At 40.3% G+C, this 72,089-nt stretch overlaps 4 protein-coding genes across 8 annotated transcripts in view; 3 read left to right on the top strand and 1 right to left on the bottom strand.

Moving 5' to 3' along the window:
- LOC141642737 (disease resistance RPP13-like protein 4) overlaps positions 1-4,299 on the bottom strand; it is a 5,587-nt gene extending 1,288 nt beyond the window's left edge. Inside the window, exons 1-2 of the mRNA XM_074451655.1 lie at positions 4,059-4,299; positions 1-1,467 (exon numbers count right to left, since the gene is read on the bottom strand). The exon at positions 1-1,467 is cut by the window's left edge and continues 1,288 nt beyond it. Coding sequence (XP_074307756.1) covers positions 1-1,467; positions 4,059-4,149 — 1,558 coding nt within the window. The 5' untranslated portion in view covers positions 4,150-4,299. The remainder of the gene's footprint in view (positions 1,468-4,058) is intronic.
- Positions 4,300-28,224: 23,925 nt separating this feature from the next.
- LOC141629580 (double-stranded RNA-binding protein 4-like) lies at positions 28,225-30,176 on the top strand. 4 transcript variants are annotated; one of them, XM_074442572.1, is made up of 6 exons: positions 28,225-28,378; positions 28,496-28,746; positions 28,819-29,035; positions 29,185-29,295; positions 29,427-29,458; positions 29,674-30,176. In XM_074442572.1, exons 1-6 carry the CDS (start codon positions 28,342-28,344, stop codon positions 29,827-29,829), a joined length of 804 nt encoding a protein of 267 aa, XP_074298673.1. In that variant the 5' UTR covers positions 28,225-28,341; the 3' UTR covers positions 29,830-30,176. The 4 variants fall into 4 exon arrangements, with proteins under 4 accessions (XP_074298673.1, XP_074298663.1, XP_074298670.1 ...); XM_074442562.1 differs by having other exon boundaries at positions 29,415-29,458; XM_074442569.1 differs by having other exon boundaries at positions 28,247-28,378; positions 28,490-28,746.
- Positions 30,177-30,662: 486 nt separating this feature from the next.
- On the top strand, positions 30,663-32,991 carry LOC141642736 (ATP-dependent Clp protease adapter protein CLPS2, chloroplastic-like). The gene is made up of 4 exons (XM_074451654.1): positions 30,663-31,163; positions 31,273-31,371; positions 31,930-32,039; positions 32,673-32,991. The coding sequence occupies exons 1-4, from the start codon at positions 30,899-30,901 to the stop codon at positions 32,751-32,753; spliced, it is 555 nt and encodes a 184-aa protein (XP_074307755.1). The 5' UTR covers positions 30,663-30,898; the 3' UTR covers positions 32,754-32,991.
- Positions 32,992-37,240: 4,249 nt separating this feature from the next.
- LOC141642735 (uncharacterized) lies at positions 37,241-61,877 on the top strand. Of its 2 annotated transcripts, XR_012543406.1 has the most exons (4): positions 37,241-37,382; positions 37,515-37,589; positions 61,403-61,495; positions 61,594-61,877. XR_012543406.1 is itself a non-coding variant. In XM_074451652.1 (3 exons), the coding sequence occupies exons 1-3, from the start codon at positions 61,226-61,228 to the stop codon at positions 61,729-61,731; spliced, it is 321 nt and encodes a 106-aa protein (XP_074307753.1). In that variant the 5' UTR covers positions 61,171-61,225; the 3' UTR covers positions 61,732-61,830. The 2 variants fall into 2 exon arrangements, 1 of the variants encoding a protein (XP_074307753.1); XM_074451652.1 differs by lacking the exons at positions 37,241-37,382; positions 37,515-37,589 and adding an exon at positions 61,171-61,315 and having other exon boundaries at positions 61,594-61,830.
- Positions 61,878-72,089: the final 10,212 nt, after the last annotated feature.

Raw genomic sequence — 72,089 nt, 5'->3', positions numbered from 1 at the left:
CCAGGTCTCGAACCATGTCATGGACTTTACACGTCGCTATCTTTCCATTGTAATCCCATTCCACCACTTCAACCAAACATCTATTTGTCAATCCAGAAAAGCAATTTTCACCAGCTTCAGTTGATAGCCTACCATTTCTCACAGGTACGAACCCCTCTCCAACCCACCAACGGGTTAACTGGTCTTTGCTTATTTCACAATCCTCAGGATATATCGAAAGAGAGAGAAAACACGACTTCAAGTAAGAAGGAAGCTCATCATAGCTTAATTGTAAGGAAGCCATTACAGAACTATCGTTGTCAGCTAATTCATCTCGAAAATGATCTGCAATTCTTTTCCATTCATGATAATATGGTCTCTTACATAACATCATTCCGCCAACTGCCTTAATAGCAAGAGGGAGACCCCTACACTTGGAGACAAGTTCCTTCCCTATACTCTCAAGATCTTCTGACGTACAATTTCCATTATTATTAGCAAATGCAACATTGCAGAAAAGCAACCAGCTATCACTCTCGCAAAGAACTTTAGGACGGTGAATCCTTGCTTCCTGGACTCTCATCTTCCTAGCAACACCCTCATTTCTAGTCGTGACAATGACACAACTTCCACTACCTTTGGGCAACCCTTCATATATTTTTAGCCACCATGAAGTGTCCTCACACCAAACATCGTCCATAACAATCAGAAATCTCTTACCTAAGAGGTGATGGTTTATCCTCTTTAGTAAATCGCCAAGATCATCCCCAATATTGGCATCTCCAAGGTTTCTTAAAATGCTCCTGAGAATCTGTTCTTCAGTGAACGTCTGTGACACCGAGACCCAGATCCTCTTCTCAAAATGGTGCTCCATTTCTTTATCATTAAACACAGTTTGAGCGAGTGTAGTCTTCCCCAACCCACCCATACCAACAATTCCAATGGATAGTAAGCCGTCATCTGCTTGGAATAACCACTCTTTGAGCTTTATAGTGTCACCTTCTAGCCCCACCACCTGGGTATGATCATAAACTGGAGAACTCCATCTGGACTGCCCTTCTTCATGCGAACTACCATCCCGTGACTCGGAAATGAGTTGGGGCCCAACATACGATGTGATCTTTTCTTTAATGCCCGTTATCCTCTCATTGATTTGCCCCAGTCGCTTTGTCATATGGTATTTGGCTCGGACTTTGGTTAGAAAGTAACCGTTTCCTAAATTAGTCCTATTTGACAGGAGCTCGCAATCGGCTAGTATGTCTTCAGCTTCATAAACCAGTTCCCTTAAATCAGCCAAGGCACATCTTAGGGTCTCATTTTTTCGTTTAAGCCTCTCCGCATCCTTTAGAAAACTTCTCATATACTGAAGTTCACTACGTAGTTTTTGAAAGTGATCCCCATAACCAAATAGAATACGCCCCTCATTTTCAAGGGCGTTGAGGAGTTTCTCCAAAAAGACTGTGACCACTGCATCCACCATAATTCTACCTGTGACACAATCAAACACCAAGAGCTGAATAAAATGTAGCAACATTGTGAAACAAAAGCAATAACAAAAGCAACATTGTGCAACGTAGATGATTAAGTCGATTACCCCTAGTGCTCTCTATCACAACTTTAGATGAGCATCAGACAAGTAGATTATCATGACAACGTAAATATGAGCATAATTACAAATCAAGATGCCCTATGCCGTAGAATGTGCCTACACGACACATTTACAGTTCGTTTATGAAAACTGATGCAATTCACGGGAAGTCACATGGACTGAGGAGGCTAGAAACCAAGAATGTCTACCTAGCACTCATGGTTTCGTATGAAGCAATTCATGAGCAACTACAAGTTCAATGAACTCTAATTGTAGTCAGTGAACGCGTACCCAATAATTGGAACCACCGATTGCCATCCTCATCTAGTACACACTTTGGAGTGAAAAAGTAAAGACAACACTAAAAATTGGAAAAAATAAAGAAAATCCCAAATAGGCTTTACATTATATGCAAAATAAATAGTACTCCGTAACATAGACATGACCACAAATTCTTGTTTCAGACGGACACTTTTCGTCTTATTTTTCAGACGGAATATGTGACCATTTTATAGTTAAATGTAACCACAATGGTATAGGCAGTGGAGGGAAAGGATACAGGTGGATGTTTAGTATTTGATGTTTCTTTTGACATATTTAGTGTTTTTTTTATTTAATTTAAAAAAATTAAATTATTTATTCTTTTCTCCTTTATTACATTTTTTTTACCAACCACTTTCTTATAGATTTTACTTGGTTCATTCCGAATCATTAATTCTATTTCGTTTTTTAAAAATCGTTTTAATCTTTTCTCTCGATTTAAATTTTAAGTTTTTATAAAAGAAATCCAGAATTCGATTTTAAAACCCCTAAGTTTACCTTGACTTTCCATTACATTTTCATTCTTCCTTTTTGTTTTTCATTTTCCCTTTTTTTATTCGCATTTTGAGGCGTGCGTTCACCCATGGACGGTTCGAAAGGATGATTCATGTCAGCCGACCCCAAATCATTTTGGGATTAAGGCTCTGATGTTGTTGTTGTTGTTGTAATGGTATAGACAGTGTTACAGCTTATGATAACTGGTTTTTCAATAGTGGTCACATTTAACAGTAAAATGGTTACAAAATCCCGTCTTATTATTTCAGACCAAAAAAGGGGTCTTTTGTCAAACTATTTACCAAATTAGCCATTTTATAAAATTATTTTCAAAACTAACCATTATTACAAATTATGTCTTTCGTTTATCCCTACCTCCACAAGTCCACGCTCAACAACCTCAACATTTCGTAGGACACTTTCATGAGCCATTAGTCCACTACACATGACAATAACTAAAATCGCTGCCCACTCGTATCGACTACAAGATACTAGCTAGTTAACTTTTTTTTTTTTTTTTTTTGGCAGCAAGGTAGTTAACTTATAATCGCCAATCAACAATACCGTCAGAAGACGGTATGTTTGACAACTTTTGTTGTCACAAAATTTACCAACTTCACTTATAGGCTAAAAGTTTAAAACTTCCGCGATCCTAATTCCCGAAAGAGGGATGTCGATCGGGAATGAGTATATTGCTGTTGGTATATGCGCCTTTCCAATCATTTTACATGTACGTAATTTTCTACTTCTCCAATGTTCCAGTCTATATACTTTTGCACAACACAAATCTAGAATTACACCCAAATTTTTGCTGATATTTTTCTTTTCTATTATACTACACAGTACACACCACTAAATGAAAAAGAAATCCAAAACTTAAGTTAACTATATCGCACATAGCCAAGTTAATTTATTCTATTCTATTAATAACTAAGCTACGTACTCTCTACTGGTAGTAGAATAATCGTATTCGTCGTATAGGTAGAGATGTAACTATGCTTAATATACAGAAGATGGATATGAGAAATGGAGGCTGGGAAACAATAGGTTGCAGGGAAGGAAGATGTTTATTTATTTTACTTTGAAATTGGATATTGTCATTTTTGCAAATAGTTTTACAATATGGTTAGTTTGGGAATTAATTTTGACAAAATGATTATTTTGGTAAAAGACCCCCAAAAAAGCCCGTCTGAAGCAAGACGCAGTGAGACAGGACAAATGTTTCCAACTCATTTACCAAAAAAGGGCTACTCTTTCCATTCCACACTTTTTCCTTAAATTTCATTCCAAATTAATGGTCCTATTTCTGATAATTATAAATAGTACTCCGTAGAACAGATAAGATAAGATAAGTCACAGGATTAGAAACCCCCTCCTTCACCCTTGTAACTCATAATTATATTCCTTGATTTTTGTCAAACGGGGACTAATATCAAATCCCAAGGTTGAAGGAGACTAATTCAACAAATGAAACAACATAAGTATTCAAAATCACATATACATACGAGATAAACAAGAGTACATACATACATACATACATACAAATTGGGAAGATGTAATGAATTAAAAAGAGCAAAACCATGAGATATGAAGACAAAAGAGTAAGAATTGTGATGTACTCCGTAATAAAATGATTAAGACAATAATGGAGTAGAGAAGAGATTAAAATGCTTACAGAGGTGAGGTGAGGTGAGGTGAGGTGATGAGTTGATCACAAAGTCTGTATTATTACTAATAACATAAGTCATATATGTATACTTGATCATGTTGACGGATGATTCATGATTGGAGGGTTTGATGTCGACTTCTTAGACCATTTCATACTCATTCTTAACGCTCTTTCAACATTCCAAGTCTATTTCTGCTTCAAACCTTTGACCAACTCATGCTTCAATTTTTCTACTTTATATATCCCTGCTACGGAATTCTCGGTTTTAACACTTAAACTAGGTATATTTTATTATTATAATAGAAGAAAAAATACTGGGATATTCTCTCGTGTACCCCTCAATTTTTTCATTTTCTACGATATACTCCTCTTTTCATGCAAAAAAACTTTAACCGTCAATAACTCTTGGCTACAAGTTTAGAATACGATAAACTTTTTTTTTCAAATTGACCGTCTTTAAAAGGTCTTCCGTTTTAAAAAAAATCACCGACGTTTCAACTCGTAGTCGGGAATTATGGTCGGTCAAAGTTTATTCGTTAAAAAATGTTTGACCAACCATACCTACCGGCTACATGTTCAAAAAGCGGTGAATTTTTTTTTCAAATTGAAGGCCTTGACGAGATAATTGGTTTGAAAAAAAAAAATATCATTTTCTGAACTCGTAACAGAGAATTATTGTCGGTCAAAATTGTTTTGTGAAAAACGAGGGGTACACCATAGAAACCGAAAAAGTTCAGGGGTACACGAGAGAATACCCCAAAAATAATATAGCTAAGAGCTATAGTAATTGTAATACCTCGTATTTATTTAAGCAATAACTAGACCAAATAAAGAACCCACTCGGTCGAGTGCAGCTCCACTCGACCGAGTGGAAGACCGAGTACTCCATTGCAATATGTTGGAAGGCCTGGAAACTCGGTTACTCGGTCGAGTATCCACTCGACCGAGTGAAGCCTCCACTCGATCGAGTGGGCTTCCACTCGACCGAGTGCCGGCCGAGTGAGTTTTATACGGGAAAATATTTGGTGAGATGTCGCTTTCATAACCCTATCACTTCATATTTCCCACACCAAAACCCTTCTCAAACACTATTCACCACTCTCTGAACTTCCCCAACTTCTCTAAACTCTCGACCATCAAATCCTCTCAAGAACTCTATTTTTTCTAAAGAAGATTCTTGCCTCCTTAGCCTTTCCTCCTTGTTGTAAGTGGATCTACACTTCCTCTTCTCTTCTATCTTGTCTTAACAACCTTATTTAGCTAGTAGATTACTCCTTACTTAATTATGTTGTAAGAATTCAAGGGGTTAAATTAGGGGTAACTTGTGGATTTGTGGAGATAAGCTCAAGGTAGAGTTTTCCTACTTAGCTATGGTGATATGAGTAGTTAATTGTGCATTTAATACCATTAATACCATTTATTTCATATTAGTTGCATTATAACATGTTTGGGATGATTAGGGTTTGTACATATTGTGGTCTCAGGATGATTTTGGGAAGAATAAGTATGGTGAATTGTTCTAGTGTTAATTATCTTGCATTATAACATGTTAATAAGAATTAAAAGAAGAGAAGATGAATTAATGAAGTTATGAGCATGAATTGGTTGTTGTATGAATTTAATGTCATACTTGTATGGTTAATTGTTCTTGTTGTTGGTGAATGGTTGACATTGGAGATTGTTAGGGGATGTTAATGATGGGGGTGTTACAGTAATGGTTGTAGTTCAATACTATATTTTTTGGTGCTTAAGAGGGGCGAAGCCCCGAAATAAAACAACTACTTAGCTAGGAACACTACGGGGAAAAGCGACCCCCAATAAATCTTCTCTAAGAATCGAGCGAAGGCCTTCTGGTGGAGTATCAAAGAATGACGTATCTGTAGAGGAATAAACTCCCACATTAGCTAGCCAATCCGCTGCTCTATTTGCTTCTCGAAACACATGATCGATATAGATTGTCCAACTATCCATCTCGATAAGCTGCTTGCATCGATGAACCAAGGGACGAAGATTTTTGCTAAGCAATTTTTCCTCTCGAACAAGATCGACGAAATTTTTATTATCCATATGAACTAAAACCTTAGTTAATCCCATACGTCCAGCTTGTTCCATACCCGTCACAAGTGCCCTCATTTCGGCCCGCAATGAAGTGCAAACTCTGCAAGAGAAGAAGCATGTGACAAAATTATCTGTATCATCACGACATAAGCCCCCGCACCCGGCTGAACAAGGGTTGCCTTTAGAGGCGCCATCTGTGTTGAGGACAACCCATCCGTGAGGAGGTGGATTCCATCTGATATATCGCGCCACCCGTGACTCTCCTGGGGTTGGAATGAATAACGAAAACGGGTCGAAAGCTCTCTTTGACATGTCAAATTGATGGTGCAAGAGTCGTATGGGATCAATGAGATTTTTATCCGCTTTTTCGAATACCATAATATTCCGCCACCTCCAAATCCACCAACAAGTTGTCGCAAACTTCATAGACCAATTAGATGCGATAAGGGCGAGCCATTGCTTGCATTTTTCGAGATCCATACCGGGTGGGCATCCGTATAGAAAGAGTCTTGAGACGCATAATCTCCCAGCTGAGACCATATTTCTGTAGAGAGAAGGCATAAACGGAGCAAATGATCTGAAGTCTCATCCTCCAAATGGCATCGAGGACAGATGGGATCATCACCAAGACTCCTCTTCACCCTATTATAATTAATTAAAAGTATTCCATGAGCGGCTAGCCAAACGAACATTCTGATGCGCTGTTGGACCGATAATTTTCATATGATATGCCAGGTTATGGGATTTGTCTCGGGTGGAATATTTGCGTCTTTAATGATTGCTAGTGCTGATTGAATCGAGAACTTCCGATGAGAAGTACCATTCCAATAAAAGCTATCTTCCATATCCGGATAATTAGAGAGTAAATAAGCCGCAATCTTTTTAAGCTCCTCTTGAGGTAAATAGTTAGTGAAAACATCCCACTTCCACTCAGGATTCTCGCCCCACATTTCGCTTACCGTAGCTCCAAGAATGTCTTCGGGAATGGGTGCTATTGCTTTGTCTAATAAACAGCCTTTACCCGCCCAAGAATGATCCCAAAATAACCACCGTCTACCATTCCCACTTGCTATCGAGGTCCCTTTATTGGTAAATTCCGATTAAGCTGTAATACCTGCCCATACGTTAGACATATTCACCTTAGGTAGGAGCATGTGAATATCGCATCTTCCGTTACAATATTTCGCACATAATCCCCGAGCCCAAAGTCGTGAAGGCTATGAAAGCACCCGCCAACCTAGCTTCGTTAGAAAAGCGGCATTGGATTGTCTTGAGGACGGAATACCAAGACCGCTTAAAGATTTGGATTTTTGAATCGTTTCCCAATTAATTAAGTGAACTCTCCTCTTTTCCTCGGTACCACCCCAAAGGAAACGTCGTGTTTTCCTATCAAGATTGTCGCATACAGACCTAGGCAATTTGGCTGTTTGCATACTATAGTTAGTCATGGTTGATAAAGTCGATTGTACCAAAGTACTTCTACCTGCCAAAGAAAGATGTTTAGTTAGCCATCCAGCTAACCGTTTATTAAATTTTTCTTCCAACTGGGTAAAAGTAGCTTTAGTAACTCGCCCATTGATGGTTGGCATCCCTAAATAAGTTCCCAAGTCAAGAGTTGGTTCGAATTCGATAGTTGTCGATATTTCATCTCTAAGTGCTTCTGGAGTGTTAGGAGAGAAGAAAATTCTCGACTTAGCCACACTGACCGTTACCCCTGAAGCCTTGCAAAAATTATCCAAAACATGCTTAATAACTAAAGCTTGATCGACTCTAACCTCTGCGAATAAGATCATGTCATCTGCGAAATATAAGTTAGATATTTTCGGACCCCCTTTACAAATAGAAATGGGAACCCAATCCGTGAACTTAACCCTTTCGTCTATTGCTTGCTGTAATTTTTCGAGACACATAACGGGTAAGTAAGACGATAAAGGATCCCCTCATTTGACTCCTCTAGACGGAGTAATCTTTTCTGTGGCTTCACCGTTCCATAAGATTTGCATTGACGAGGTAATGACACACTCCATAATTGTGCCGACTAAGAGAGGAGGAAAACGCATATCGTTGAAAGTGCTATTGATAAATTCCCAACGAAGGCGGTCATATGCCTTCTCCAAATCAATTTTGATAGCCATATAACCCTTAACTCCTTTCTTTTTTCGCATAGTATGAATAACTTCTTGGAAAACCACAATATTATCCGTAATCTGACAACCTCGAACAAACCCGTTTTGATTTTCCAATATAAAAAAGGGATTACTTTCTTGATACGGTTAGCAAGAGTTTTGCTTACAATTTTATAAGCGACGTTGCATAAGCTAATGGGACGAAATTGGGAAATGTGTTCGGGGGCACTGATCTTAGGAATTTGAACAATGTGAGTGTCATTCATACCGCCTGAAAATCCTTTTCCTTCTAAAGCGTGTAGCGCCATGGCACAAACATCTTTTTTAACAATTGACTAGTGTTTTTTGGTAGAACAACGCTTGGAAATCGTCGGGGCCAGAGGCCTTGAGGGAGCCCATATCGAAAATCACTCTTTCAATTTCAGCCCACGAGAAATATCGAGTCAACCAATCCCAATGTTCATTGCTAAAATCTTGAAAAATATTTGAGTTTTAATAATGTTTGAGTTTTTTTGGTAGAACAATGCGATTTATCTTCACATTCCATCTCTACCAGTAATGCTCCGACATCAATACCTAAGTTTTAATAATACAATAACTGGCTTAAAGTAATACAATAATCGAGATCTAATGTTACAACAACTAACGAGTTAACAAGAAATTTGAATATATTTGAGTTTCATCTCAATACAATAACACAATTTATTTATTGCAATAACTGGGTTTCTACATTATAATAACTAAACATACCAGAGTTTCTACATTATAATAACAGAGTTTCTACATTACAATAACTGATTTTTTAGATTTGAATAACTATTAAATAACCACGTTTCTTCATTACAATAACCAAGTTTCTACATTCAGCTAGACATTTTAACAAGCACTTGGTGTGCTACTCTAGATTACCAACAAATTTTCAGAATTATGATAATAAATCATCAATCAAATGCCAACGGTATGATAAACAAGCATACTAACGGAGTAACAATTGAAATAACTCGCAAAATAACATATATTGACTTATATAATCTACGCTTACCTTCATTATGTTGATTTGCGCTAGGGTTTCTGCAAATTTTGGGCAAAAACTGACAATTGATGCGTGTATCAATCAAATTGAATGAAGATAATGAATTAGTTTCGTGTTTTCGACTTGAATTACTCCGGTTTCGTGAAGATTTGATTGGATTATGACATGAATTTGAAGAAAATAAGAAAAAAGAGGTGAAGAATGAAGAAAGCAGGAGAAAAAAGGGAAAACGTAAGATTAAGTGGAAGAGAGAAAAAAAATGAGTGTGTGTATTTTTTTGGGTATAATCTCAGCCCTTAATCTGGTTAGTGTGGACAGCGGGGGCCCACAGGGGCGCTTGGGAGGAAAAGAGAAACAAGCGTTTGCATTTTTGTATGGAGTCACCACCAATTTTTATGGGAAATTGGAACCGTTCGAATACCTCGTCTCATGTCAAGACACAAAGTAGAGACATGAACAATAAGCAATCGTTACCCTTAGCATTCTATGTCTAGAATGACTCTCGTGGATGCCAATGAACACGGGTGTTCACAGATATCTGGAGTAAGGGGTGAGGGTACGTATTAGGAAGCTCTTTTGGTCGAACACCTAATCCCGCCCGCCTCGATAGCGGCCTCTACTAATGATTAGGGAAGTTATTCGTACTTGATATATCGTCGGCTACATGCATGCAATGCAACATCCAACGTTTTAATCCTAACATGTGAGAATTAATACTAAGTCGGTGAACAATTAATTAGCAAACAATTGGGTCGAAGTAGGATTTAATGTTGATTACATGTGAGAACATACAAATGATAAAAGAAATACAATAATTATAAATTACAATAATGAAAATTACAATAATTACATTGGATTAGACGATTTATGTCGAAAATACCTTTAAAATGGATGATTTGAGAAAAAATAAGAAAGAAAGAAAGAATCAAATAAATTAACGAACAAGAATTAGCGTGATATTACGGTTAATAGTTAGTTAATATGTAAACTAATTACACTACGTCAAGGCAGAAACGGAGTTCAGGGACATAACTCAGCCAGGAACAGGCGCAGCAGAGCTGCGTCCTTTGGAATAGGCGCAGCAGACACTGCGTCTGTTCCTTGGCTCAGTTCTGGCTGTAAAGCCGTAATTGCAAGCCGTTAATGTTAATTGGTGATTTAATGATCAATTGGTATTATTTACTCGAATGGAAGTGATTAGCATGTTATTTAACATATGAATGGGTCGTGGAAACAGTAAAACATGGATGAGACGGAATTATGATGGATTAATTACAGGAGTGAAAAATATTAACAAATTAAACAAATTAATTAAGTTAAATATGATGGATTAATGACGAATATATGAATAAACAGATGAAAAATATATCAAAGACGAATTCCAGAAACCCAATATTGAAGAATTGAATCTCTATAACCCGGAATTGAATTTAATGACGAAAACCCGCAAATATGAGATTATAAGGGATTTAAGTCGGATTTGTGATGATTTAAAACATATTAAAGATGAATAATGAATATACATGTGAGATGATAAACTATAATGATGAAGAATTAACAAGAAACAAAACAAGTAAAAGAACTTTGTGAATAACGAGGAGAGGACGAACGAAGAAGAAAGAAAGCAAGAAGCTGCGGCGGCCTCACGAAGAGGCGCAGCAGAATCGCGCTCCTTCGAAGAGGCGCAGCGATTCTTTGCGTCCTTTCTCGACGGTTATCTACTGGAAATCCGTAAAAAGAGGTTTTAAAGCATGGTTTTAGAAATCGGTTTTAATGGTATTTTCGACATAAACCTTACAATTGATGATGATACAATAAATAAATACAATAAATAAAAGAGAGATTACACCCTCAGACTTACATGTTGACGAAACGAGAAGGACTAAGATATCGATTAGTGATGCTCGACGCGAATGCAAAGAAAGTGCCCTCGTAAGAGGAAAACTATTAGATTAATTTTGTTGATTATGGTGGAGTTGGTCAAATTGGTCGGTCATGCAAACGGGGAGGCTGGTACTCAGAAGGATCGGAGCTTACGTGGTCGAAAGTTCAAGCACGTAGACGCCAAAAAGTAAGAACAAAGTCTAGAATGCAAAGGGAGAAGAGAAGGGCGGACACTCGCGTGAGAAATATGAGGAGCGAAGGCTCCTATTTATACTAATCACGTGGAGGAATTAGGGTTTCGGAGACTCTTTGGAAGTGAATCTCGGAAAGATATGAAAAAGATACGAGAAATACGCGAGAAAAGGGCTGGGAAGAGGCGCGGCGATCATCTGCGTCTCTTGGAAGAGGCGCAAAGACTGCCGCGTCTGTTCCCAAGGGGTTTCCTCCTGCGGAAGAAAGATTTCCGTGTTTGAGTTATGGTAGGACGGAAATAATTCGGTTTTCCTTAATATCTTATGTGAATATTACGGGAAATTTGTTTGCCAAAAGATTAAATTTATGAAATATGGAATAGAAATATCCGGAACATTCCAGAACATTCTGACTCGGGATTTAACGGTTATCAGAAAATGGAGACGGTTTTAGGCCCGGACTCCGAATGTACTCTAATTACTGTCAAAACGACCGTATCGGCACGTAGATGACAAATAAGAGGTAGACATTAATATTTGAGCAATCACTTGACGATAATCTTACGAATTGTCACAAATCGTTCCGCTTACCAAACATGCGGCCCAATCATCACCGGGTGGTTTGCGAGAGGTGCATAAATGAGGTATCTACAGAGCCCCACTTTGACTGAGGCTTGGACAAGGCGAAAGTCAAAGTATAGCCATCAGGTCAATCGAAGATTACAACCTGACGACTATGGCGACGCGAGGCGCTCAAGGGGTGCGAGCCAAGGACTGTCGTCGGGAACATTTTAGAGTCCGTCGACTATCGGGAGGGTCGTTTAAAGTCCATTAGACTACGTAAGGAAGCTACTTGACCATAAGAAGAGACCATACCTGAGATACCCCTGGGTGAAACGGAACTGAAGACGCTTCGGCAAAACTCTTTGGTCTGAAGATAACTTGGTGTCTGAAGGCATTAGGGGTCACAGAGACTACGAAGAAACTTCTTAATATTTATGAAGGCTAACTCTGAAGGATATCTCTCTCTAAAGGGAAGGACTGAAGGGATAGTTCTCTCTAAAGGGAAGGCTGAAAGGGGACTTAACTGAAAAGGGGTTACCTAAAGAGTTGGGTATAGGAACTCCATTGGTTTAGGAACTTTTGGAGAACGACTCCTTCGTCGAACTCCGCGGGGAAACACAAAATATTGTGAGTAGCAGGACACAGGCGGGAGCTGCTGAGAGAAAACTGCTTGGGTAGTCTTCGAGAAACAATTACGAGTAGCAGGACACAGGCGGGAACTGCTGAGGGGAAATCTGCTTAGTTAGATGTTAATCCTCACGTCTTGAGAGGGACAGTACGTCCTCTTACTCTCGCTGGAGACATGATTGGGAATTATTCTTCTTGTCATGAGAGGGAAAGTGTATCCGCTTACTCTCGCTGGAGACATGATGAAGGTGTGTCGAATTCTGTGAAGAAATAAATGCTCGTTGCGACAAGCAAAAGGTCTTGGAAGGAATAAATAACGTGCGACAGTCTGCTGCTGGCTTGGAAATGCGGGCCGGAATGAAAGAAAATCGTCAAACGGACCAAAAGAATAAAATAGCATCGGGGAAGAGGCGCACCAAAGATGGGCCCACAAATAACGAACTCATAACGAATTTTTGAAAATTCGTATGGAGGGAACACAGGGAAGAGGCGCAGCAAGAGCTGCGTCTCTTGGAAGAGGCGCAGCGCCTGCTGCGTCTCTTGGAAGAGGCGCAGCGCCTGCTGCGTCTATTCCCCAAAGTGTCATTTCTGCGTAAAAACGCGATAATCAGGAGGCTTATGTTCATTTGTTCGAAACACAATTCACACAATTTTTCTCTCAAATCTTCACCATTTCCGCCAAGGTTTGATCCAAAAGCTTGCATTAATCATGACTAATCGAGGTCTGTGTCTCATTCTTGCATTAATCATCCATATTTGTCCAATTTTGAGCCGAAAAAATTAGGGTTTATGACCCATTTGATCGAAATTTTGGGGCTTTTCCCCCAAACGCATTTGCCTTGTCAAATTGACATTAGAAATGGATAGTAGGTAATATTAGGAACATAACCACGTATTTGTCTCGGATTTTTGTTAAGTTTTGAGCCTTTGAGTGAAATTTGAGACGGTTTCACAGCTAAACCGTAAATTGCTTCGAAAATAGTCTTAGGATTGCCCATTTGTGATGAAACTTGATATTTGGGATCCTTGAATGATGGGTAAACTTTCTACCATCTCGGAATTTTGGTTTGTGACAGCTTTTTCAGGACACTTTTCTAGGGCATAATCGCCGTTATAGCGAAATGCTGCCGAAATTTTGACTCGAACCCGAGACTAGGCTTCAAATTAGGCTTGACTTGACCTAAATTACCACATGAGTGATCGGGTAGGTGGGAATATGGCCAAGGATGGTAAGAAGAGAGCGATTTCAGGGCTTCCGAAGGCTCGAAAATCCCTTAACCAAGGCTTGTCGTCACGTGACGCGGCCTAAATTTGCTTTAATGTTGCAGGTGATGAGGCTTCTACTTCTGGGAGAGCTCCCATGGAGATAGACGCTGCCACTCTTTGTCGAGGAGGCTTTGGAGCAGGCCTTCACCGCTGCGGTGATGGCTGCTGGGGACGAGATCCATGAGGAGGAGGCTGTCGAGAAGGAGGAGGCCCCGAGACGGGCCAACGTCGGGCGAGGAGGTCGTTAGCTGAGAGGTGCTCCTGCGTGGGCTGAGACTTGGGAGAGCAGGCACCTGGTGTGGTCTGCAGAGGGTCACCTGTCCTACAAGACGGTGAAGAGTTTGGTCAATAGGAATTCACTACTCATTACTCATCCTCTTTCATTCATTTGTTCAAATTCCTTTCAAATTTTATTCAAAACTAAAGATAGCTTTTGTTTCAAATCACAATAGAAGGCCGGGAACATCAGGTCGTTCTCGGGGTACACGACAGCGATGGAGTACTACGAGCGGCTGTCGGCGGAGGAGCGGGCCATGATCGAGCGTGGAGCGTTCGGTCCTTTGGTGCAGGTCTGGAGGGACATCGCGAAGAGGAAGCTGCGGGCTAACCTTAGCCTGGTCCGCGCTTTCTTGGACCGATTCTGGGATACGACTTCCACGTTTCACATGCCTTTCGGTGAAGTGGGAGTCACTCTGGAGGACTACGGCATGATTTCTGGTCCGCCGTGCGGGACCGAGGAGGTGGAGTGGCCAGAGACTGCTATGAGGGCGGACTCGGCCGAGGCGAGGAGATTGATCGGCTGGAACTTGTCGCCGAAGGTGTTCTGATCCGGGTTTGATACCCAGTTCCTACGTTCGAGACTACTTTGCGGGGAAGACCCCGGCGCTGGTGACGATTGACGGGAGGGAGACGGCTCCTCCTCCCTGCACAGCTGAGCAGAGGGCTCGTTTGTGGCTCTGGTGGTTTCTGTCTTCGATTTACCTCGGAGACAAGGGCGAGAGGCTGTCGACGAAGCTTCTTCCCTTCCTTTCTGACCTGAGCTCCCTAGGGCGTTGGGACCGGGTCATCTGCTGGTTTTGCGGTCCTCATCCGCTTCATGAGGGCCATGGTTCGTCCGAGTTGATGGAGAAGGGGACTTCTCGTGGTCTTTGTCGGACTGGACTACTGCTTTGGAGGTATGAACCTTCCTTTAGACCAAAGTAAATTCCTTTCTTTATCAAATCACGAAAGATCATCATTGATTATTCTGCTTTACAGGCGTGGGTGTACTCCTACTTCCCGAGCCTCGCGCCCAAGAGGACGGAGCCGCTGGAGAGGGCCTATCCCGTGGTGAGGGGATTGGGTGATGTGCCGGACGAAGAACAAGCGTTCTTCTCACAACGTCTACCGGCGGGACGTGAACGCTCTTCAGCTAGACAGCGTGAGTATCTCGCTTATATTCACTCGTGCTTCTTATATTTGCTTTTAATTGATCATAGGAATGATCCTTCTTCATCTTGTCACAGTGGGTGCCCAAACCTTGGGTGGAGTACGCTGGAGTACCTCCTTTCGTGGCTGAGGTCCTTCGGCCTAGGAGCTCGAGCCGACTGCTGTTAAGGACGTCGATGGGTCCTGTGTGGTACTTGGGCGAGCGCTTGGCTCGTCAGTGCTCTCGGGACGTGTTGACGGTTCCCGTCGATCCTCCCAGGACGATGTTTAGGGAGCCTTCTGAGGCTGAGAGGGAGGCGGACTTGGCTGGTGCTAGTGGTGACGCCCTTCTTCTTCCTGGCGAGGACTACTCGGCATTCCTTTACGGGAGGTTGGCGTACTGGCCGGTAGTGGTGAGCATCTTTTACTTTTCCTCTTGATTTGATTTTGAGATTTATGATGAAAGATCATCGATTAACGAGAACCATTTATCTTTGCAGGAGGTCGAGGCGGCGGGCATCGAGCCCCCAGAGTACCCCGAGACCCTCGAGTACACTGACGCGACCGGGAGGACGACGATCTCCGAGCTGCGTGATTTTGACGTAGCTGTGACGGATGCTGACCTGGACGATTGGCAGCATCTGATTCGGAGGGTGAGCCTCTAACTTGTATAACTTTTGTGTAAGAACACATTTGATTGAGTTTGTTCAATTGTTGAGAATTTCTTTTGAAAATGCAGGTTGCGCCGTTTCGGTTCGTGGCGTTGTGGAGGGTGGCCAACCGGCTGCGAGCTACTGCCGTCGAGGCACTTGTCGGCGGTCGAGGTCGTCAGGTATGAACCTTACGCCTAGTTCCATTTTTTATTTTTGATTTTCTGATTTTGCTTGAATCGATTGACATGAGCCAATTTATTGTTTACAGGGTGACCGCGAGCTGGAGCGAGAGTTGACCCAATCTCGGGAGGAGACAGCTCGCTTGTTGAGGGAGCTCGAGGTTCGGGACGCCGAGATCGCCGTTCTTGCGGCGAGAGTTGCAGAGTTGGAGGGCGCCCAACAGTAGTTTTGTGTAGCTTTTTTTGTTTGTTGGCTGTATTTTGTACATTTGTACATTTGGACCATCATTTTGAACATTTTTTGGACTTTGTTTGGGGCTCGAGCCCCCAGTTTGTTGCACATTTCCTTTGTTTGGTGTATATACGACGGCCTGAGTGCCTTTGCTGCTGGGTTGTGTTGCTTGTATCTGCAGGTCAGTTTTGAACAGGTTTGGTAGATGACGGTTTACGCCATCATGCTGCCGAAATTTACATAGAAAACACGCAAAGCATACATTTATATACATATGGCCTTAATTAGCGCAAAACGAGTGACTCAAAAGAATGCAAAAAATGCAAAAATTTTGCCGGAAATGACCGGACGGTAGGGAGGGTTACCCCCTAAAAAAAAGAAAAAAAAAGAAATCTATAAGTTAGAAATGTAGAAATGAAATTAAGAAATTGAAATTAATATAGAAATGTTGAGATTTGGTAAAAGAAATGAATTAAATGAGAAATATTAAAAACGAAAATTATTCTCTAAAATGATGAATTAAAATGAAGATTGCTTCCTAAAATGAAAATATACAAGTGTGATAAAATGGGAAAAATGTCGACGTCGCCTCGAAATGCGTGCCCGCGAAATTAGGAAACCTGAAACATGGTAATCTTTTCGTATTTACCAAAATAATAACCCGTAGCAATAGGAAATTATTCGTCATGGAATTAGGAAAGATCCAACGCGGAAAATCACAGAAGTGAAGCTGAGGAAGAGGCGCAGCATGAGCTGCGTCCCTTTGAAGAGGCGCAGCAGTCTTTGCGCCTGTTCCCAAGTCGTCTGTTCGATGATTTTTGGAAACAGAAATTAGTATAAATAGAAGCGCGGGTGGAGCTTTAATTTTATTCACATAATTCTTCCGTCTCTTCTTCATTTATTTACATAAAATTCTCAAAAGAAAATTTTCACCATGAATACTTTGGAGATCCGCTTGAAGGAATGGACCAACGAATTTTCGAATATGGAGAAGCATGATATGGGTGCTTATAATTTTGGGTCTTTGTTGAGTTTAAAACTCATCAAGGTTGGTAAACCATTCTTGGATGCTTGCCTTGACTATTGGGACCCGAATTACCATGTTTTTGCGTTCCCTGGAGGTGATATTTGCCCATTTCCTGAAGAAATTGCTGCTATTGGTGGATGGGATCCCGAACATTTGCCTGCCATTCCTTCTACTTCGCAAGGGTATAAGAGCAAATTTAGAGACTTGCTTGGATTGACTAGACTTGAGGTGGATCGTCTAGTTACCTCGAAAGGCGTGAGAATGCTGGACCTCATAGATCGATTCATCAACAGAGCCGACCCCACCGTTTCCCATGTTGCTAGGCGGAGGGCATTTGGATTTTGCTTGTTGCATGTGTATGTCTTCCAAGGGCATGTTGATGAAGACTTGAGAGGTGATCCCCGTCTTTTGGGCCTTGTTGAGCGAGATGGAGTCGCGCAGAGCCCACTTGCTTATGCTTAGAGGAGATTATTTTGGGCTTGGATAGTAGGAAATCCAACCGCGATCTACCGTATTTGGGAAGCCCCGTCCTTCTGCAGGTAAAAGACGTTTTTTTTTTTTGTTTTACGTTTTTCGTTTTTTTTTTTTTTCGTTGTTTTTTTTTTTTTTTTTTCCGATGTCTAATACCTGCTTTTGGTAGGTTTGGCCTATAGAACGGCTCCGATTGATCGAGCCCCCAGTTCATGTGCTTTCCTATCATGCCCGCTCGATTGCGATGAGGACGAGGTTGTACATGGTGGACTTCACTCGGGTCTGTGATTATTTGGAAGAACAAGCTGAAGAGCGATGATGGCCCGTTGATTAGGTGGGTCGTACCGCGGTGGCACCTCAAATCTGTCACTTGATAAGGTGCTAGGCTTTCGCTTCGAATTTTCCAAGATCCCGTAATTTGGTTGATGATCAGGGATGAATCCCCATGTACTCGGAGGTTTTTAATGCCTAAGCTCACTGCCGCTTGTAATCCGATGAGACAAGCTTCGTATTCGGCAGCATTGTTTGTCACCTCGAAGTTGAGTTTGACCGAGATTGGTGTATGCTCGCCTTCAGGAGAAATGAGCAACACTCCTATTCCAAATCCTCTTAGGTTCGATGCTCCATCGAAGTAAAGGTCCCAGGAGTCTATATCAGTTTGGAGTATATCCTCGTCTGGAAATGACCAAGTATCTATTGTTTGTGCATCATCGATGGGATTTTCTGCAAAGAATTCGGCAACGGCGCGACCTTTTATGACTTTCAGAGGCACATACTTGAGATCGAACTCTGAGAGCATCAAAGTCCATCTTGCTAGACGTCCGTTGAGGACGGGTTTTTCGAAGAGGTATTTGACTGGATCCATTTTGGAGTATATTTTGACGGAGTAGCTAAGCATGTAATGGCGTAGCTTCTTCGTTGCCCACACAAGAGCGAGGCATGTCTTTTCGAGTTGTGAGTATTTGCACTCGTACTCCAAGAATTTCTTACTAAGATAGTAGATAGCTCTTTCTTCACTTCCTACAGTTTGAGCCAGCATGGCACCCATGGCTGTTTAGGTTACTGTGAGATATAAACCATGAGGTTGATCTCGTTGCGGTGGCATGAGCACTGGTGGTTTAGCCAATATCTCCTTGATTCGGTCGAATGCCTTTTGACAATCATCATCCCACATGGTGTGGTCCGTTTTCTTGAGTTTCTTGAAGATAGGCTCACAAATCATCGTAAGTTTCGATATGAATCGACTTATATAGTACTTTTCCCAGGAATCCTCTGACTTCTTTTTCTGTTTGAGGTTGTGGCATTTCGATCAGAGCTTTGATTTTGGAAGGATCTATTTCTATACCTCGTTGGCTAATGACGTATCCCAAATGTTACCCCGAATGTGCATTTCTGAGGATTGAGCCTCATGTTGTACTTTCGTAGCCTTGCGAAGAACTTGCGAAGGTTCGCAATATGTCCCTCTCTTTCCTTGGATTTGACAATCATGTCATCTACGTATACCTCAACTTCTTTGTGCATCATGTCATGTAGGAGTGTAGTTGCGGTGCGTTGATATGTAGCTCCGGCGTTGATCAATCCAAACGGCATTACCGTATAACAATAGGTTCCCCATTGGGTGACAAAGGCGGTCTTATGCATATCTTCCATGGCCATTTTAATTTGATTATATCCCGCATACCCATCCATGAAGGATAATAATGCGTGGTCTGCAGTATTGTCCACTAATATGTCGATGTGAGGTAGAGGGAAGTCATCTTTTGGACTTGCTTTGTTTAAGTCCCTAAAGTCAACACAAACACGGATTCTCCCATCCTTTTTGGGTACGGGTACTATGTTAGCTACCCAGTCAGAATACTCGGAAACTTTGATGAACCCGGCTTTGAATTGTTTGTCAAATTCTTCCTTAATCTTTAGAGTCCATTCTGTTCTCATTCGTCGAAACTTCTATTTTACAGGTTTGAAACTTGGCTTAATCGGAATCCTATGTTCGGCGATATCCCTGTCGATCCCGGGCATGTCTTTGTAGGACCAAGCGAAAACGTCTTTGAATTCATTTAGGAGGTCTATGAAATCGGCCCTTTCGGTAGAGCTCAAGGTAGTCCCTATCCTAAGTTCTTGGGGTTCTAGTTCAGTTCCTACATTGATGGGTTCGGTGTCCTCTATTACTGGTCCCTCTTCCCCTTCCTGTAGTATTTCTTTGGCTACCTAGGGAGGTATTTCGATCGAGTCTGGGTCTTGGTCATCCTCAGTATCATCGTAAACAGAATTGCACTCAAGATAACACAAAGAGTAAGTAGAACCTGATTTATTCATATTAATATTTGAGTAAAGTTGAAACAAAGAAGCCAACTGATCCATGGTCAGTGGCGGCAAAGGGACAGTGGTTGAGGCATTTCCCGAACTACTGTGACTACTCGAGGCTAAGCTAGGAGAAACAAAGGGAGTGGGGATGACGACAGGAGTAGACTCTCTAATGACTTCTCTAGACTCCGACTCTGACTCCGACTCCGACTCGAACTCATCGTCTTCTGGTTCTCCTTTGAACATCTCTCCTTCTCCAGTGGTGAGCTTGAAGAGTCTTCCTTGATTGTTGGTCCATTTGATTGATTTTCTCCATCCTTTCTGCTGTCTTGCGTTGGTTTCTGTGATTAATGCGGTGGGGTTGAAGCGATCGTCTTGAAGTATCATGGTAATGATCTCATCCCGCGCGGCCCTAACGAATCGATCTTCTCGAAACAATAGGCTAACAGATTGTTCGTCTAAGTAAGGTGCTTGACGGGTTTTGACGGTAGGAACCGTTTCTGGAGGGATAATGTAGCAATCGTGAAAGATCTCGATTCCGGCTAGCTTCCTCTCGAGATAATGCCAAGGTTCGGGAAATCCGTAAAAGAGTTCTAGACTTCCTTCTTGAACAAAGTACCCATTTAAAGTAGGGAGATAGGGTCGCATTTGGACTCCTACGTGCTTACGGTTTTGGACTTGGGCAAGCATTTCGAGAACCTCCTCTTTTGTGGGTTTGTACCCTAGTCCAAGTGGTATCCTCTTTGAGTTGCCTTCCTTGTATGGTGCGAAGGTGTTTCTTCGAGTAGGGTTTAAAGGCATTCCAGGGAAGTATCCCTGGGTTTTGAGTATGTGGTTGACCACCAAGTTGGAGTAGGGATTATAGTATAAGGGTGCCAACTCGCTCTCTATGACACTTACACTTTGGAAGCCCCCAAGTTCGTACACGGGATCCGCAAGGACTTGATTGTTTGACTGTTTTTCGATTATTGCCTTGATGGGCGACGAAGTGATCGTCACTACTTTGCCATTTAGTGGGATCTTGATCTTTTGATGAAGAGTGGATGTTACCGCTTTGGAAGCGTGAATCCACGGCCTTCCCAGAAGTATGTTGAAGGAAGCTTCGATGTCCACTATTTGGAAGTTAACCTTTCGTTCGATTGGCCCTGTGGCTATGGTTAGGTTAACAAGTCCTACCACCTTTCGTCGTGTACCGTCATATGCACGCACACCTTGATTGGTAGGGGTCCAATCCGAATCTTTCATGCCTAGCTTGTATGCCGTTTTGAGGGGTATGACGTTGACTGCAGAGCCATCATCCACCAAGGTCATTGGCACATTCTTCTTTAGACAAATGACAGTGATGTATAGAGCAAGGTTGTGACTAGCGCCAAAAGGCGGCAAATCTTCGTCCGAGAAAGTAATAGGATTACTTAGCTTCAGTGATTCTTGGAAGACCAAGTTGACTACATATTCAGGAGTGGAGTTATGTGCCACATTTAGTTTGGCCAAAGCTTGCAGTAAAGCTTGGCGATGTGGGAATGAGCTTGCTATTAATTGCCAGACTAAAAGATCAGCCTTTGTCTTCTGTAATTGCTTGAGCAAATGATCAGTGGAGTCATCTTCGTTGTCAATTGGTGTGATGACGTTGGTTGGACCATTTTGAGTAGTGCTTTGATATGGACGACCCGAACGAGTTAGGTGGTCCACATCTTGGTCTTCGCCATTTTGGACTATTTATTTGACTAGAGAGTTTTCAATGAGATACTCGTCCTCGTCATCGTCGGCCCAAACTCCATTGATTGCAGTTAGTTCCCTCATTCTCATGATATCACCTTCCAGTCGTATGATTTGGTCGACTAGTTTATCAACTACGGTGACTACTTCTTGCATAGTAGCGTTTTGAGAGAAGATTAGTGGCACATGTTCTTCGGGTGTTGCGTTGGGATTGCGTAAAGTTGTCACCACATTTTCTAATTCCCAAACTTGTCTATGCACACTCCTTGCCCATGTGATGAAGTCGGAAATGGTAGGGGAGATAGTAGAGTAGAGCCCTTCATTCTCGATTGCATGAATTTCATTTTCGATTGGAGAAATGAGGTGTGAGCAATCTAAGGTAGATTCATCACTTGTGATCACTAGAGCTCCAAGAGGATTCTGAGTGTTGTTGGGCTTACCTCCCGGTGGTATTGGTAGTTGACCATCTTCAATCATGTCTTGAAGCACGTTTTTCAACTTGTAGCATTTTTCTGTGTCGTGTCCCTTGCCCCTATGGTATTCACAGTACGAGTTCTCGTCCCAGAATTTGGATTTTCTTTCGGGTTCGGGAGTAGGTCCAATGGGTTGGAGTTTACCTTGCTTCATTAACCTTTTTAGAGCGTTGGAGTAAGTGTCCCCAAGATTTGTGAATTTCCTTGGTGGGGTACTTTTCTTGGATGGCTCGAGAAGGTTAACTTCATCGGTCTTGCTAGTAGAGCCGTATGAACGACTTATGGACCCTTGATATCCTCGACCTACCGTTTTGGGCAAGAGTCCTTTACGGATGTCATCTTCAATTCTTGTCCCTAGTACGGTTAAGTCCTTGAAAGTTTTGATGTTTTGGTATCTCAAATGATTGGCATAGATGGGGTTTGAGATTATCCACAAACTTTTCCACAAGGGTAGCCTCATCCGGGCGTTCAACTAGTTGGGTGCTAGTCTTCCTCCACCTACTTAGGAAGTCGGTGAATCCTTCTTTGTCATTTTGGGTAAGAACCTCTAGAGTACGCATGTTGACTTGGATCTCGGCATTATCCGCATATTGTTTAGAGAACTCGATTGCGGCGTCTTCCCAAGTAGCGACCTTCTTGTGATTTAAGGAGTAGAACCATTGCTTTGGAATAGTGTCAAGAGATGAAGGAAAGATCCTTAAGAACATCTCGGGTTTGATGCCTTTGATAGACATGTAATCCTTGAAGGCACGGATGTGGTTCAAAGGGTTCTCGTGTCCCTTGAACTTAGGGATATCCGTCATATTGAAGTTAGTTAGCAATTTGGAATTGACGGCCTCATACTTGCGATTGTTCTCCCTATAAATGTCATCCCCCTTAAGGTACATCAATTGTTCCTCCAAGTATTGGAGTCTTTTCTCAGCTACAGTCATCCCCATGAGAGGATTTTCATCTTTGGCTTCATTGTCAGAGTCACCTATTACTTCACTTTCATGAGGGGGCAACCTTCCCTCTACGGCATAGATACGGCCTTCAATGAGCTCAAGGCGGTCATAGACTTGGTCTTGGGTAACTTGCATTTGGGATAGCGCGGCTAGGATTCGATCATTACCATCTTGAAGTTGGTGGAGGTTTGTTTCATCACTTGATCCGGGCATCTTGAAAACTGGATAAGAGATCGGCGACGAATCAAAACACGATCGATCATTCTAACACACTTGCTAAAAGAAGAAATGTTTTGACTCATGAAGTGGGTGTGTGCCACTTGTGTTGAGTGAGCTTTGAATAAAGACAAGGTTTTCGAAAATGTGTGCCCTAGTCAACTATAGTGTAGTTGTAGGAGTGGACTCGAAGTGAGGCTTTGAAATGGGCTTGTGGCCCGAATTTTGACACGACAAACGGACAGAGTTTTGACCGGATTTTGCGCTAATTGAAAGCCTATTTCGAAATTTTATTTGAAAATGGGGTTTGATTTGAAAAATCGTCATGGTTTTGTTTAGAAGCGGTGATCACGTAAGGTACAAATATTTATACAAGCATTATAACGGGATGCTGAGTGCATTTAAAAAGGGTTTTGGTTTAAAGGGTGGGTTGCCATACCGAACCATCAAACCCGAAGTCTGTGGAGAGGCTCGTACCAAACAAGAGTAAGGCCGATTCCTAGTCCATTTCCTCAAGTAGTGAAGGCCCTTGATACAAACAAGAGTAAGCATCATGGTATGGATGACGTCAATCGCTATCCATCCTTAGGCCCAAATAAGAATTAGGACCGTTTAGACGGGATGATTGGTCGAATGGGTTGGGTTGGGCCTAGGAAGGTCGAATAAAACGGTCTAGGAAGACCGAGTTATGAAAACCGACAATTGTCTTGTACAAACTATTCCCTAACCTTGTTCAAGTTTCACCCTTGCTACACGTAAGTGTATTATCCCCAGCGGAGTCGCCAAACTAATGATTAGGGAAGTTATTCGTACTTGATATATCCCGCCCGCCTCGATAGCGGCCTCTACTAATGATTAGGGAAGTTATTCGTACTTGATATATCGTCGGCTACATGCATGCAATGCAACATCCAACGTTTTAATCCTAACATGTGAGAATTAATACTAAGTCGGTGAACAATTAATTAGCAAACAATTGGGTCGAAGTAGGATTTAATGTTGATTACATGTGAGAACATACAAATGATAAAAGAAATACAATAATTATAAATTACAATAATGAAAATTACAATAATTACATTGGATTAGACGATTTATGTCGAAAATACCTTTAAAATGGATGATTTGAGAAAAAAATAAGAAAGAAAGAAAGAATCAAATAAATTAACGAACAAGAATTAGCGTGATATTACGGTTAATAGTTAGTTAATATGTAAACTAATTACACTACGTCAAGGCAGAAACGGAGTTCAGGGACATAACTCAGCCAGGAACAGGCGCAGCAGAGCTGCGTCCTTTGGAATAGGCGCAGCAGACACTGCGTCTGTTCCTTGGCTCAGTTCTGGCTGTGAAGCCGTAATTGCAAGCCGTTAATGTTAATTGGTGATTTAATGATCAATTGGTATTATTTACTCGGATGGAAGTGATTAGCATGTTATTTAACATATGAATGGGTCGTGGAAACAGTAAAACATGGATGAGACGGAATTATGATGGATTAATTACAGGAGTGAAAAATATTAACAAATTAAACAAATTAATTAAGTTAAATATGATGGATTAATGACGAATATATGAATAAACAGATGAAAAATATATCAAAGACGAATTCCAGAAACCCAATATTGAAGAATTGAATCTCTATAACCCGGAATTGAATTTAATGACGAAAACCCGCAAATATGAGATTATAAGGGATTTAAGTCGGATTTGTGATGATTTAAAACATATTAAAGATGAATAATGAATATACATGTGAGATGATAAACTATAATGATGAAGAATTAACAAGAAACAAAACAAGTAAAAGAACTTTGACGAATAACAGAGGACGAACGAAGAAGAAAGGAAGCAAGAACTGCGGCAGCCTCACGAAGAGGCGCAGCAGTTGCTGCGTCCTTTCTCGACGGTTATCTACTGGAAATCCGTAAAAAGAGGTTTTAAAGCATGGTTTTAGAAATCGGTTTTAATGGTATTTTCGACATAAACCTTACAATTGATGATGATACAATAAATAAATACAATAAATAAAAGAGAGATTACACCCTCAGACTTACATGTTGATGAAACGAGAAGGACTAAGATATCGATTAGTGATGCTCGACGCGAATGCAAAGAAAGTGCCCTTGTAAGAGGAAAACGATTAGATTAATTATGTTGATTATGGTGGAGTTGGTCAAATTGGTCGGTCATGCAAACGGGGAGGCTGGTACTCAGAAGGATCGGAGCTTACGTGGTCGAAAGTTCAAGCACGTAGACGCCAAAAAGTAAGAACAAAGTCTAGAATGCAAAGGGAGAAGAGAAGGGCGGAAACTCGCGTGAGAAATATGAGGAGCGAAGGCTCCTATTTATACTAATCACGTGGAGGAATTAGGGTTTCAGAGACTCTTTGGAAGTGAATCTCGGAAAGATATGAAAAAGATACGAGAAATACGCGAGAAAGGGCACGGGAAGAGGCGCGGCGATCCTGCGTCTCTTGGAAGAGGCGCAAAGACTGCTGCGTCTGTTCCCAAGGGGTTTCCTCCTGCGGAAGAAAGATTTCCGTGTTTGAGTTATGGTAGGACGGAAATAATTCGGTTTTCCTTAATATCTTATGTGAATATTACGGGAAATTTGTTTGCCAAAAGATAAAATTTATGAAATATGGAATAGAAATATCCGGAATATTCCAGAACATTCTGACTCGGGATTTAACGGTTATCAGAAAATGGAGACGGTTTTAGGCCCGGACTCCGAATGTACTCTAATTACTGTCAAAATGACCGTATCGGCACGTAGATGACAACTAAGAGGTAGACATTAATATTTGAGCAATCACTTGACGATAATCTTACGAATTGTCACAAATCGTTCCGCGTACCAAACATGCGGCCCAATCATCACCGGGTGGTTTGCGAGAGGTGCAGAAATGAGGTATCTACATTTAGATCCAATGGTATATAAATGCGGGGTAACTCACAAAAAGTGGCAAACTCACCGGATCTTGCCCCCTATCTCTCCATATATAAAACAAAATATACTTTACAAAAAAATAAGGCGGGGGATAATAATAATAAATTGTCATTTAAAATACTATTTTAACTTATGATAAAATACGGAGTATTACATTCAACACCATCCTTCATCTTTTCTTTACCTCTTTCATCTTTTGAGAAGATTCAACCTTGGATTTGCATTGCATTGTACTAGTATATATCCCGCGCGAATGCGCGGTATTGTAGATAGGCATATTAGAGAAACTAATAATTATATTAATAATATTTAACTCCAGTTAAAATTTAATTATAAAATTTATTATTAGTAATGTTTTTTTTAATAGGCAGAAAAGAGAAGATCAACACTTTAATCCGTATAAGATTTGCCGGTTTTACTGAAACTGTTTTATTAACTTTGTTTTTAAAAAATATTGATATTATAACAGTATATCCACTAAAGGCGTAATATAAACGTAATGTCCTTAATAATACAATCAGATAAGATATGTGCTGTAATATATATACTTATGTATATGCTAAATTAAAAAATTAAACGAAATTTAAATGTTCACATTGAGCAGAGATAGATATTAAGTTAAAGCGTAAGTATAAAGATATATTATACGTAAGTTTTTCGTTTTAGAAGTAAATAACAAACTATGAATACTCTCAACTTGTAGGATGTATGTATCAAAATTAAGTATTTATTATATAAAATTAAATAGTATGGGCCAATTGTATATATGACGGAACAATATGGGCCAATTGTAGATATGGCATACTGAAGTCCAATTATAGAGTAATTTTCATTTAGGCGGGAAAATATTGGAGATCTCTTATTCTTTTAGTTATAGGGGGATTACTGAGACTGACGAGAGTTGGTTATGTGTAAACTGTCATCTTCTTTAATTGTGGTGGTCTATGATGATCCATATGCTATTTCCGTTTAGGGAGCAGTTAGATTAGAGGTTTGGATCGATGATGAGCGGGACATGGGCTGAGCCACGGACATTCGTAGTCGAGTCGAGTATTCACATGATAGTCGATGTAGACTTGCTTAGAATAATGTTTGTAGTAGTCGAGACATTGTACGTTGTATAATTCATTTTATGTAATCAATTAACACGCACTTTTTGTGAGTTACCCCGCATTTAGCTGTTAACGCTCCCAATTGCCTTGGCTGGGTAGTTGGAGGTGTTACAAAAACGCTACCGTCCCCATGCCAACCCCGTTGTCGTAACTCATACTACTTCCCCCCTCGGACTGGATCATTGATAATGGGGCCACATATCCAATGACCTTGCCACTCTCGCCCTTCACGTGCCATATGACGGGAACGATGAGCTACTTATTGGTGATGGATCTTCACTTCACATCGCCAATATTGGTTTATTTACCAATTCCTTTTCCTCTTCTATTAATTTTAATAATGTTTTACATGCTCCTTCAATTTCTAAAAATATTATCTCCCTTCTGCAATTTTGTCGCGATAACAATGTTGTCGCTAATTTTACCTCTGATACATAACCGTATCATATATTTTGCTTACCCCTGCTATAAACCAGGGATCAATATGACAAATAATTCAACCCTCAACCAATATCCAATCTAAAACTTTAGGATCTTTAAATGAAATTAATTGGAACGTCACATAATCAAATTGAAAATATTAATTAATATTCATATTATTCCCTAGTCGAATGAGATTGTGAATAGCAGAATAGGATTATGGCAATTGGCAAGCTAGTCACAGAATAACACAAATCATCGAGCTAGTACATGCATGCAATCATGATATATGTATATCATCCAAATTCACCCAAAGTACATACAGATTCCCTCCCTCTAAAAGCATGGGAATAAAAACTACAGCCTTTGTGTAGCTTTATAGAACAAGCCTGCCTTCACAAATTTTACGTGAAACTTTATTAATTACAGAAAGCATGGCCAACAAGCCTTCATCTCATTCCACATTTGCTAGTAAGTTTCTATCCGTTAATATTTCAGTTTTTAGTTAAATCATTTCAATTAATTATGTCAAAGTGATGAGTCAAAGATGATGGAAGTTTTAATTTGTTGTTAATTTGGGAGATATAGGCATGTACAAGAACAAATTGCAAGAGTATACGCAAAAGCAGTGTCTGCCATTCCCGGCTTATCGAACAGCTAATGAGGGGTTTCAGCATGCACCCAAGTTCAGGACGACAGTCTATGTGGATGGAGTGGAGTATACATCTAAGTCTACCTTTGGACGCCTAAGAGAAGCTGAGCAAGATGCAGCCAAACTTGCTTATGAATGCATCTTAAGCAATGTTCAACAAACTGGCTTTAAGCCCATGCTTGACGAGGTGTGTATATCTGTATGCTTTAATGTCATGCCCTAGAATGGTATTTATATTATCCAAGTATATAATTTTCAGGAATCAAGATCTAGTAAGTCGATATTACATGAGTTAACATTGAAGAATCATGGTGAAATCCCAATGTACAAGACAATACTGGGAGAAGGAGAAGGAAATCTTCCTGTTTATGTCTCAAGAGTGACTGTAAATGACAAGACCTTCACTGGTGCTGGAGCAAAAAGCAAGAGAGAGGCTCAACAATTTGCTGCACGCACTGCTCTTGAGTCGCTACTTGGTAAAGTTTGATGTCTAAACTGTATGACTTGCATTTCTGAGCATTTTACTGATAAGATAGGGATCAAAATACTCATGGAGATGCCTCAAATTGATGAGTTGAATTATTGTTAGTGTTAATGCTTAAGCATCATTTTGGTTTCTTTTTAGGAACCGACTGCAGAGATGTTCTGAACCACAAGAGGAAACAGTGTGGTGCACCTATAGATGTAAGCCCTTCGGAGCTCAACCAGAAGAAGGTCAAGACTATGGGCTCTCAAGGTGAGATCACCAATTTTATTACTCGTATTTATTTTCATATAAACCGTAATCAAATTAGCGTATTTATAGGAAGATACTTATGCATATACTGTATTAACGCGTTTTCCTAAACTCTTGAGAATTATGTGCAGGCCCAGGGGATGGCTCGCAAGTGAAAAGAATGGTAAGTTTTATAGAGCTCTTAAGTGAAATGTTTATGTCCCAAAATTCTTAGACTTTTGATCCAATCGTGTTAAAACTTAAATCTAACTCGAGTGATCGGTTTGATAGGTTTATCCAATGTCAATATCGTCTAGTGCTACCAATATTATGATTTTAATCATTTTATTATGATGGGGACAGAAATCAATTGCTTTTATTTTGTTGCTTGCCTTGCAGCTCATACCATCAGCTCCTTACTCCTCCAGTCCTGTTAACAAACCTGTTTTCCGACGACAGCCTGATGCTCGGAGGGTCAGAATTGGATTGGGAAATACGGCACAAGGTGGTAGTTTCATGAACAGAAAGAAACCGCAACATGGCCGTCTTCCTTAGTTTTTAACTACACTTATTACAATGTTGTTTTAAGGATGAGTATGCGTCATAACACAAAAAAGATGCCAAATTCAGGACTGTTCCTTGTATTTCTGGAGTTTGACATTAGACATACTTATCTTTTAACTGTAGTGAATCATGTAAGACTTAAAACTTGTGGAGTAACTAAGTAGTTGGACTCAAGTTTATTGTTAGTAGTCATGTATGACTGTGAATCACCATTAACATTAGTCAATGACCCGAGTAAACGTTTCAGATCGTATTATAGTAACTCGTAAGTGATGGTCGAATTCATCACTATGTGAAATGTTGCGAGCTCGAGGCCGAGAGTTCGTACTTTTTACTCTCAGTACCCTAATCATTTATTTGTGTTTTTTTTCCTATTCTTTGTTAGTAATATAATGATTTAGATAACCCTGTTCAAAAATTCTTGTCTCACTTTATTCTTTGAAAATCCAATTTATTTTCAGTCATACCCTCAAAATCAAACATACCAAGTGACTAGTATTCGAGCGGCCTTATCACTCCAAAAAGCAAGACCCACCTGCACTAATTTGTGGACTAATGATACTCATCAAAATATTAACAAAGGGTCTTATTATAGACAGGAAATATCTATTTATAGTTATAGACGGGCCAAATATCCACCTACCTTAAACAAAACGAGCCAAATGTCACTACCTAATGCCAAATGTCACCAGTACCATTTCAATGTGATAAACTACCTGTTGTAGCTTAGAAAATGACACTGGTGATATTTGGCGTTAAGGTGATGACATTTGGTCCGTTTTGCTTAAAGTGGTTGAATATTTGGCTCGTCTATAGCCATATACAATGAGAATTTGTGAAATATTAATTGGGTTTTCTTGGGGAAAAAAACACTAATCAGACATTTGATTGGTAACAAAAGTGACACAAGGCAAGTTTTAATCCACAATTAAATCCCCAAATCAGTCTTCTCTCTATTTATGAGAAACCTCAAAACTGAAACAGTAGCATTCTATTCTATCACTTGAACAAATTTGGAAATCCCACAACATTTGTGATTAATAGCTGAGGTTCATCATTAATGGCTTCATCAGTGATGACATCTTTGGCTAATACAAGTACCCAATTCAGGCAATTACAACTTCCCAATGTTAAAGTCTCAAAATCTATGCCTTTAAATGTGAGTTTAACAATAGAGGACAAAGAGAAAAATCAAGGGTTTTGTATTGGTTCTTCTATGTCAGTTGAAGTGAAAGCAAGATTTGGGTCTTCAAGAGGTGGTGCTGTCTTGGAAAGACCATCTTTTGATCAGTCCCAGTTTGACCCTTCTACTCAAGTCCAACAAGGTAACTTTCATTACCTTTTCTTTTTTTATCGATTGATTCGGGTAAGGCTCAGCTTATCTAACAATTTGTGGGACATGTTAACGCAATGATGATTTTCTCTTTTATGTAGGAGGAGACATTGGAAGGGTGAGAGATAGGAGAAGTACCGGAAGTGGAGACAGTTATAGGGTGTTGCTGCTGGATGATGAGCGTCATACTGAGAAACTTGGTAATGAACCAACTTCTTCCTGCTCTTCATCTACAATTATGCTGCTTCGTATTCCCTCTGTACCAGTCATTTGTTGTCCTTTTCTATTTTTAGGTGTCTCAGTCTTTTGTTTTCCTTTCTATTTTAAAAATGAATTTGATGAGTAATTTGATCATTCACAGTCAATTTATTTCACTTGTCATTTAGTAATTGGTCTCTTCTTATTTCCTTATTCTTTGTGCCAAAATGAAAGGAGAACAAATGATCGGTACGGAGGGAGTAGTATTCTACGGAATACTATTTTATTGAGCATCATATATTCGACATTTACTCTCCTGCCATTTGTTGTCCTTTTTCATTTTGGATGTCTTAGTCAATTGTTGCCTTTTCTATTTTAGGATTGCATTTGATGAGCAATTTGATCATTCACACTCAATTTGGTCTACTTGTCGTCTTATAATTGGCCCTCATCCCTTTCCTTGGTCTTTGTGCCAAAACCAAAGGACAACAATTGACTGGAACGGTGGGAGTTGTTATTAAAAACATGTTGCTAAGTTGTATGGTCTGATATGTATTCAGTCGCAAAGGTGTTACCACAAGTTGTTCCGTCTATTACACCAGATGATGCGAGAAGACTCTTCGATGTGTCACGGAAAGACGGTGTTGCAGTGGTCATAGTCACAGTAAAGGTACGGTAATAAACTAGACAATGATCATACATTATCACACTTGTGCTCATTTGTGTTCTGCAGGGGCGAACCTTTGAATTTTCTCTCTGCTTTTGCAAATTCTAAAATGTTCCATCATAATTCATAAATATTAAGCAAACTGCACAAAACATCCTACATATGTAGCTTTTCTTGGTGTCCCGAGTCCGTGTGTGTTACATATAAGTTATATAACTTGGATATGCCAATGGTGTTGCCTCTCAAACCTGATATGTATATTGACCTTCAAAACTGTCAATTTTGCACTATGAGTCTTTGACCATAAATTTTCATTATCTAATACTCCCTCTGTCCCGGACAACAAATGACCGGAACGGAGGGAGTATCTAATAGCAAACACCATGAATTGGACTTTGGATAGTGGTTTTATTGGGTTGGGGGACGGTGGTGGTGCTCGCGGGGCTGGACTTTAAAAGTTGGAGTAACCCGTTCTTAATTCTTGATTGGTGCGCATTCAATTTTTTTTGTCATCGAATAGTTTTAACATATTCCAGTTTGAGTGTCGCATCCAATAATGTTTGTTTCCTTAGCCATGTTTTACCCTAAATGTGATCCAGTCTGACACAATTAACACCCGGTTGTTGTGAATGATAGGAGCATGCTGAATTTTACTCTCAAATGATGATGCAAAAGGGCCTACGCTCGTCTATTGAGCCCGACTCCAACACAGTATAATCCGTTTTAGAGAAGAACGTTGAGACTTGAGAGTGCTGCTATTTTTTGAGGTCATTGAGACTTGAGTTTGATCAGAAGAACAGAGAAAATGTAAGCATAATTTTGTAGCCATATATAGACTTTGGTAGCTACTAGCTAGGAAGAGAGATACTTTCTTAATTACAAAATTTTGATATGATATTGAATTACATATTGGTGATTACAGATTAACTGGTTCACGCCTGGAATTGGTTCCCATCAATTATTACTTGTTATTAAAAAACTTCTACATTATGTTCATGCCCAAATTCTCATTTAAACGGTCACATCTCGTCTATATTGTAGACTGGTGCAAAATATCGTCATCTTAATGCTAACACATGTGACCATTTTAACAAGAAAATGTTATAGTTTAGGGAATTGTTTGTCAACTTTTTATTAAAAATGGTTATTGTTCTGTCAACTTTTTATCAAAAATAGTTGCATTTTACTGTAAATTGACCACGCACAATATTCCGTCTTATGCTTTAGACGAAATTGACCATCTTAAGGGAAATTTATTCCTGTTCATGAGAAGATGTTTTTTGAAACTATTTATTTGAAGATGTGTTAGTCATTGATTATAAAAGATTTTAAGTTTTATTGGAATCATAATTCATAAAGGAGAACATGGTTTGATCGTAATATGATTCAAGCCGAAACTCTAATCCACTCATCAATATAATGTGATTATTATTTACACATCAATAATTTTTTTTTTTTTTTTTTTTTTTTTTTTTTTTGACATAATTTAGCCCTTTAAAAACCTAAAGTACGATTGTTTGGGCATTTTGAACCTTTGACTTTGACCATCTATAAGTATGATAGTTAAGGCATTTTCGAAAATAACATCGGAATTTAGGGGGTAAATAATAACCCATGACCGAGGTTAATTATATGTTTTGAATTTATATGGTAGAAAATCCTTTTACTTAATTTGTACTCTGAATTTAATTTAACGAAATTTAGATAAATACATAATAAAATAACAAACATTTTATAAATAATACAAATAATACGAGAGTATGTGTATTAACAATTCAAGTAATGTATTTTCTAGTCTTGAATTTGGTATCCAAAAGTTGGTCGATTATATGGATAATACAATTAGAGGCATTATTATTTACACTGATGAAAAAAAACATCATACAAGACGAGATTTGATACATAGGAGTAATTATATATAGATATAGATAGATAGAATGATTTAGAAGTCAAAATGAAAAACATGAATTGGAAAATAAGCGCAACGGTAGAAGTAGCAAAACGGATTTAAAAAAAAAAAATCATGATAACTCTTAGAACGAATACTTTTGATCATTTTTGTTCAAAGTTCAAACCTTGTTCAACGAAGCGCAAGACCTCCAGGGTGACTGATAATAGCATTGCCAGCTTTGTCAAAATAAAGTTGGGCAGTCTTCATCAATTGTCTGGAAGCGATGGCCCTATTGAAAGCTATGACCTTAAATTCCATCACAAAATGGAGTTGCATGTAATCAGGGATGGTCTTAAGGTTAAGCAGCTGATCAGAAACATCCCCCAGAGCAGTGTAACTATAATCAAGAGTATGTTCAGGCAAAACCTTGGTCTTTCCAGGACCCTGAGTAATCCCATTCCCATCCACGTCGAAGTCTATTGTTGCACCGTATTCTGTGAAGTTTCCTGAGTAAGAAATGCGCAACACAAGAACAATGTAATGAAGGCTTTTATAAAGGTCGGGGTTGTGAATGGTAAAGTTGTAGTTAATAATTGTTGGATATGGTTTTGTTGTTGCTTTAAGTGCTTGGATATTGAAACCCGTGACATGGACTTGCGGATCTGGGAGACGCGCGAACAGCCACAGGAATACCGTAATAAGGAGCGCCGATGCAATCGTTTTCACGGTTAAAGTGCCGCAAAAGTGTAGTTGTTGGAGGAAATTGTGTGTTTTTCTACTTCTGGCTTCAGCTTTAGATTTAGCTGTAGCTACAGCCTTAGCATTTGACGTGGGAAGGGTTGACATTCTTTACTAGAGAGACAAGGCTTTGTTTGGTGCTGGTTGCCAAAATATATAATTGGTACACAAGAATCTAACTATGGCTTGTACTTTTATACTCAAGGGTCAAATGCCACAGGCTGAGCCATGGTTGTTGCCAAATATATATATACTAGTAGAGTAAATTAACAATTATTCCCTTTTATATATCAGTTTTCTAAAATAACTCCCTTATGAAAACTTTTTAATAATTTACTCCCATAAAATGTTCTAGGTCAAAACTTACACCCATTTGGACAATTCGATGACATATTCCGTCAATATTTGAATTTTCTGATTAGAAACCTACTTTTATGACAAAAATACCCTTCTCTATGTTCATCTTCTTCATTTATCATTCTCCATTAATCACTTAAACAAATTAAACATTTACTCCATCCCTTCACTCCCTTACTTCCTCCAATCTTCTTCATGACTGAAATAATATAAAGAAAAGATTTAGTAGCCAATTTGAGTTTTCAACTGACAAGACTAGGGCATTTCCTCGACACCGCAAATAGATCAACCGCAACAATATGTCACACCAAGAAACAAGGTGGATAAACAAGAGTTGAGCCGATTTATCGGAACATCTTCATCGTCATTAGATGAGAAATCACGTCATATCGGCTTTGAGCTGTGATTCCTACTTGCTTCGAATACATATGTGCATACTACATTATGGATCAACTTGCTTCTAAGATACACAGTTTAGTTCCAGATAACAATCAATTTCATGTCTTTACTAAGAAAACTCATTTGAAGATGAAGATATCAGCATGAACCGGAGGTGTTGTTGGGTTTAATTGGGGTTTTCTCATTCTCTGACATTTTCAATTGAAGAATACCTCAAATAACATTATATCATCCTTCAATGAAAATCACCCAATCCTAGACCCTAATTTCAATTCACCAACCCAATTCCTCCTCAATTAATCAAATTTTTCACAAAATTGAACATTGCCCAAACCCAATTCCTCCTCAATCAATCAAAATTTTCACAAAATTGCACATTACCCAGATGACTGAGTGAGTGATGGTGGTTGAAAGGAGACTCGGTGAGTGTTGGTGGTGGAAGGCGACGCTCGTGGCTATGGTGTTTTCGAGGCGAGTTGTTGGTGGTGGTGAATGGCAGAAGTGATATTGACGAAAAAGAGCACAAATTTTTGGGTATCTTTTGTTTAGTAAAGAAGGAGGGTTACCAAATTATTTTGTTTTAACAATTGAAAACATTCAATTGAAGTGTTAGTTTGGGTATTTTGGTTGGTATGGGGTTGATAGGTATTGAAATTCCTCTGAAAACACAATGTTTCAAACCCAGAAAGTTTGACAAGGGGGGAATGAGGAAGAAGATATGAATTTACATAGGGGCAAAACGGTCATAAAATAACATTTTTTACCTGAAAGTGTAAATGGGTGTAATTTTGGACCTGAGAACATTTTGTGGGAGTAAATTATTAAAAAGTTTTCATAAGGGAGTTATTTTAGAAAAGTGATATATAAAAGGGAGTAATTGTTAATTTACTCATAATAGTATTGACGTCCAACTTCGCTCGGGCTACCTCAATTTATCATTAATTTTTTTTTTCATTAAATAAAATTACTTAAAGTTGCATAAACTATAAATTTATCATTAATATATTTTTTTATGACATCCTAAAATTACGATGAAATAAATTTTAAAACAAATTCACTACTCCCGTTATTAATATTTTACTCTTATTAATGAAACAATAGTACAGTAATAACATTTCACTACTTGTCCGTAGTTAGTTTTAATCCGAACAAACAATATTGGTAGCAGTTTTTAAAGAAATTTTACTTCGGTAGTAGTTGATAAAATCTGAATTATATGTGGTAGCAATTATCAAAAACCCTAAATTTAATATATAATTTTATGATGATAATAATTAATATTATAAGTGTACATGTTTATACTAATAATTATTTTATTTTAAGGAAATTGACCATCTTCTAGTCTTCTATAAATATTTAGGAAAATTACCAAATATCTTCTTTGTTTTAGTCTCCTTGAAATTGAGCATCTTAACTAATTATTTTAAGGAAATTGACTATCTTAATTAATTATTTTATTTTAAGGAAATTGACCATGTTTTACTTTCCTACAAATGTTTAGGAAAATTACCAAAATTTTATATAATTTAATTTTAACTCAAACTATATAATATTTGCATTGAGATCCCTTAATAGGGTCCATCACACGGTGTTGGTGATTTAAAACTATATAGTATAATTAATTTGTATAACTTTCTTTAATTACATTGAAGTCCCTTGGTTTTTGGAATTAATATATAGTATTGATTGATAGAGGCGGGCTCTCGTGAGTTTGTACTCACAAATTTCAGCCCTTAGATCAAGAGCAACCAACGACCAAGATTTGCCCAGCTATAATTTTTTTAAAAAAAAAAAAGGAAATCGTGAAAAATGCAAAAACAATTGAAAAGAAGAACATAATTTTCATTCATGCGATATTACTTTCTCTATCTAACATCTCTCCTCAAAACAAAACACAGAGAAAAAGATACAACTTTGAAGATTGAACATTACCAAATCAAACTTCAAACTCAATAATACAGGTATCAGATTTAATTTTATTGTATTGAATTAATTTTTCGAATAGAATTATATAGAATTCGTTAATTTGCATTTTTCGAATGATGATGATGCACTATTTATTATATTGAATTCGTTGATTTCATTGTTGTTAGGTATAAAAGATGGAGAACGAAATTAATAACAACACAAGCGAAGAAATCAATTCCACAGTACCACAATGAAAACAGGTGATGACGAATTCATGAATGTAATTGGTGCGATTTTTGAATTTGTTTCGTACTTACTGGATTGAATTCAGTGATAAAAAAACGCAATAACATAAGAGTAACAGTAAAATAACACGATGATATATGCATACTTCATTCATGAATTACACGAAACCTTTTCTACTTATAACTAGTTTTTGTACCCGTACAAAAGCACGAGCCGTTTTAAATATTAACGTGAAATTCCTTATTGCAACTAATCTTTTAATATTTAAAAGTAGTCTTTAAATTTTTAGGAATGAAATGATCATAAATAATCACTATCTAGTTAAAAGAATGTCCTATATATGAGTACTTATATTTATATATTTCGAAATTTGACACAATTAACATAACATATGAAATAATAGAATTATGTTCGGTAACAAATACTTTTAATAACTACTATATAATGACCATGTTGCATATATAATACGGAGTATCCAACTACTTAAGCTAAAAATTAATAGTTATATAGATATTAGTCAAACAATTACTCTTACATGTGTTTATCGTACCCACCGATGAAAAGCTTGCTTGTAAGTAATGTAAATAGTCTATATTCGTGGCGCCACGGATTACGAAGAATCGGTCGGAAAGCATATCTTAATTATGATTGCCTTGGTCCAAATAACCATATCTAAAAATTGTTCACAAAATAAGTTGGTTAAAATAGCTTGATAAGAACAATTAAACTAAATAATAAAATTAGAGACAAAAGATAATTATAATTCAAAACTATTTTGAGAGAATACAAAACATTAGGCTTCCAAAAAAAAAAAAAAAACTTGCATTTACAAGGATGTACAGAAAAATTAGTCTTATATATAGAGACTAATTTGAGTTCATGATCTTACCTCTTTGTTTTCTTTGTCTATGTCTTTTTATATTTATCGATCTCCTCATATTCTTAGGTGTTAGAAAACATTATAATATTTATTGTGCCATCTTAATTAGGGTGCACTAACAATCTTATAAAGTTAAATGTTAAATTAATTAACTATAAACTGAAGACAAAAGACAATTATAATACAAAACTATTTTGAAAGATCAGTAAACATTAGGATTTCCACAAACACACACACCCAAAAAAAAAATTCTAGCATAGGAACCTCTTTAGGAACTCTCTTTAGGAACCTCAGCATAGGACAAGGACTCATCAAGCTCGATATTCTCAACCTCAAGTATATGTGACGGGTCACTCACATACTTCCGAAGCTGTGAAACATGAAAGACATTGTGGACTCTATCCAAAGCCGGTGGTAAAGCTAACCTGTAGGCTACCTCGCCTATGCGGTCCAAAATCTCATAAGGACCTATAAACTTCTGACTCAACTTGTCTTTCTTTCCAAATCTCATCACACCTCGCATAAGTGACACTTTCAAAAGGACCTTGTCCCCTACTGCGAACTCTATGTCACCGTGGTGCAAATCGGCATAACTCTTCTGACAATCTTGAGCTGCTTTCATCTTTTGCCGAATTACCCGAACCTGCTCAACCATATCCTGTACCAGCTGTGGTCCTAAAACCACTGCCTTAGAACTGTCATCCCAACACACTGGACTTCGGCACTTCCGACCATACAAAGCCTCAAATGGTGTCATCCCGATACTCGTATGATAACTGTTGTTGTATGAAACTCGATCAGATCTAGCCTGTCCTCCCAGCTGCCCCCAAACTCCATAACACATGCTCTCAACATGTCCTCTAAGGTCTTGTTAGTCCTCTCCGTCTGACCATCAGTTGCTGGATGAAAAGCTGTGCTCATCTTCAAGGTAGTACCCATCAACTCTTGTAGTTCTTGCCAAAACTTGGATATAAACCTCGCATCACGATCAGACACTATATCCGTAGGTATATCATGTAACCGAACCACATGTCTCCTATAACCCAAGGCCAGCTGCATCTTAGACCAAGTATCTTTCATAGGAACAAAATGAGCTGACTTCGTTAACCGATCAACAATCACCCAGATCATGTTATTACCTTGCTGTGACCTAGGTAACCCCACAACAAAATCCATAGAGATTGACTCCCACTTCCACTCAGGTACCTTTAAGGACTGAATCTTACCCTGTGGTCTCCGCTGCTCACCCTTGACCCTCTGACAGGTCAAACATCTAGCCACGAACTCAGCTACATCCCTCTTCATGTTTGGCCACCAGAAAGTCTTCTTAAGGTCTTTGTAAAGCTTATCACCACCTGGATGAACCGAATAAGGAGAGCAATGAGCTTCCGTCAGGATCACTCTCCTCAACTTTGCATCCTCAGGAACACACCATCTCCCATCAAAATGAACACTCCCATATGTGTGGATAGAAAACCTGGAAGCTGTGCCACTCTCCACTCTTGACTTCCACCCTTGGATCTTAGGACCAAGCTCTTTCTTACTCTTGATATTCTCATACAGGTCTGGCTCGATCGTCAAATCCCCGATGGCATCCCCTTTCCTTATCATACAGATCCCCATCTTGGACATCTCATCACTCAACTTCAGCAAGGACATGGCCGTACATAGCGAATGAACGCTCTTCCTACTCAAAGCATCTGCAACAATATTAGCCTTACCCTCGTGATAGATGATCTCCATATCATAATCTCCAATCAGCTCCATCCACCGTTTCTGTCACATGTTAAGCTCTTTCTGAGTGTAAATATACTTTAGGCTCTTATGATCGGAAAACACCTTAAAGGTTGCTCCGTAAAGGTAGTGCCTCAAAATCTTGAGAGCAAAAACAACTACACCCAGCTCTAGATCATGAGTAGGGTAATTCTCTTCATATGGCTTCAGCTACCTCGAAGCATAAGCTCTAACTTTCCCTGCCTGCATCAAAAAACATCCCAGACCATTCTTTGAAGCATCGGTATATACTTCAAAGTTCTGACATCCCTCTGGCAAAGCTAGAATAGGAGCTGTGGTCAAACGTTCCTTTAACGTCTGGAACGGCGTCTCTGTAACACCCCCATTTATTTAAGGGCCTGAACTAGGACTCCTCAGATAAATGACGGTGTTACCATCTCGGAAACCCGAGGCAGTAGATAACAAAGGAAAGAAACACAGTACTTTATTAAAATATTTTTAGTGAGATTACAATTGGAATTAAAACAAAGCCTCCAAAAATATGACCAAAAGATAAAGTTTGATAAAACTACTAATAAGACTAAGGTGGGCTAGGCACTAAGTCAGTCATCCAAGCTCTCTTCCCGGCCAGCTCCCATCAGTCTCCGAAATACCTGTCAATCTGCTCCCCAATAATTGGATCATCACAGGCGTACACGAATAAACAGGGTCAGCCGCGAAGCTGAGTAGGGAAAACAATGAAACAATAAAATATGATATGCATGCTCCTCCGTCACCTCCATCTCCATCTCAACTCATATCTCATATCTCATACCCCGGACAACCTTGACCATACCGATCCCCGGTAGACTATATATATCGACCGTAGCCGATCCGCTCCTTGTTGAGGACACCAGGGCAAGTCCTGCAGAACCCGCCTGGGCCTTATCACAACTCACATCATATCTCAACATCGTCACTCCTACACCATCCTCCAACTCCAATGCATATGAAATGCTCAACAGAAACTAATGCAACACAATATATATATTAATGAATGAAATCATGCCAGCTACCGAATGTTGTGATAACAAATTCAACACGATCAATTCAGTCAATCACCTTCCCGTATATGAATCATAACGTAACTCAACAACCACGAATCAAGTCAACACAATTCAACAACAACGATAATAGGTCAAGTGTATTTCCCTACCTCAAAGTGCCAGCAAATCCAATTAAGCAGTTAAAGCAGTCCAGAAAACAAAGCAATGCATTTGATTATCGATCCTTCACGAATCCGTCACCTAAAACAATTATAATATTTATAATTACTAACTACTAAATATAGACATCTCTCAAAATAGAAACTTTCCCGATATAGTAACTTTCCACTTTAATCAGTCCCGCCCCAAAGTCCATCTCTAATTATTTAAACGACTCGGGGATTAAATTAAATAACTTATTTAATGTCTCGGGAATAATTTATTTAAAAGACTCGGAAATTAAATTAAATAACTAATATGATGAATAAAAGATTAAACGAATCATATGATTTAAGAAATACCCGAATCAACTTTAAACAATTCAAACATCCCGACTCAAACCCGTCTTTAATTTTTTTAATGCACTCGGGAATTAATTAATTAATTAAGAATACGACCCATTACGAAATGTAACGATTAAACCATGAAAAACCCGTTTCAAACTAAAACAGCCCGTACCCCCTTCACACGCACCCACTCTCCTCACGCACCGCCTATACCACCGCGACAACCACCAGTCGTGGTCCCCACTTCAACCCAGCCACCCACAACCACCCCCACTGGGGTCGACTGCCGCCGACGGTTCAAACCAAAGCCGCCATTTGGCCTGGTTCACCACCACGCATCACCAACACCTCTCGTTCTCAACCTGACCACCACCGCAACCCACAACTACCCCCTGCCAAACAACCACCATTCGACTCGCCACCAACCCACGCACACAGACAACCTAGCACCACCTTGTCGACCTCCCCCTAGTCGACGGTGGCACCACCCCAAAGCTACCCATCTAAACCCGTCTGAAAATCAATAACCAACCTGTTTTGCCCCCCTTACTCGATGTCGCCTGTTTCTGCCACCCTAACCACCTACAACCACCAAGGTACTCGCCACTCACCACACTACTCCCCTACCCTGCCAACCACCACTAACAACACCTCTATAGGACACGAAACAACAACCAAAACCCGACATCAATACTAAAACAGAGGAAAGGGGGTTGACCCATACCTTTTTCCGCCACCGGAACTTGACCACCTATAGCCGCCTATGAACGTCGATAAGCTCCCCTATCTCTTCCTTGTTGCGTAGTCACTACCCACGGTCACTCACCCTCTCTCTCTATGCGAAAATGTTGAAGTTGGAGCTGATGAAAGGAGGGAGGCGTGAATGAGGGAGGCGGGTTGAGGGAGGCTGTTTAGGGTAGGTTTAGGTTTAGGGTTTAGTTGGGTTTAGGGTTAAATGGGCTAAACAGTTAATGGGCCAACTCAGCTGGGTTAGCTCATAATTCGAATTCTTATAAACCCGACACAATTAACTTATATCGATACAACGCGGGTTAAATAAAATAACTTAACGAAATTATCGACTCAATATTAACTCGACATAATTAGTAATATAATATGTATAATAATTAATAATTAATAATATCCATTTAATTTATTATATAAAAAATACGGGGTATTACAGTCTTCCCCCCTTAAAATGAACTTCGTCCCGAAGTTCGCTCCCTTACCCAAACCTCAGAAGGGTATTGTATATCGTTCATACGGGCGTCACGCATTTCTAACACGGTTAACACAAACTTTTGACACATTAATTAAACATAACAAATACGAAATGTTACATTCTGCCCTCCTAAAAAAATAAACTTCGTCCCGAAGTTTAACTCATCTTCTCTTAACCCAATTAACTACAACTAATAACTACCCGCGAACACAAATGTCTAACACTATGTAATCATCTGAGAACACCGTCATCTTCCATCTAACTTCCGATCTCAAACTCAAGTAACTCAATAACCATGGTCTCCCTGGACCGCAAACGTAACTCGGCACAAAGGCCCCACAACTCAAAACTCAATACCAGTAGATTAATCACACTCTCCTTTTACACATCAACCAACTAACCGAAATAGGGACAAAACATATAGAACTCATTTGCATAGGTACCCCACAACTAGACGTCAACTTGGTCAACTATAACCTACAAACAAGTGCAGATTAAGCATCAAGATTTTACAATCCTACCCAACTAAAAACATGGTTACGTCCTCGTAACCTTCATTATTATAACAAGGTTATCAAACTCGCTAACAACCGGAAGAGGATAAAAGATTCCCAACTCATGCTCAAGTTAACTAATCCTTACCAAAGACAATCAATATATAAACTCTCTCAAGGAAGCTCGTTACCAGTAAAATCATTAGTAATTATTTATTTTACCAATCATTGAAATCTCGTACCTTAGAAACATAGGGGATCAATCACATAAGAAAAGAATTAGGGTCAAAACTTAATAAATCGATTTATGAAAATTTATAACCTAATAGGTCCAGTCTGACTTTCCTTTACATAATTGTATGATTTTTAGGTACAGACATACGTAATCACCGATAAAATGAAGACAACCAGTTTCGCAATACTTATCATCCTAGAATTATTTTAATCCTCACAACAAAAGGGGTTTGGTATTTATTCATAAATGACGAAAGCACATTGCTTTGCAAATTTTTACAAACTTATTGGTCGAGTCAAACAAGCGAGTAAACAACGATATTGGAAAGTTAACATACAAGACTATCATGCATAAAATTTCGTTCTTGGTATTGAATATATTTAAACTGCACCCAACGTCATGACGTAAAAGATTAAGGTATTTAACTACACCAATTTTACAAATATTCGTTACCTGTCATGCTAATATTAACGTACCATGTTGACACGCAACTCACTTAAATCACCACATTACATTTCCCGTTTTGACACTCGTAACTAACCACAACCCACCAATTCACTACATGAACGAACAACAAGACTAAATTAACCCACTACTTGTGACTCCGTTCTAGTTTCATTTCTCTAGACTAGCAACTATCACACTGACTGAAAATCTCATTTCGAATTTATACTCACACGACAAAATTTAACTTTATTTTCAAAAACTTTTACTTTCCTACTGGACGGTGAATAATTTTCTCAACATAATCTTGTAATAGGGCCGTCATAGAATCCATTTACAGCTCACTACGAAACTCAAAATCAGATAAACTTATTTCAATTCTTTTAAACAAAACAAGCTTAGGTGTCGACTCATATATCGTAATTTACAGGTTCATCTTATTCATTTCAGTCCTATCTTTATTAGTGAACGACTATTACTTCAACATTCGGATTTAGTTGCACTTCTTTACTCAATTATATTCACGGCTCAATTAAACGTAACTATAACGACTATCATTTAAACCAATGCATATCATGTGAATCATCAAAGGGTTATCCCATTATAATTGTCAATATAATTATCATAAACAATCTTATTAAAATATAATTGATAGTGACGACTCGAGAATATAGATATGTCAAATGTCGTGTTATATCAAACAGTTTCCTTTATATTACACCCATACAATTGCAAGAATCACTTTAGCATTTTATGACAATATAATAACGAACATATCCGCTAAGAAATAACACACTGTTTATTATCGTGTCATAGGTTCCGGTCCAATGGAAATCATTTAATGCGACGAAGATAATAATTATAACTATGGGCACACAACTCAGATGACATCATTCATGTGGAAACATTTAGGCATAATCATTATTACCACCCATTTGTAAACTTTTAAACATAACTATTGTAAATATTCATGCGAGTATATTAGAACAATCAAATTACTTTTAATACCATCAATTTTTACTAAGATGTGACAATATAGTTTTATATTTATATATATCCGACTACTATGCAAATATGATGCACACACCAGAGATATTATAACATGCCAAATGTATGTAAATTATGCAAACAACTGGACTCATATAAAATATTTCACCCTTGATAAAAAATCAAATTAAGCTATCCAATTTTACTCAGACTATCATGCCAACCATGTTATCAACTAAGTTTTAAATTTTTGTCACTTGTTAGGATACATAATTACTGAACATGCGTGCTACTATCGCCATATGAAACATTATAAATTCTTACTACTAAAGCTCATGAATTAACCAAACAATTGTATGAAATTTTAACATAGAACGCACATTTTAAATGTTTTGATTTACGTTGTACCTTCCAAAATCACGAATAAATAACTGTTTGATTAAAACTTGATTCATATTACTTTTATAAAACATGGTGGGTTCAAAACACAGGGAAAAAGAATTAGGTTTAAAGCACAAGAATTCCATTTTTAAAGGATTTTACAACTTAGTTGGTCCAAACAAACATGTGACAGTTATTGGTTCAAAAACTTGGGTCCGTTTGCAAAATTTATTATTTAATATTGAAACCTCAAGATTTTTCGCGGCTTATTAATTTGGAACATATGTGAATTTTATGATCGATGGAGTGGAATTATGTGAAAATTAATTATACCATTTAAATGAGGATTTTTACAAAATCGTTGGTCAAAACATCATCGCACGTAACTTCCTAACCACAGTTCACTAAAATATTTATTACTCATAATCCGTATATCATATAAGCGTGAAACCAACGTCAAATGATCACTAACTCACGAGGCTATTTCTCATAAAATTTTCATCGATAGGCAATAAACAGAAAAGAAATGGTAGTAAGGTCAATTAAAGGGTAACACCAACCAGAACGAGTTTTATCACTAAGTTATTCATTTTCTATGTTCCAATTCTTATAACTATACTATCAATACTAATCCATCCTAACTTAAATCTCACACTTTACTTACGTAATCATCTATCCCATAGAATCCCTTCGCATCTCGATCTACTCCGTACATCTAATCACGATTGCTATGACTATAAACGTGCAATTCAATAGTGTTTCTAATTACTATCACAATACTATACTAACATGGCTTTGGGATCACATAACCGCATATTACTTAGTCATAGTAGTGCTATCAACACATCATTCATACAAATTACTTACCGTAGCGTTGTCCTGCAGAATGGTTAGAATATATGGGTCTCAAGATACACATCAACTCGATTATGCAATAATCAATGTAGCAATCAGTTAATACTTAGGCAACGATATTTGAATTTCATGCTCAACCTCAAGCAACTCTTCTACCCTTTCTCTCATATACACTCGGGGTTTCGGGTCAAACCGAGAGGGGGCTGTTCGGTGTGAGGGGGCCCCTAACTCATACCTTACCTTAGTGTGCTCCTAACGAGTTCTCCCGGGGTTCATTTTAATTAGACACATCCTATGTTCATTGGGCTCATTGGTTTAGGCTTGAGGATCGTTCGCTCTGATACCACTTTGTAACACCCCCATTTATTTAAGGGCCTGAACTAGGACTCCTCGGATAAATGACGGTGTTACCATCTCGAAACCCGAGGCGAGTAGATAACAAAGGAAAGAAACACAAGACTTTATTAAAATGTTTATAGTGAGATTACAACGGAATTAAAACAAAGCCTCCAAAAATATGACCAAAAGATAAAGTTTGATAAAACTACTAATAAGACTAAGGTGGGCTAGGCACTAAGTCAGTCATCCAAGCTCTCTTCCCGGCCAGCTCCCATCGGTCTCCGTAATACCGTCAACTGCTCCCAATAATTGGATCATCACGGGCGTACACGAATACACGGGGTCGGCCCGCGAAGCCGAGTAGGGAAAACAATGAAACAATAAAATATGATATGCATGCTCCTCCGTCACCTCCATCTCCATCTCAACTCATATCTCATATCTCATACCCGGACAACCCAGACCATACCGATCCCGGTAGACTATATATATCGACCGTAGCCGATCGCCACTCGCTTGTTGAGGACACCAGGGCAAGTCTGCAGAACCCGCCCTGGGCCTTATCACAACTCACATCATATCTCAACATCGTCACTCCTACACCATCCTCCAACTCCAATGCATATGAAATGCTCAACGTAAAACTAATGCAACACAATATATATATATTAATGAATGAAATCATGCCAGCTACCGAATGTTGTGATAACAAACTCAACACGATCAATTCAGTCAATCACCTTCCCGTATATGAATCATAACGTAACTCAACAACCACGAATCAATTCAACACAATTCAACAACAACGATAATAGGTCAAGTGTATTTCCCTACCTCAAAGTGCCAGCAAATCCAATTAAGCAGTTAAAGCAGTCCAGAAAACAAAGCAATGCATTTGATTATCGATCCTTCACGAATCCGTCACCTAAAACAATTATAATATTTATAATTACTAACTACTAAATATAGACATCTCTCAAAATAGAAACTTTCCCGATATAGTAACTTTCCACTTTAATCAGTCCCGCCCCAAAGTCCATCTCTAATTATTTAAACGACTCGGGGATTAAATTAAATAAATTATTTAATGTCTCGGGAATAATTTATTTAAAAGACTCGGAAATTAAATTAAATAACTAATATGATGAATAAAAGATTAAACGAATCATATGATTTAAGAAATACCCGAATCAACTTTAAACAATTCAAACATCCCGACTCAAACCCGTCTTTAATTTTTTTAATGCACTCGGGAATTAATTAATTAAGAATACGACCCATTACGAAATGTAACGATTAAACCATGAAAAACCCGTTTCAAACTAAAACAGCCCGTACCCCCTTCACACGCACCCACTCTCCTCACGCACCGCCTATACCACCGCGACAACCACCAGTCGTGGTCCCCACTTCAACCCAGCCACCCACAACCACCCCCACTGGGGTCGACTGCCGCCGGCGGTTCAAACCAAAGCCGCCATTTGGCCTGGTTCACCACCACGCATCACCAACACCTCTCGTTCTCAACCTGACCACCACCGCAACCCACAACTACCCCCTGCCAAACAACCACCATTCGACTCGCCACCAACCCACGCACACAGACAACCTAGCACCACCTTGTCGACCTCCCCCTAGTCGACGGTGGCACCACCCCAAAGCTACCCATCTAAACCCGTCTGAAAATCAATAACCAACCTGTTTTGCCCCCCTTACTCGATGTCGCCTGTTTCTGCCACCCTAACCACCTACAACCACCCCAACAACCACCAAGGTACTCGCCACTCACCACACTACTCCCCTACCCTGCCAACCACCACTAACAACACCTCTATAGGACACGAAACAACAACCAAAACCCGACATCAATACTAAAACAGAGGAAAGGGGGTTGACCCATACCTTTTTCCGCCACCAGAACAACCACCTATAGCCGCCTATGAACGTCGATAAGCTCCCCTATCTCTTCCTTGTTGCGTAGTCACTACCCACGGTCACTCACCCTCTCTCTCTATGCGAAAATGTTGAAGTTGGAGCTGATGAAAGGAGGGAGGCGTGAATGAGGGAGGCGGGTTGAGGGAGGCTGTTTAGGGTAGGTTTAGGTTTAGGGTTTAGTTGGGTTTAGGGTTAAATGGGCTAAACAGTTAATGGGCCAACTCAGCTGGGTTAGCTCATAATTCGAATTCTTATAAACCCGACACAATTAACTTATATCGATACAATGCGGGTTAAATAAAATAACTTAACGAAATTATCGACTCAATATTAACTCGACATAATTAGTAATATAATATGTATAATAATTAATAATTAATAATATCCATTTAATTTATTATATAAAAAATACGGGGTATTACAGTCTTCCCCCCTTAAAATGAACTTCGTCCCGAAGTTCGCTCCCTTACCCAAACCTCAGAAGGGTATTGTATATCGTTCATACGGGCGTCACGCATTTCTAACACGGTTAACACAAACTTTTGACACATTAATTAAACATAACAAATACGAAATGTTACAGTCTCACAACTCCCATCCCAAACAAACCTGGTCTCTTTTCTCATCAAAGCTGTCATAGGCCGTGCTATTGTAGAAATGTCTTTCACAAACCTCCTGTAGTAGCCAACAAGGCCCAAGAAACTCCGAATCTCAGCGACACTCTTCGGTGATTCCCACTTAGTCATGACCTCAATCATGCTAGGATCCACGAACACCCCCTTCTTAGATATCATATGACCCAGAAAAGCCACCTCCTCTAACCAGAACTCGCACTTAGTTAGCTTGGCATAAAGTTGATTCTCTCTCAGAGTCTGCAAAACCATCCTCAAGTGCTCCTCATGTTCTTTCTTGGTCTTGGAGTAGACTAAGATGTCGTCGATGAAAACAACCACAAACCTATCCAAGAACGGTGTAAAGATCCGATTCATCAAATCCATGAAAGCTGCTGGTGCATTGGTCAAACCAAAAGGCATCACCACGTACTCATAGTGACCATAACGAGACCGGAAAGTTGTCTTTGGAATATCCTCATCTGCTATCCTCAATTGGTGTTAACCTGACCTCGGATCGATCTTGGAGAACACACCTGCTCCACTCAGCTGATCAAACAAGTCATCAATCCTAGGCAAAGGATACTTGTTCTTCATTGTCACGGTTTAACTCTCTATAGTCGATACACAACCTCATACTCTCGTATTTCTTCTTTACAAACAGAACTGGAGCTCCTCAAGGTGACACACTTGGCCGGATATAACCCTTTCCTAACAACTCATGTATCTGTTTCTTCAACTCAGCTAACTCTTTAGGTGCCATACGGTATGGTGCTTTGGATATAGGACTTGTTCCTGGTTTGAGCTCCACGTTGAAATCAACATCTCTCTTCGGCGGTAACCCCGGTATCTCCTCAGGAAAGACATCATCAAACTCTCCCACCACTGGTATCTCAGCAGCTGTCTGCGGCTCTACTCGGCGATCTCTCACATTACAAAGAATCAATGGGCACTTGTTCCTCAAGCATGACTTTAAAGTCATCACAGCTATGAACTAACACTTAGGTCCCACAACAAACCCCTTATTAGACACCCTTATACTCTTGGGACCCTTTAAAGACACTTTTTTTTTCCGACAATCTATCCTGGCATCATACTTACCCAGCCAATCCATCCCGACAATCACCTCAAACCCATCCATAGGAAACTCTAACAGGTCTACCGGTAAATCTACCCCTCCAACTAACATAGACACTCCCCAATACAACTTGACACATGATAGAGACTCCCCAAAAGGTATGAACACATCATCCTTTACAAGTTCAAACTCCCCCAAGGCCATAGATAAAGCATGACTCCTAGACACAAAAGAATGTGTTGCCCCCGAGTCAACAAAACAAAAGACGGTACATTATGAACAAAAAAGGTATCGGTGACTACATGTGCATCATTCTGAGCTTCCTTCTTATCCATCATGAAGAGCTTTCCACTGCTTTTCTGCCCTCCTCCTTGGGCCGAAGCATTGGAAGTACTCGGCTTGGCTAACGAATCCTGGGTGACACTGTTGTTTTGGCGCTGATAAGATCCACCACTGTTGCGGTTATAACCACCATTGTTGCTATGTCCACCCCGATTGCCCCATGATCCACCCGGCCGGTTGCTTACAAAGCTCTGACTCGGCCCCTGAGAGAAGCTTCCCTGATAAGCTCCCGAGCCTACTCCAGTCTTGGCACTCGTGCACTCTCGCCTCTTGTGGCCTACGCCTCTACAGTGGAAGCATGTAAGGTTGGAGTTGTCGCTCGTACTCCGACCACCACCTCTTCCCTAACCACGAGATCCCCCAGAGAAACCAGCCCCACCGGAAAAAGCCTTAGCATGGTTGAAGTTGCCCTTCTTGTTACCCGACTGATTGTTGTTTCCACTATCACCCTTCCTTTTCTCCACAGCAGTCCTTTTTGTAACCTCTTTTGAGAGATCTACCATTCTCTCAGCTTGACCAACTCTCAGGTACACATCCTTAAGATCAGTGACGACTCCAGCTGGTAGACGGTTCATGATCTTGGCGGACAAACCCCTCTCAAATCGAAGAGCTAAACCCCTATGCCCCAGCTGCATGTCCTCAGCATAACGAGACAACTCTAGGAACCGGTGATAGTACTCGCTGACTGTCATATCATCGGTCATGGTGAAGGAATCGAACTCTGATCTCATCTTGTGACGGATATACTCCGGCACAAACTGCTCCCTCATAGCACTCTTCAGACCTGACCAGGGAATAGCCCCTAAACCCTCAGCTTGGTAGTAGGCTCTAGCATCCTCTTTGACGTTTTGCCACCACATTGTGGCCTCACGTCTCAGGTAGTACACTACCTGTTCAACGATCATATCCTGCGGACACTTGACCACCTCCATGAGACTTTCCATCTCACGGTGCTAGTTCTCAAGCAACTTAGGTTCCCCAACGCCCTCATAGGTGGGTCGGTTGAAGCGGGCGATGATGATGCTAAGCTGAGTAGCATCCTCGGGCTTCTCCGCCCCCTTTCCCACATTCTTGAGAGCCTAAAGAAGAGCCTCTTGTTGCTCGATCATACGAGCAATCTCATCAATGGTCATCTCAGAAGCTTGAATTTGCGCAACAATTCTTTTAGGCGGCATTTTGAGTTGATAAGAAACAAGGAAACGTAAGCACAAAAGCCTACGGCTCAAAATGGGTGTGACCTTCCGCCAAAGAAGTACTCGGCCGAGTACACAGCAATACTCGGTCGAATAAGTACTACTCGGTCGAGTATCACTGATACTCGGTCGAGTAGTCTACTCCAGTAGCCAACGTGAAATTCACAGAACTCATACTCGGTCGAGTATAAACAACACTCGGTCGAGTATTCTCTACTCGGTCGAGTATGCCTATGTATACTCGGTCGAGTTGACACTCCATTAGCGATTGCCACTAACCAACAAATAACACTCGGTCGAGTGCTTGGTTACTCGGCCGAGTACCCCCTACTCGGTCGAGTACCCGCCCTGCTCGGCCGAGTCATGCCAAAACGAGCTAAAAACAGTACGTAGTATCTTCTATCATGCTTTCTATCCCAACAATCAAACACATTACGATAGAAATCTGAATGCCACATAATAAACATGTATCATGCCAATCATTTAGATGCTAAAACCGTTTCCTAAGATTTCACATAACCATTCTTTTCACTTCGTTACCAATTCTCAATATTCTTTCACCAATTTCACACACACATTAACCTTCTACTACATGTTCCAACCATTAGACTTTAACATACATACACATGCATTAAACAACTCTCAACACATTCCCCAGTGATCGGCTTGAGTTAGTGTGGGCCATATTGCGACTACGGGAAGTCTCCCGAGTCCTTGTGGTAGCTCCAAACAACTCTCCCCGGGTTCATTTTATTTAGACGCCCTAAGTTCATTGGGTTCATTTGTTTTAGGTGCCGGAATCGTCGGCTCTGATACCACTTTGTAACACCCCCTCATACCAAGGTGCCTTACCAGGACCACCCTAACATGAAAGAATGTTACCATCTCGGTTGCCCGAGGTTAGTATATATCAAAAGCGTCTGTTCCAAACACATTTATTAAAAGTACTGTAAATATAAATGGTTACAATAATCCAAAATCCAACAAAAGTGAATCTAAATGTTGACAACTACATAATCATAAGCTAATACTCGCAACTGTGATACTACAACTGGTGTGAAGACTCTCCCATGATCGCCCAAGCTCACCAAATGCAATACCTGTCACCATCCCCGAATGGATCACAGCAGATTCCACAAAACAACAACAACGGGGTCAGTACTTTTCAATCAAGATAAGACAAATACACAAGGTAACCTGCTGATCATCCTCCAACCCCAATCTCCCTATCTCACACAATAACCGACTACACACCGAAGTGTGTAGCCTTGCCAGATTACCCATCGCAACAGGCAATGCTCGCCGCCAGTGGGGGACCTTCGCCAATCCCCACCTAAATCCCGCTCATCAACGAACGATATCCTTGTCCCTTAATGTGCACATCCCCTCCCGTGACGGGTTCCACGGAGGGTGAACTAGGGTGTAAAGCCACTCCCGCAAGTGACTCCACCACAATCATCACAACACCACAACATCACAACCACCACCACAACACCAACACTCTGATGATTAGTAGATAACAATATACACAATACAATCACATCTTAATTCAATCAACAGAAACTGAGTAGAGAAACCCTACCTTAGCAACAATCATCAACGATGGAATCAAAAACTAGAACGACTCCTCTACAAAGTCCTCGCCTAAACAATAATCACATAACACAATTACACATTGCACAATCCCATTTCCCCCAAATTCATAAATAAAGAAACCCTAGAATTGACCATTAACAACATAAGGATAAGACTTACCGGCGAAAGAACGAAAGACTGAATGCGATCACTACGATGTCCACACATATAGAGGAGAAATTTGGGAGTGATTAGAATGTCGTAAGTATGATTAGGGTTGCAAAATGATGTTTAGAAACTGTTTTATCGAATAAATAATCCCTAAACACTCTCGCATCAAACCATTGAAATATTACTCGTCAGACCGGATACTCGGTCGAGTATAGAGTATACTCGGCCGAGTATCCTCTACTCGGTCGAGTATTCATCATACTCGGTCGAGTATTCCTCGGAAGTAGTCAAACAGACTACATAATCCATGCTACTCGGCTGAGTAGGCTCTACTCGGTCGAGGACTAGCCTAAGGAATTCCGTAGTATTACACTTTGTCCCAAGAGACAGGAGGATTTTTGAGGAATTCTTCTGAGCCAGCCCAAAGGTAGTTTCTACAAATACTCATGATCTTCTTAATAACTGTGGTGGGGATAATAAACACTCTTGTCCAGTAAGAGTGTAACTGAGATAACACACTCTGCACAAGTGTCAGTCTCCCTGCATAGCTCAGCTTAGAAGCCCCTCAACCTCTAATCCTCCCGATCAATTTCTCCACCAGTCTACTACAATCACTCACTGAAATCCTTTTATAGGTAATGGGTATACCCAAATATCTAAAGATGAAGCTCCCTTTAGTAAACCCAGACAAATGCAACACCCTATTCACCACATTAAAAGGAATACCATTAAAGTGAATATAAGACTTTTCCTTGTTAATCTCCAAACCAGATGCCTCAAAAAAAGTGGCAAAGCCTCTAAGCTAAATAAGAATAGAGTTCTCATCCCCTTTACAGAAAAGCAGGAGATCATCAGCAAAACTTAAATGGCACAGCTTGAGAGCTTTGCACATAGGATGGAATTTGAAACCATTAGCACTAGTGACAACATTTAACACTCTTGTCAAGTATTCCATATACAAGGTGAAGATAAGTGGGGACATAGGGTCACCTTGCCTAATCCCTCTTTCGCCCTTAAAAAATCCAAAAGTGGACCATTCAATGCGATAGAGAAAGTTGGTGTGGTGATGCATTTCATAATCCACCTAATAAATTTCTGAGGAAATCTCAAAGCTTTAAGCATATGCTCAATAAATTCTCATTCAATTGAGTCATAAGCTTTTTTAAGATCAACTTTCATCATACATTTAGGGGAACAACTTTTCCTATTGTAAAGCCTCACCAAATCTTGGTTAGTTAAAATATTATCCACTATTTCCCTAACTTTTATGAAAGCACTCCGATTATCACTCACAATATCAGGCAAAACCAGAGCTAACCTATTTCAAATCACTTTTGTAATGCATTTGTATAATACGTTACAACAGGCAATAGGCCTGAAATCAGATACAGCAACATGCCTATTCTTCTTGGGAATGAGAGTTAAAATGGTAGAATTCACCTGTTTAAGCAAGCTACCATTCTGTAATAATTCAAGCACCCCTTCCTCTATATCCTTTCCAATGATATCATAAGCATCTCTGAAGAATTGACTATTAAAGCCATCAGGCCCAGGTGCCTTAGAAGATGGAATAGAAAACAAAGCTTTCTTGATCTCTTTAGGAGTAATAGGCTGTAAGAGCAGGTTGCTATGATCCTCAGTGACAGTTCTACCATTCCTCACAGTAGGATAGTGCACTCTAGTTACTGATTTATGAGATCCAAGCAGTGACTGATATTAATCAAGGAAGGCTGCCTCAATTTCATGCATTTTTGTTCTCACTACCCCCTGCATATCCTCAATAGCAAGGACCCTGTTCACCATCCTTCTCCCCTTACTATGACTATGGAAGTACTGACTGTTACTATCTCCCTCAGACACCCACTGAGTTTTAGCTTTCCGAGTCAAAAAAACTATCCCTAGCCTCAGCTAACTGCTTGTACACCCCAACATCTGATCTTTCATCCTCCTGTAATTGCCTGTTAGTGGGATCCTGGTGCAGTGCAGTCTGAACAATGTTAAGTTGGTGCTGAGAAAGATTAGCACTGGTTTCCACATTGGCATATGCTGTGCTATTCAACTTTTTAAGTGGCTGCTTTAGGCTCTTCATTTTCCTCACTATTTGATACATTTTCCTCCCATATATAGGCTGATTCCACACACTAGCAACAGTAGACAAGAACATTGTATCTTTCCCTCACATATTAAAGTACTTAAAGCTTCCTCTGTGTCTATCTTGCTGCTTCCACAGCTCTACCAAACAAGGGCAATGATCATAGAGCCCCTCAGGCAAGAAGGTAGTAATTGTCTCAGGAAACTCAATGACCCATTCTGCATTTACCAGAGCTCTATCTATTCTACTAAATACTCGATCCCCAGGTTCATGCTTATTGTTCTAGGTATAATATGCCCCCTCAACAACAATATCATCCACTTTACATTCAATGACACACTTTTGGAAATCATTCATCTCAGCCTCTGAAACAGATAAGCCAATCCTCTCATGATTAGATAAAACATTGTTAAAATCTCCAAAAATGATCCAGGGACCTTGCACCAATCTTTTCATTTGAACCAGTGACTCCCATAATGGATGCCTGTCAGCCACCCTATTTTTTCCATACACCTGTGGACACGGGCCCACGGGGGCGAAAAGCGAAGCAAGCTTTTCTTTTGTTTGTTTTGCATTTGTGGAGTCGCCACCAATTTATTGTGGAAAATTGGAAACCGTTCGAATACTTCGTGTCATGTCAAGACACAAAGTAGTGACATAGACACCAAGAACTCGTTACCCTTAGAATTCTATGTCTAGAATGACTCTGTGGATGCCAATGAACACGGATGTTCACAGAGATCTGGAGTAAGGGGTGAGGGTACGTATTAGGAAGCTCTTTTGATCAAACACCTAATCCCGCCCGCCTCGATAGCGGCCTCTACTAATGATTAGGGAAATTTTCTATACTCGATATATTGTCGATTTATATGCATGCAATGCGACATCCAACGTTTTAATCCTAGCATGTGAGAATTAGAATAAGTCGGTGAACACGTAATTTAGCATACAATTGAGTCAAAGTAGGAATTTAGGTTGATTACATGTGTGAGCATGCAAGCAATACGATAAAATAAATACAATAACAATACAATGGAGAAAAATTAAAATAATTACATCGGATTTATTGATTTATGTCGAAAATACATTTAAAACGGATGGTTTTAGAAAATAAATAATAAACAAATTAATGAACAAATTATTAGGTGATAATACGAATAATAGTAAATTAAATACGTAACTAATAACTAGGTCAAAGCAGAAACGGGAGTTCAGAGACAGAATTCAACCAGGAACAGGCGCAGCAGAACTGCGTCCCTTGGAAGAGGCGCAACAGTCGCTGCGTCTGTTCCTTGGCTCAGTTCTGGCTGTGAAGCCGGAATTGCAAGTTGTTAATGTTCGTGGGTGATTTAATGCTTGATTATGAACCTTTGACTCGGATGAAAGTGATTAATAGATTATTTACATGTGATTGGGTCATAAAAACAATAAAACATGAATCCAAACTAATTAGAACGAATTAATTACAAGATTAATAGATCAATTAATGAATTAAACAAACTAAACATAATTAATTAGGCTAAACAAGTTATTAATGATGAATTAACGGTGGTGACGATAAATAAACAGATGCAAATATATCAATGACGAATTCCAGAGATTCAATATGGATGAATCGAACCTCTAAAACTCGAATTTGATTTTATTGACGAAAACTCGCAAATAGGAATTATAAGGGATTTAAGTCGGGATTTAAAAGATGAATTAAATATTAATGAATTACTTTATATGTCAAATTATTATGCTTAAATTATTATATCAAAGAAACAACGAACGATTGAAAACAAAAGAAAAACAAACGGATTAACAAAAGACGAAGGAAGAAGAAAGGAAGTAGGAACTGTGGCAGCCTCATGAAGAGGCGCAGCAGGTGTTGCGTCCCTTCGAAGAGGCGCAACAGTTTTTGCGTCCTTTCTCGACGTCTGTCTCCTGATAATTCGTAAAAAAGGTTTAAAACGTGGTTTTACAAATCGGTTTTAAGAATACTTTCGACATAAACCTTACAATAATGATTACAAAATAAAGAACAATAATAAAAGAAGGATTTACACCCTCAGACATACATTCTTGACGAAACGAGATGAACTAAGTTAACGTTTAGTGATGTTCGACTCGAATGTACGACGAAAGTGCCCTATAGGAGGAAAACGAACAAAGTTGATTAATGTTGATTAATTGTGGAGTTGGTCAAATTGGTCGGTCATGCAAAATGAGGCTGGTACTCAGAAAGATCAGAGCTTACGTGGTCGATAGTTCAAGCACGTAGACGCCAAAAAGTAAGAACGTGGTCTAGAATGCAAAGGGAGAAGAGAAGGGCGGACACTCGCGTGAGAAATATGTGAGACAGAAGGTCTCTATTTATACTAATCACACGACGGAATTAGGGTTTTCGGAGAAACTTTGGAAGTGAATCTCGAAAAGATATGAAAAATACGCAGAACAGGACTGAGGAAGAGGCGCAGCAGGCACTGCGTCTCTTGGAAGAGGCGCAACACTTGCTGCGTCCTTTCCTTAGTGGTTTCCTCCTGCGGAAGAAAGATTTCCGTGTTTCTATTATGGAAAAGTGGATTAATCTCGTTTCCTTAATATTTTGTGTGAATATTACGGGAGAAATTTTACCAAAGATTAAAAATTGTAAAATATGGAATAGAAATATCCGGAACATTCCAGAACATTCTGACTCGGCATTTTAAACGGTTATTAGAAAATGAAGACGGGTTTTGGCCCGGACTCCAAATGTACTCTAATTACTGCCAAAACGACCGTATCAGCGCGTAGATGACAATTAAGAGGTATACACAAGTGTTTGAGCGATCACTTGACGATAAACTTACGAACTATCACAAATCATTCCATGTACCAAACATGCGGCCCAATCATCACCGGGTGGTTTGCGAAAGGTGCAGAAATGAGGTATCTACAGAGCCCCCACTTTGACTGAGGCTTGGACAAGGCGAAAGTCAAAGTATAGCCATCAGGTCAATCGAAGATTACAACCTGACGACTATGGCGACGCGAGGCGGCTCAAGGGGTCTAAGCCAAGGACCTGTTGTCGGGAACATTTTAGAGTCGGTCGACTATCGGGGAGGGTCGTTTAAAGTCCATTAGACTACATAAGGAAGCTTGCCAGCCATAAGAAGAGACCATACCTGAAATTCCTTGAGAATCAAGGAGAAACAAAACGCGATATTGGGAGAGGCAGCAAGACGTAGTCAGGAACTGCTGGGAGAAATCTGCTTGGGTCGGCTTCAAACAAACTTCGGAAGAGCTTGGGGTCGATGTTGATCTCCATGTCTCGAGAGGGATGATTGCCTGTCGTGAACTCTCGCTGGGGGAACATAATCGGAAACTTATCTCCATGTCTCGAGAAGGATGATTGTCTGTCGTGAACGCTTGCTGGGGGAATATAATAAAGGTATGTCGAAACACTCGTCAGAAAATATCCGCTCGTTGTGACAAGCAAGGTCTTGGTAAGAATATGGCGATAGTTTGCAGTTGGCTTGGAAATGCGGGTCCGGGCGAAGAATAAATGTCAAACGGACCAAATATGTGATATGGCATCGAGGAAGAGGCGCACCAAAGATGGGCCCACAAATAACGAATTTATAATGAATCTTCAAAAAATTCATGTGGAGGGAAACTGAGGAAGAGGCGCAGCAAGAGCTGCGTCTCTTGGAAGAGGCGCAACACCTGCTGCGTCTTTTCCTGAATGTGGCATTCCTGAGTAAAAAACCCGATGAAACAGGGGTTTTGTTTCATTATTTCGAAACACAAAATCCTCTAATTCTCTCTCAAATTCAAACCATTTCTCGTTAAAATTTGATCAAAAGCTTGCATTTGCCATGACTAATCGAGGTATGTGCATTATTTTTGCATTAATCTTCTATAATTGATCAAATTGAACCGACAAATTAGGGTTTTCAACCCTAATAATGTCGAAAATTTGGGGCTTTTCCTCCAAATAATTTTGCCTTGCAAAATTGACTTTGTAAATGGCTAATTGGTAGTATAAGGATCATAACCATGTATTTGTTTCGAATTTTCGTTGAGTTTTGAGCATTTGAGTGAAATACTGACGGTCTCACAGCTAAACCGTAAATCGCTTCGAAAATAGCCTTAGGATTGCCCACTTGTGACGAAACTTGATATTTGGAATCCTTGTATGATGGGTAAACTTCCTACCATTTCGGAATTTTGATTTGTGATGGCTTTTTTAGGACACTTTTCTAGGGCATAATCGCCGTTATAACGAAATGCTGTCGAAATTCCGACTCGAACCCATGACTAGGCTTCAATTTAGACTTGACTTGACCCAAATTACCACATGAGCGGTCGGGTTTGTGGGAAAATGGCCAAAGATGGCGAGAACAGAACGATTTCGGAGCTTTGAAAACTCGAAAATCCCCTAATCAAGGCTTGTCGTCGCTTGACGCGGCCTAAATTCACTTTAATTTTGCAGGTGACAAGGCTTCTAAGTCTGGGAGAGCTCCCATGGACGTGGATACCGCTCTTGACCCTTCTCGTTCGCTTGAGGAGGCGTTAGAGCAAGGTTTTACCGCCGCGGTGACGGCTGCTGAGGACGAGGTCCTCGAGGAGGAGGTTCTTGAGGAGGAGGAGTCCCCGAGACGGGCCAAAGTTGGACGGGGTGGTCACCAGCTGAGGGGAGCATCGGCGTGGGCTGAGACTTGGGACAACAAGCACCTCCTTCGGGCTGCAGAGGGTCACCTATCCTACAGGACGGTGAAGAGCTTGGTAACCCGAACTCATCACTCTTCACTTATCTTCTTTCATTTCCATTTGTTATTCCTTTTCTTCTTCATTTAAGCTAAAGATAGCTTTTGTTTCGAATCAAAATAGGCGGCCGGGAACATCAGATCGTTCTCGGGCTACACGACGGCGATGAGGTGCTACGAGAGGCTGTCAGCTGAGGAGCGATCCATCATCGAGCAGGGAGCGTTCGGTGCCTTGGTGCAGGCTTTGAGGGACATCACGAAGAGGAAGCTTCGGGCTAACCTTAGCCTGGTCCGACTTTTCTTGGACCGGTTCTGGGACTCGACCTCCACCTTTCACATGCCTTTTGGTGAGGTGGGGGTCACGTTGGAAGCCTTGGGTGGACTACGCTGGCGCTCCTCCCTTTGTGGCTGAGGTCCTTCGACCTAGGATCTCGAGCTGGTTGCTGCTTAGGACGTCGATGGGTCCCGTGTGGTACTTGGGCGAGCGTTTGGCTCGTCAGTGCTCTCGATATGTCTTGACGGTTCCCATCGATCCTCCTCAGACGATGTTCAGGGAGCCTTCTGAGGCTGAGAGGGAGTCTGACCTGGCAGGCGTTGGTGGTGACACCCTCCTTCTTCTTGGTGAGGACTACTCTGCGTTCCTGTACGGAAGGTTGGCGTACTGGCCGGTTGTGGTAAGTGTTTTACTCTTACCTTGATTATTTTGACAATACGATGAATGATCATCGGTTAATGGAAATCATTTGACTTTGTAGGAGGTCGAGGCGGCGGGCATCGAGCCCCCAGAGTACCCCGAGACCCTCAAGTACACTAACGCAATGGGGATGACGACGATCTCCGAGCTGCGTGACTTTGGCGTGGCGGTGACGAATGTTGGCTTGGATGAGTGGCAGCATCTGATTCGGAGGGTAAGTTCTCTAACTTGTATAATTTTGTTTAAGAACACATTTGCTTGATTTTGTCGAATCGTTTAGAATCTCTTATTCGAAATACAGGTTGCGCCATCCCGGTTCGTGGCTTTGTGGAGAGCAGCCAACCGGCTGCGGGCTACTGCCGTCGAGGCACTTGTTGGCGGTCGAGGACGTCAGGTATGAACCTTCCGTTTACTTCATTTTTGAATTTTCCAACTTTCCTTATTGTTTGATTGCTTGAAATGATTGACATGAGCCAATTGTTGCGTTTGCAGGGGGAGAGCGACCTGGAGCGAGAGCTAGCCCAGTCTCGGGAGGAGACAGCTCGTCTCTTGAGGGAGCTCGAGGTCCGTGATGCCGAGATTGCTGCTCTCGAGGCGAGAGTTGCTGAGTTAGGCGGAGACCATCAGTAGTCTCTTTGTTGTTTTTGTGTCTGCGGCTGTATTTTGTACATTTTTAGGACCTACATTTTGGACATTCAGATTTTGTTCGGGGCTCGATCCCCCAGTTTGGTGTACATATCCCCTTTTGGTTGTATATATGATGGCCTGAGTGCCTTTGCTACTGGGTTGCTTTGTTTGTACCTGCAGGTTAGCTTCGAACAAGTTTGGTAGATGACGGTTTATGCCATCATGCTGCCGAAATTTACACAGAAATTCACGTAGAATATACATTTGTACAGATGGCCTAAATTAGCCCAAAACAACGACTCAAAAATGCAAAAAATGCAAAAATTTTGCCGGAAATGATCGGACGGTAGGGAGGGCTACCCCCTAAAAAAAGAAAAAATAGAAACATACAAGTTTGAAATGGAACGGGAGTGAAATGATTCCCCGAAAAAGAAAATTAAAAAGAAATTTATAAGTTTGAAAATGAATAAATTAAATTGGTGAAATGATTCCCCAAAAAGAAAATTAAAAAAGAAATTTATAAGTTTGAAAATGAATAAATTAAATTGGTGAAATGATTCCCCAAAATGAAAATTAAAAAAGAAATGGACAAGTGTGCTAAAATGACGAAAATGTTGATATCGCCTCGAAATGCGTGCCCTTGGAATTAGGAAACACGAAACTTGGTAATTTGGCGGATTTACCAAAATAATAACCCATATGAATAGGAAATTATTATTTGAGGAATTAGGAAAGATCCAACGCGGAAAATCACAGAAGGGACTCTGAGGAAAAGGCGCAGCATGAGCTGCGTCCCTTTGAAGAGGCGCAGCACTGTTCCTCAGTGTATCCGTCCTGACGGATTTTAGGAAATAGCTTTTAGTATAAATAGAGACGTCGAGGGAGGTTTTATTCACATAGTTCTTACGTCTTTCTTTCGTCTTATTACATAAAGCTCTCAAAATAAGCATACATCATGAATACTCTCGAAATTCGTCTGAAGGAGTGGACAAATGAGTTTTCCAATGTGGAGAAACACGACATGGGTGCTTATAATTTTGGATCACTTTTGAGCTTGAAGCTTATCAAAGTAGTCAAATCATTCCTAGATGCTTGTCTTGATTACTGGGACCCGAATTATCCCGTATTTGCCTTCCCCGGAGGCGATATTTGTCCATGTCCTGAAGAAATTGCTGCAATTGGTGGTTGGGACCCGGAACATTTGCCTGCTATTCCCTCTACTTCCCAAGGATATAAGAATAAGTTCAGAGATTTGCTTGGGTTGACAAGAGCTGAGGTTGACCGTCTAGTGACGTCAAAAGGAGTGCGAATGTTGGACTTCATTGATCGGTTCATAAACAGGGTAGATCCCACCATTTCTTATGTTGCCAGGCGAAGGGCATTCGGGTTTTGCCTACTACATGTATATGTCCTTCAAGGGCATGTGGATGAGGATTTGAGAGGTGATCCTCGTTACCTGAGCCTGATTGAGCAAATGAAGCTGCGCAGGAGCCCAGCTTGCCTGTGTTTAGGAGAGATCCTGTTGGGGTTAGATAACAGGAAAGCTAACCGTGACCTTCCTTATCTGGGAAGTCCCATTATTTTGCAGGTAAAAGAATAAAATTCTTCTTTTCTCTTTTTTTTTTTCATTTTTTGTTTTTTTTTTAAAATTCTAATACCCGCTTTTGGTGGTCTGGCTTATGGAGCGTCTTCGATTGATCGAGCCCCCAGTTAATGTTCCTGTTTATCATGCTCGCTCAATTGCAATGAGGACTAGGCTCTACATGGTGGATTTTACTCGAGTCTGCAACTATTGGGAAAACAAGCTGAAGAGTGATGATGGCTCCTTGATTAGATGGCTCGTACCATGGTGGCATCTCAAATCTGTCACTGGAGTATCATCCTTGGATCCAACCCGATCTGTGCGCATTCCTGGCTTGGAGTTTATGATATGCATCTTCCCGGAGAGGTTGATGAGGCAGGTTGGATTGAAGCAGACGATTTGAAGCTTGACACTGTCCTGCAGATTGCCGTGGCGCTTACTACTGAGAGTCGAAGAGAATGGGCCATCAAATGGGCTCAAAGAAATATGTGGTTCTTGAACTCTTCTGTTAGTGCTCTATGGGTGTCAGATTCCTATCTGCGGTGGAGGAAAGCTACTACTCCGGAGGAGCGCAAGAGATTGAGGAAGCGCGAGCCTGTTGACTACAAGGTTCGCGATATAGAAAAGGAGAAAGAGAAGCATCTGACTGAGGGAGAGGAAGAAGCCAGGTTTCGAGTTGTTCATCCTTCGAAGAAACCGAAGACTTCTCATGCCGTAGAAAAGGTGATTGAAAAGAATGGCAAGGCTAGACCACGAGAGAGACCGTTGGTGATTAGGTCTGAGGTGGCACAAGAGCGTCCGGTTTGAGGTCGAGACAAGAAATATGATAAAAATGACAAAGGCAAAGGGAAAATGGAAGAATAGCCTATGTCTTTGTTATTATTTATTATTATTATTATTATTATTATTATTATTGTTATTTGTAATAAGAAAATGAGGTTTTTAGAATCCTAGCCTATTTTTTTTTTTCATTTTTTTTCATTATTTATATTATGTGGCATATTATTATTATTATTAGAAGAAATGAATACAAGAGGTTAATTGGTTATGAAACCGTTGTGATTTTCTTTTATTATTCTTGTCGAATTCCAAATGCACTTGCAAATGTCCTTCTATTTACATTTAAAATAATGGGTTGTATCCTGTGAAGGATTGCCTACGTATTCATTTGAAAAATGAAATCAAACCCTTGCGCGTAGTTCAAGTAAATGTAAAAGAATAATTGTTCTAAGTAAGAGCTTGTAATGAACTTAGAAAATAAGCACCAGCTTTTACTTACTCCTAAAATGCAATTCAGTTTGTTTGATGATATGAGGATGACAAATTGTCAAAATGCAAGAGCAAGGTGACATCAGCTTATTTCAGCTTGGCCAGGGGCCGTTTATTCCGCGCCACAAGAGCGACACGTGAGGTTACACGAGGCGCGTTTTTTCTCCTATTCTAGGCATAGTAACGTTTTAGTTGGTCGAGGTTTATCGGGTTGGCAAATTCATTCCCATCTAAGTCTGTGATCCTAACCACACCCCCTGGAAGTATGGACATGACTAGAAATGGCCCGGCCCAATTGGTTTTGAATTTTCCTCGTGGATCGACTGGTAAAAGAGCTCTAATAGATTTGAATACCAAGTCTCCTTCTTTGATGTTCCTTGGCTTAACCGTTTTGTTGAAGGCTCGTTTGATACGTGCCTGATATGTTTGCACATTATGTAATGCACGTAGTCTACGTTCATCCAAGAGGATGAGTTCTTCATATCTATCCTTCTTCCAATCGGCTTCTAGGATTTGACTTTCGAGTAAAATACGCAAGGATGGTATTTCTAGCTCGACTGGTTGTACAGCTTCCAGGCCGTAGGTCAAATAGAAAGGGGTGGCCCCAGTGGGTGTCCTGATAGATGTACGGTATCCCCATAAAGCAAAAGGTATCTTGCTTGGCCAATCTCGATAGTTGTCAATCATTTTCTTGAGAATTGTGACAACGTTCTTGTTTGCCGCCTCTACCGCGCCATTAGTTTGTGGTCTATATGGCGAGGAGTGGTGATGCTTGATTTTGTACTTGGCTAGCAATTGCTCAGTCTCAGCTTGGAAATGTGATCCATTGTCACTAATGATCTCATGTGGGCAACCGTATCGACAGATGATGTTGGTTTGTATGAACTTTGCTACATTCTTGGCTGTAAGACTGGTGTAGGAAGCCGCTTCTACCCATTTGGTGAAATAATCGATTGCTACTAGAATAAAACAGTGACCTCCTGTTCCGGCTGGAGTGATCTTTCCGATGATATCAATTTCCCAAGCAGAAAATGGCCAGGGTGATGTCATTGTATAGAGCAGTGAAGGAGGGACATGTTGTACATTCCCAAAGATTTGACAGTTGTGGCAATGTCTTACATATTTGATGCAATCGGATTCCATTGTGGTCCAACAATACCCCAAATGTGTGATGTTCTTTGCCATCATGGGTCCACTCATATGAGGACCGCATTCTCCATCATGGACTTCTTCCATCACTTTCCGTGGTTGTGAATGATCAAGGCAACGTAGGATTAAACCAAGAGGTGTTCTTTTGTATAACTCTCCTTGCATGAGAACGTATTGGGAAGCTAGTAAGCGTATAGCGCGTTGTCCCCTCTTGTCCATATCCGGTGGATAGGTGCCGTTGAGTTTGAAGTTCAGGATTGCTTGGAACCAAGGTTCCTCTGTGATTTCCTTTTCATCGGTGATTTGGTGCACATAAGCTGGCTCTGATCGTTGTTCGATGCATAAAGGCATTTCTACCATGCTATCCAGCATATTAATCAAAGATGCAAGTTTTGGAAGAGCATCTGCAAATTGATTCTCCTCTCGAGGTAGGTGTAGGTAGGTTACTTGATCGAAAAATTGGGCAACTTGGTCTATTCTGGCTTGATAATGTGCTAAGCTTTCATTCGGATTTTCCAAGATCCCGTGATTTGGTTGATTATCAAAGATGAATCTCCATGTACTCGGAAGATTCTTGATGCCTAAACCTACTGCTTCTTGTAATCCAATGAGACAAGCTTCGTATTCTGCATCGTTATTTGTCACCTCGAAGTCGAGTTTGACAGAGATTGGTGTATGCTCGCCTTCAGGAGAAATGAGCAACACTCCTATTCCAAATCCTCTTAAGTTCGATGCTCCATCAAAATAAAGGTCCTAGGAGTCTACATCGGTTTGGAGTATATCCTCATCCGGAAACGACCAGGTGTCTATCGTTTGTGTATCATTGATGGGATTCTCTGCGATGAACTCGGCAACGGCGCGTCCTTTTATAACTTTTAGAGGTACATACTTGAGGTCGAACTCTGAGAGCATCAAAGTCCATCTTGTTAGGCGTCCATTGAGAACGGGTTTCTCGAAGTGGTATTTGACAGGATCCATTTTGGAGTATATTTCAATGGAGTATCTAAGCATGTAATGGCGTAGCTTCTTCGTTGCCCACACAAGAGCGAGGCATGTCTTCTCGAGTGGTGTGTATTTTTACTTGTAATCCAAGAACTTCTTACTAAGGTAGTAGATAGCTCTTTCTTCTTTTCCTACGGTTTGAGCTAGCATGGCGCTCATGGCTGTTTCAGTTACCGTGAGATATAAACCAAGAGGTTGATCTCGTTGAGGTGGCATGAGCACTGGTGGTTTGGCTAGTATTTCCTTGATTCGGTCGAAAGCCTTTTGACAGTCATCATCCCATATGGTGTGATCTGTTTTCTTTAGCTTCTTGAAGATAGGTTCACAAATCATGGTGAGTTTCGATATGAATCGACTTATGTATTGCACCTTACCTAGGAATCCTCTAACTTCTTTCTCCGTTTGAGGTTGCGGCATTGCGATTAGAGCTTTGATCTTAGAAGGGTCTATTTCTATTCCTCATTGACTAACAACGTATCCCAGGAGTTTACTAGATGTTACTCCGAATGCGCATTTCTGAGGATTGAGCCTCATGTTGTACTTTCGTAGCCTTGAGAAGAATTTGCGAAGGTTCGCAATGTGGCCCTCTCTATCCTTGGACTTGACAATCATGTCATCTACGTATACCTCAACTTCTTTATGCATCATGTCATATAAGAGCGTAGTTGTAATACTCCGTATTTATGAGTCTCTGGGTACTTTATCGAGTAGGCCTTACTCTGTCGAGTAAGGGTAAGTTGCGTTTTAAAATAGTTTCTGACCTGTTGGGTACTCGATCGAGTAACTAGGATACTCGATCGAGTAAGGGGGTACTCGATCGAGTACCTTGGGTACTCGATCGAGTAGCTGGTTTAAGGGGAGTTTTTCTCGGGTTTTGTTAATTATGCGATTAAGATATATAACCTTCTTCATCATTATACTAAACACTTTTGCAAAACCTAATTTACTGTCAAAGAGAGAAAAGCAAGTACGTTCATCATCTTAATCGCATTGTTAGCAAATCCCGGAGTTTGGAAGGTCGGTTTTCATCGTTTGATATACCGTTGAGATCCTTGCGTCGAGGGTAAGATCTATGTACCCTTTTTGTTGTCTTTCCTTTGATTTGGTTAAACCCTAATATAGGGATTTGGGGGTTTTTGAGTAGTATGTGATTTGGTAGCATTTGTATGTTGTATGATAGGAGGAGGTTTCGTAGAGGAAGCTTTTTGATACAACTGTAGAGACCGTCTGATAGAGTGCTTTCCAGGTAGGATTTCTACTCAGTATTAGTCCCATAATGGGATGATTGTTGATGTGTTGAGATTGATTGTTTGATATAGTAATTGTATTATGACGGTTGTGATTGTGATTGTGATTGTTTGTCTATGGTCCTCGAGGCGTGTCCTCGGCTGAGTGGGGTCACTTGCGGGAGTGGCTTCACGCCCTAGTTTCGCCTTCTGTGGAACCCGCCACAGAAGGGATGTGCACATTAATGGACAGGGTTATCGCTCATTATGAGGAGCGGGGATTTGGTGGGTACGGCTGCGGTCCCCATGGCGGAGGATCGGTCCAAAGTGGACGATCGGTGATTGAGACTCTTGGAATTGGCGATGTTGTGTGTGATTAAGTCGTCTGTTTATCTTATTGTTGATATATATTGAGTTGTGTGATTAGTAGATCGACCCGGTTGTTGTTTTGTATACTGCGGTGATCCATTCGGGATGGTGAGCGAGATATTGAGCAGGTATGAGATGAGTACTTGGGATATTTGGGATTGCCACGATATGATGATAGAAGTCTTCATTTGTAGCTTAGTAGTTTCTTTACATTTCAGTTAGAACAAGAAATGATCGGTTTGAGAACATGTATTTGTACTTTTGGTTTTGGTTTCGAGATTGTAACCTTTCACTAAGTATTTCTATTTAAACGTTGTTTCTTTATTGTTTATTTAATTATCATTGCCTCGGGTAACCGAGATGGTAATATCTTCATACCCGAGTGGTCCTGGTAAGACACTTGGAGTATGGGGGTGTTACAAATGGTATTAGAGCGACGATCCTGAAACCTGTAACCAATGAACCTAATGAACATAGGGAGTCAATTAAAATGAACCCGGGGTAAAGGTTGTAGGAGCTAATGCAAAGGCTTGGGAGACGTCCTGAAGTCGCGAACTCGCCCTACAATTTTGAACCGGTCACATGGGGGGGTGTATGTTAAGGTCGTATGTGTTGTTTGGTTAACTTGTGTGTGAATGTGATGAAGTGTGTGTAACTGTTGGATGCTTGAAGTAGAAAGTTGAGGATGTGAAAGAAAGGTTGATGATATATTAGAACGGTTGTTGAAATGATAACATGATGGATGTTTACAATGTGGCGTTTAATAACATGATATAATGATTTCGTAGATCGTATGAAAAGATGCGTAACATTGTATGCTTAGTTATGATATGACGATGGCTTTATAAAGTTTTTAGCATGTTAACATATGATATAGCATGCGGGTAGTGTTTTTGAGTTAGCATGACTCGATCGAGTGGGACTGACTTGATCGGGTGGGTTTTTGACGATTTTGAGTCCAGAATCGTGTTTTTGGGCACTCGATCGAGCACCTCGGGCACTCGATCGAGTAGGGGGTCACTCGATCGAGTAGCCTAGCTACTCGGTCGAGTATGTTAGAGATCAGAAGGTCTGTTTGGGGTCTGATGTTGGGGCACTTGATCGAGTATAGTAGGCACTCGATCGAGTAGCCTGTTACTCGATCGAGTATGTTTGGGAACTCGATCGAGTAGGGTCTGGTTAGCTTGTTTTCGTGTTTTGAGGTTTTGGCGCGTATGTTTATATCCACCCCTTTTCTGATATAGTTTCAAGATGCCGCCCAAGAAGACTGCTTTGTATGTGAAAGCTGAGCTTATGAACATAGATGACATCGTTAAGATGTTGGAGCATCAGGATGCTCTTACTGAGGCTTTAAAGACTGTGGGGAAAGATAAGGATAAGGATAAGGAGAAAGAGGTTGATCACTCTAAAATCAGCCTCTATATAGCGAGGTTTAACCCGAAAGAGTACAAGGGAGTTGGGGAGCCGAACCTTCTTGATAGCTGGCTTAGAGAGATGGAGAACATATTAGATTTGGTTCACTGTCCTGATAAGATGAGAGTGGAACAGGCTGCATTCTATCTGAGGGAGGCAGCCGGTAAGTGGTGGGATACGGTGAAAGTGAGTGCTAAGGAGTTGTATGTGAACCAAGGTTTACCTGCTATACCTTGGGAAGAGTTTCGTCGGGCTATGAGAAAAGAGTTTGTACCGGAGCACGTGAGGAGTAAGTTGAGAGAAGAGTTTGACAGTTTTAAGATGACCGCTGAGATGTCTATGGCCGAGTCTTACAGGCAGTTCAATGACAAGTCTAGGTATGCTGAGGATATGGGTTTGAGTGAGGAGAATTTGGCGCTGAGGTTTGAGAGGGGGTTGACCTCTAAGATTATGGATAAGTTACTCGTGGGAGTCCTTACTGATGTTAAGGAAGCTTATGAGAGGGCTGGAAGAGCTGAGAGGTTGGTGGAGATGGCTCAGGAGAGGTCAGGTGGTGAGAAAAGGAAGTCTGAGAGCGAGGGTGGTGGCCAATCTAATCACAAGAAAGGCAACCACAATCAGTCTAAAGGGTTTTCTTCTGGGTCAGGGTTTAGTGCTGGGGCTTCCTTTGGGCGTGGCCGTGGAAGTGTTAGTGGTAGTTGGGGAGTGACCTGCTATAGCTGTGGTGGTGTAGGCCACAAGAGACATGAGTGCACAAGTGCACCGGGAACTTTCCAGAGACCTGCGCAGAGCTATACGAGCAATAGGCCTGCTGGATCGTGGGCAAACCGGGGAAGTCAGAGCTATCAGAGTGGAGGTAACCGCAACGACGGTAATTCTTATCAGAAACCACCAACGAACAACAACAACAATCAAGGGTCGGGTGCTAAGCCGACCACATCACCAAGATCTTGTCCAGGAGGTGGATAGAAGACCGGTGGAAAGTCTGTTCATGATGGAGAGAAAGCAGCTGAGGAGGATGCACACGTTATCACCGGTACTTTTCTTGTTAATGGTATTCATACCTTTGTTTTGTTTGATTCGGGGGCTTCTCAGTCGTTTGTATCTTCGAGTCATGTTAAACGGTTGGGTTTGAGGGTGTATGAGTCTGTTAGTGAGAAAGTTTTTATACCTTCGGGTGAGTCTGTATCTTGTGGGAGGTTATATAGGGATGTACCTATGATAGTTGGGCAAGTTGATTTCCCTGTAAGACTTGCTAGAGTTTCCTTTTGACGGTTTTGAGATGATAGTTGGGATGGATTGGCTGGGAAAGTATAAAGCTAAGATAGACTGTCATCAAAAGAAAGTGTCTTTAAGAGGTCCTAAGGGTGTTAGTGTGTCTTATCGTGGGTTTCTAGTCAAACCCAAAGTTAAGTTGATTCAATTTGTCACTTTGAAGTCATATCTGAGGAAGGGATGTCCTTTGATATTGTGCCATGTGAGAGATGACCGGATAGAGGGTCCGACAGTTGATCAGATACCAGTGGTGGGAGAGTTTGAGGATGTGTTTCCAGAGGAGATTCCGGGGTTGCCGCCGAGAAGAGAGATAGATTTCACAGTAGAGTTGAAACCAGGGACGGGGCCAATCTCTAAGGCACCGTACCGTATGGGTCCTAAGGAGATGGAGGAGCTTAGGGAGCAGTTGGATGATCTGATAGAGAAGGGATACATTAGACCTAGTGTATCGCCGTGGGGAGCACCAGTTCTTTTTGTGAAGAAGAAAGACGGGAGTCTGAGGTTGTGTATAGACTATAGAGAGCTGAACCGAGTGACAGTGAAGAACAAGTATCCTTTGCCAAGGATAGATGACTTGTTTGATCAGTTGAGTGGTGCATCAGTCTTTTCTAAGATTGATTTGAGGTCGGGGTATCATCAGGTGAAGATTAGAGAAGTGGACATACCAAAGACAACTTTCACGTCGAGGTATGGCCATTATGAGTATGTAGTGATGCCGTTTGGGTTATCTAATGCACTGGCAATGTTTATGGATCTGATGAATAGGATCTTTAGACAGTTTTTGGACAAGTTTGTAGTGGTGTTTATCGATGATATCTTAGTCTATTCCAAGACTAAGGAGGAGCATGAGGAGCATCTGAGGATCGTGTTGCAAACTTTGAGGGAGCGTGAGTTGTATGCTAAGCTATCCAAGTGTGAGTTCTGGTTAGAGAAAGTTGCTTTTCTGGGGCATGTGATCTCTAAAGATGGGGTAGCTGTGGATCCGGCGAAGATAGAAGCAGTGACAAAGTGGGAAGCACCAAAGAATGTTGCTGAGATCAGGAGTTTTCTGAGTTTAGCTGGGTACTACAGACGGT

The sequence above is a fragment of the Silene latifolia genome, chromosome 2 (assembly GCF_048544455.1).
Source record: "Silene latifolia isolate original U9 population chromosome 2, ASM4854445v1, whole genome shotgun sequence".
Lineage (NCBI taxonomy): Eukaryota > Viridiplantae > Streptophyta > Magnoliopsida > Caryophyllales > Caryophyllaceae > Silene > Silene latifolia.
Note: the sequence above shows the minus strand (reverse complement) of the source record. Positions and strands in the feature narration are given on the sequence as shown.

Excerpts from the sequence above, each read along its gene's own strand:
- LOC141629580 (XM_074442558.1), top strand. The coding sequence starts at position 28,342 with ATGGCCAACAAGCCTTCATCTCATTCCACATTTGCTA. Across the intron at positions 28,747-28,818 it reads TTAAGCCCATGCTTGACGAG|GAATCAAGATCTAGTAAGTC; the intron begins GTGTGTATATCT and ends TATAATTTTCAG. Across the intron at positions 29,459-29,673 it reads GCTCGCAAGTGAAAAGAATG|CTCATACCATCAGCTCCTTA; the intron begins GTAAGTTTTATA and ends CTTGCCTTGCAG.
- LOC141642736 (XM_074451654.1), top strand. The coding sequence starts at position 30,899 with ATGGCTTCATCAGTGATGACATCTTTGGCTAATACAAGTACCCAATTC. Across the intron at positions 31,164-31,272 it reads TTCTACTCAAGTCCAACAAG|GAGGAGACATTGGAAGGGTG; the intron begins GTAACTTTCATT and ends TCTTTTATGTAG. Across the intron at positions 32,040-32,672 it reads TGGTCATAGTCACAGTAAAG|GAGCATGCTGAATTTTACTC; the intron begins GTACGGTAATAA and ends TGTGAATGATAG.
- LOC141642735 (XM_074451652.1), top strand. The coding sequence starts at position 61,226 with ATGGGGATGACGACGATCTCCGAGCTGCGTGACTTTGGCGTGGCGGTG. Across the intron at positions 61,316-61,402 it reads GGCAGCATCTGATTCGGAGG|GTTGCGCCATCCCGGTTCGT; the intron begins GTAAGTTCTCTA and ends TTCGAAATACAG. Across the intron at positions 61,496-61,593 it reads TTGGCGGTCGAGGACGTCAG|GGGGAGAGCGACCTGGAGCG; the intron begins GTATGAACCTTC and ends TTGCGTTTGCAG.